Source organism: Staurois parvus, unplaced genomic scaffold (genome assembly GCF_062004578.1).
Source record: "Staurois parvus isolate SC_StPar_1 unplaced genomic scaffold, SC_StPar_1.0 ptg000097l, whole genome shotgun sequence".
In the NCBI taxonomy this organism is placed as follows: Eukaryota; Metazoa; Chordata; class Amphibia; order Anura; family Ranidae; genus Staurois; species Staurois parvus.
The window spans coordinates 7752351-7824439 of NW_028317893.1; positions in this window are offsets into that span (position 1 = coordinate 7752351).

Sequence of the window (72089 nt, forward strand, 5' to 3'; positions counted from 1 at the left end):
CTTGGGGTATATTTATTCAGCATTCTGAGATCTACCAGAAGCCTGAATGATTTAGGGTCATCACGTTTAGGTACTACCCATAATGGATTGTTTGTTACAGAATTTGTTTTTCTGATAATACCTTGTTGCAGAAGCTCCTGTATGACTATTGATAGTGGTTCAATAGATTCTGGTGGCAATTTGTATTGCTTCTGTGGGGGCGGATCCTTGCCTTGCACGTCTACTTCTATGTCTTTAAATAGACCGGCCTCATTTTTGCCTTGGCTCCAAAGATTTTTGTATGATTTGACCAATTGTTCTAATTGTTGATTGTCACCACTATCTGGCCATTTATGGTCTGCAGCAAGCACTTCTGTTAAACAGATGCTGCCGACCTCACAGTAATCTGCTGGGTCAATTACCACAGGCTTACGATTAATGGAACCTTTCCATACAATGCCATTACCAAGGTCAATTATCCAACCTCTTCGTTGAAGGATATCTGTCCCAATGATATTCTCTGCACCTTGACAATACCAAATATCAATCTCAGTATCCAAATAATCAGGGATTTCAAATGAAACATTTTTACACATTGAAGCTTTCGAGTTACCTGATCCGTTAAATCCAACAACTGTACATACTGTTGCATCTGTCAAAAGAGGTAATCTTACACCAGTAATAGACATTTCAGCACCTGTATCGATTAGAAACTTGAGCTTGTGTCCATTCAATTTTGCTTTAATGTAAGGGCGTCCACATTTATCTAGACATATTGGTGTTACATATTCTAGATGATGAGATTTTATTTCCTTTTTATTGTCTAGTCATGGAGTAGGCAATAATGGAGCTGAATTAACAGTGGTTGACTGCAAGTTCTTTTCAGTCAAACCGCTGCTGACCGATAACTCTCTGATTTGTTTTATCAGAGGAGCATAGGGAGAAGAAGATTCAGTTTCCTTCTGACTAGGAGGAGCCGATGGTTCAAGAGAAATAAGTCCATTTTCTTTACCCAAATTTCTTGAATCCTTTATCTGCATATCCTTTAAGAATTTTTTACACTTCCATTTTAAATGTCCAGGCTTTTGACAGTAGTAACAAGTTATTGGCTCTCTCTGTCTCACCTGCTTGTATCTGTCACTTTTACTAAGAGCAGTCATTCCTGTCTTAGCTGCAGTTTGACCGTTCCTATTTAAAGTGTCATTTTGAACTAGAGCTATCTTAGACTTAAGATAGTTCTGTTTCATTTGTCTTCTGATTTTATCAATGAATGAACAAGCATCTGTAATCGAATTTTTATCTTGTACAATGGCCAAAGAAGTTGGATCAAGATATTTAAATTTTTTTTACAAATGCTTTTATCATACCTGTATCGTTTTCATCATCTATTCTACGCCAAAGACCATTTTGTATGCCTTTGTGAATTTAATTTTAAATTCATAAGGGTCCTCTCTAACTGAAGTCTGTAATGAGTCTAGTACTTCTGAAGAAGGTACTTCCTCACCTGTGGTACATAACAACAATTGTCGTAATCTGTCTGATGCGTCACTATGTATCTCCTGTCCGTCATCGTCAATAACAGGTGATTGCACAAGTCGTCTAGCAAAATGAGCAGGTATCCATAGATAATAGATACTGTTACGCTGTTCGTCAGTCAAGTGATAACGATCTGTATAAGACTCGAAGATGTCCGCATTATAAAAGGCATCGACCTTTGAGTCATACGCTGGAATATCTTTTAAAATTTTAATTAATTGATCATGAATTTGTAATTTTAATTTAGCTGCATGGTCTAGTAGTTTTTTCTTTCTAACTTCGGCTTCGTCATTTGCGTCATCTTCCCCCATTTCAGGAATGCAGGAAGCTTGAGGCTTTGACTTTTTAGAATCAATCTTTTTACCACCTTTTGTTAATACAGCAACCTCTTTACTGTCATTCTGTAGTCTTAACAAAAGATTTGTTTTAGAATCAATTTGCTCCTCAAGATTTTCTATGTAGTTACAAAGAATGTCACAATTTGGACAATTAAGAGGATCTTGAGACAAATTTTCATGCATTTCTGTGTTCTGTACAGTGCTACATTCTGTCTGCTTTAGTGTAGAAACACTTTTAGCAGGTAAGTCAATATTCAAAATCATTTTGTTGAATATTCTTACCAACTTTAAGATATTAGATATCTTCTTATGCTGTTTGTTTACAGTAAATCTAGATTTATCTATCTGAACATTGGCCTGTAAACATTCCTTGTACATGTACTGCCATAATTTGCCATCATCAGGATATAAAGAAACATCCTTAAACTCTAACTTGCTTTCTATAGCTAGTTTATCAATAAATTCCATAACTTTTACTCACCGTAATCAGATGATTTTCTTTTTTGCAGCCGCCGGTGGCTCAGTCACTGGACCTCTCGTCCACGTCTGACGAAACACAAACGCCTTCACTTCTAGGTTCTTTTCACCGTGGTTTTCCCAAGACTTGATCAGTCTGTGCTTTCTCCCCCTTTATCAAGGAATGAAAAACCCGGAAAAAACTGTGGCGGAGGCTGGCTTAGCCAAATGTTAAATATTGTGACACTTATATTATTTAAATGTCTGTCTTTAGGCGTTTGAGGTAAAGTGTTCTAGTGCCAGGCTGATTTAAAACAGTGTGACTTTTTTTTAATTCACACTTGGCATCAAAAATGAATACAAAAGATAAAATAAAATACAGAGTAAAATATAACAAAAGTTGTAGATTATGGAAAAAAAAATAAGCTTTGGAGAAATGTCTAATCTCTTGCCTGGTCTATGACAAGTGTTTCAGTCTTGGCAAGGAAGACAACAGGTGTATCAAGGCTTTGCAGGCCTTAAAAATGTCAGTGCGTGTCAGCTGTATAATGTCTTGATGTATGAGTGTGAGTGAGTGTATGTGTGTATGTCAGTGTGTGTGTCTCTAAGGCACATCTTATATATATTTTACCAGACCAACCCACTAAACAGTTATTTCCTAATTCAGTGTGAGCTAAATGAGTAAACCCTTTTTTGTACTTCTTCTAAACTTATACTCTTAGTGTCCATATATGTAAACCTTCTAAACTTATATTCTTAGTGTGACGTTATCTTCAAACCTCTTAGACGACAGAAATACATGATACTGTCATATGATATACAATGGCTTCACATATCTTTAGAAAGAGGCAATGTTCACATAAATGCATATAACCAACAATAATTGATACTAAACGTATCACACACTATTCCTAACTAATAAATTGATTATATGAAATAATTATCCAACTAACTATATTATGGATTAGACATGATTTTCTTTATAAAAGACATATCCTTTCTTTGCTTTACTGCATACCAATATCTTTTTTTTTACATTCCGATTGCTATTCTTAAGACTAAGCTTATGACCTGCTGACCTCTTAGACATGAATATACCATGGTTCATCTTTAACACCTGTTTTCAAAGCCATCATACACACGCAAAGTTAAAATGTACTAGCTCAATGACATTGGTGTCATTTTGAAGGATATGAAAAGATACAGACGTCTGTTTATGGTGAATTAATTTCTTACAGGCCCCTTCAAAAACAATTTGGCAGCCATGGATCAAACACTGTCTTCACCCTGATTTTGATGAATTGGTACTCTTACCGACACCGACACAAGCATATCTGATCTTTGATTGCGCCACCCTCAGGGATCCTCTTTCCTGCTTACCTCCTGCTCTTTGCTGTATTTCTATATCCCGCATCTCTTGTTTCTTGACCTCTTGCCATGGCTGAGTCTGAGACCAGATAATTTTCTCCGTTGGGCAACTCTGTTACCTTGTTCTTCCCTTTCTCCTGCACTCTTTTTTTAGTTATTTGTTTTTCCTAGGCTGTATTTTCCAGTTAGCTCCAAGTAGACTGTGGCTTGGAACATCTGAAAGACTCCACCTTTACCTAGTGGCTCCTAATACCATGGTCTACCTTTGCTGATGCTACCTAGTTCATAGAGAACTTCCATATATCCAACCTACCTATTTTGTAATGACCCCATGGCCCAGTTGTATCTGGACTTTAGCTCTCTCTAGAGGTTCTTGCTTTACATTACCAGTTAAGTGTGTTATATATTATGCATGCATATGGCATCAAAATGGCCTGCTTTTCCTATTTGTCTGTTCTAACGTTTGTTTTTGGACAAAACTAATGAAAACTTTAACAAGGAAAGTGACACCCCAAGATGATGTAGCAAGAATATAGAGCTGTTCAAAGCTGGACAAGACACAGTCAACCCTCCATCAAGGAAGAGGAGGGCAGCATCCCAAGTTGTACCAGAAACTGAACAGTGTGCAGGGAGAGAGGATGGATGCCGCTTATACTCATCCCTAGGAGTCCTGTGAAAACAGTGTGATGTGGATGGCCATAGACATCCCTCCATCCATGCTACCTGAGATGTTTCGCCATCTGAGGCCATCTGTGACCAAACCCCCTATGGGCGGGGTGAAACGCATAAGAGGGCGTGGATGGAGTGATGGCTGAGGCAATCCATATCACAGTGTCTTCACAGGACTCCTCGGGATGGGTATGAGTGGCATCCATCCTCTCTCCCTGCTTCAATATGATAATGCAGCGATGTGAACTGAGTGCAGTGGTGTGAAATAAACTCATAGGATTCAAGGCAATTTGCCTATGTTTTGGGATCATGTAGGGCACGCCTGTCTCATACAGGCCAACCTATACCGTGTGAATAGGCCCTTAATCGTATATTTTTATACAGTCTGTAATTCATTTGCAGAGATAAAAATTAAAACTAGTGCAAACAGACCTTGCAATTGTAAGCAAATCTGGCAATGAAGAATTGTGATTTATATATAAATGTGTTAGTATTAAAAAAAGGAACATGCACAGAAAAACAAACTGAATGCACTTGGAACTTTAATCATAACATAGGTCAAGAGTATGTAATACATAAAGTGGTCTAGGGCACAGCCCTACATATCTTACCCATAAAGGAGATCTTGAGTGTACCTTTTTTTTTTACTAAGCTATTGAATATAGCTATTCAACAAGTCAAGGACATTGTAAAGTATTGCCTTAATGATTTTGATTGAAAAATAAATTCTCATGTGAATGTAAAGTATTCATGCAAAACTAATATAAATAAAATAACTAACTTTTACTGCATGACATTGAAAATATTTGTAACAATGTGATCAAGCAACATGTTATCAGACAAGCATGCATCTTACCAAATAAAAAAGTCGGATTTTAGCAAATTTCAAACACTGCCTGAGTGTTAAAATCTCCATGATATGATCCTTCACACATGGTTTTCCTAAAGTGTATCTAAACCCAAAACCAAAAATATAACATATTGCAACGTGTCAATCTTTAGGTGTTATAGCTTCATTAGTTTTATGTTCTTACATTTTTTTCTTTTTCACCTTGTGATCTGGACAATAAAGATGGTCATAGATGGGTTATTTTTTTCATTCATCCACTGGGCTGAATGAAAAAAAATGAACGGGTTTCTCCATCCACACAAACAAGGAGGATAGAGCAAGCTCCCTCCCTCCATTGAGACATTGTATTCAGATAGTGGTACTCTAATAGAATATAAACGAATACACCGATCATGGCTGCAGCTGCTGACTGTCATAGGTTCGCCAACATTCCCATTCAAAAAAAGTCAATATATTGATCTAATGCTCTAACAATCAACTCCTGTGGAACAGGGATGCCCACACATGGATGGAAATGTGACCAGCCCTAGCTGAAACAGACACATTTTCATCCATCTATGGCCAGCTTAACACACTTCCTGTCTTAGGATGGCTCTTCTGGAGGAGCAACAAAGACATGTACTGTAGACTAGTTGGACTAGTAGATTTAGATGAACTTTACATAAGTGACCAACAAATGAAAGCCTAATTCGAACTAACACTTTTTAAGCAGGTAGAGAAATTATTTTTTTTTCTTTTTGGGATAAAGGTTTAACCAAATGAATAAAACTGACCATTTCAAGCATCCCTGTCAGTGCTAAATGGCCTGTCTCAAACCTCTAACTCCCACTTTTGCTGCACAGCTTGGTCTGTTAAGTAACAGACTTACTGGCAGGAACAACAGGTAAAAAAAAACAAAGTTACAGGGGGGGACTGTTGTGTTATTGCTAGTCAAAGAAATGGTGGATGAGAGGAGCTGGATTTGATTGTTTGAACTGTCAGAGAGCAAGGTTTGAAATTGTTGACTGAAGTACCACGAAATGCCCTTCCTCCCCAAACAAAGGTCAGTGGCAACCACTCGGAAGTCAAAGAAAAAATAGACAAATTGATTGCCAGCTAGTCATCTTTAGAGTCTATCATTTATTGTTGATCTGGACAGTAAAGATGGTCATAGATGTTTTTTTTTTTATTCAGCCACTGGGTGAAAAAAATGAACAGGTTTCTCCATCTATACAAACAAGGTGGATAGAGGAAGCGCCCCCGCCCCAATGGCTGCAGCGGCTGACTGTCAAGAGTTTGCCAACATTCCAGTTCAGAAAAAATAAACATATTGACCTAATGATGTAACCATCAATTTCTGTGGAACAGGGATGCCCACACATGGATCGAAATTTGATCAGCCCCAGTTGAAACAGACATCCATCCATCTATAGCCAGCTTAACACACTTCTTGTCTTAGGAAGGCTCCTTTGAAGGAGCAACAAAGACATTCTTGGATAGCAGCACTGTCTGAAGAATGTAGACTAGTTGGAATAATAGATTTAGAAGAACTTTTCTAGGGGCCAAACGTTTCAAGGGCCACAGAATCCCCCTTCATGAGGGCTAAAACAAGACTCATAGTCAATATGGAAAAATGAATAAAGAACATAACCATAAAAGGGTAATTAAACAAGCAAGTTTGCTTCTGATTGCAGTGACTTATTCCTCCCTTGATTGCTCAGACCTTGCATTGCAGTTGTAATATGCAGATACTAACAAACTTCCAGCAACTAAATTCACATTCCTTTCTGTTACATAGTTATATGCAAAGGTCTGGGTAACCCCAATCATACTACATGTTTTGTAAATTTTCTAAGTAAAGAGATGATAATCCAGCCTCTACGGCTAACACAATTTTTTTTTCAAGTTTTAATACACAATTGTTGGTTATTACCTTAAAGTGTTACTAAACCCAGTACCCTGCATTCACTATATCTGGTCTCCAACAGTACCCAGAACTTTTTTTTATTAAATATAAACAGCTAAATACCTTTTCTTATCAGCAGTTACAGCAGTCTTGTTACTTCTATTGGTGTTCAGCAGAGCACTGGTTAAAGCTTGTAGGAGGCGTTTTCTCTAGGAGGATGTAGAACCCCTGACCTCTGTATGGGTAGTGCTGATTGACCCTGTGCTGGTCACATGCACTCTTCCAAGAAAAAATAAACCTCTCTAGCAATACACACCAAACTGAGCATGTTGGGCAGCACAGTGGCTAAATGGTTAGCACTTCCGCCTGACAGTACTCAGGTCATTGGTTCGAATCCCAACCATGGCACCTCTTGTCTGGAGTTTGCATGTTCTCCCTGAGCCTGTGTGGGTTTCCTCTGGGTACTCTGGTTTCCTCCCACACTCCAAAGACATGCTGGTAGGTGAATTGGATCCTGTCTAAATTGTCCCTAGTATGTATGAATGTAAGCTAGGGACCTTAGATTGTACACCCCTTGAGGCTTAGGGACTGATGTGAATGTATAATATTTATGTAAAGCGCTGCATAAAATTGATGCCGCTATATAAGTACCTGAAATAAATAAATAATGTACAATGTCTCTACAGGATATAAGAGGGAGACACTGGAAGAAAGGGAGGATTAGAGAAGAGAGGATAAAAGATCCTTTTTACACAATGCAGAGGATTAACCCCTTAAGTTCCACAGTGAATATAACCAGCATGCTTTACTGCATATACAGACTGATTTTACTATTGTGAGTTTAGTAACACTTTAACGTTACATTTAAGTTTACAAAAAATGTGGTATGTGTAGAAGATTAAATCGGTCAATACTTAGTAACATTACCCTTGATAGAACTCACAGTCTCCAAACATTTATATATTATTATTGTTGTGATATTCACACAATTTGTAGCTCTAGTTGCTTCACTGACTATAGGACTGTGACGGAGGAAAGGCAGGACAGGACACACAGAGTGGATGGCAAATGCACAAAGCTTTATTGAGACAAACAGACGGCAGTCCTTCAATAAGGGGGGTGGCAGAGAGGGTGAATTTGCCACTAAAAGGGGTAACGAGGGGGCCCCACCCACTTATAGTCCACCAGGAGAGCCAAGGGGGTGTCCCTGTAACAGGGGTAGTCTGACAAAGGAAGGGGGTGCGAGGGGTCACCACAGCAACAGTTCAATTAACACAGGGGGGAAGCAGGTACTCAAGGATCCAACAGGGTGCCTGGTCTCCCAGGGGTAGAAGCGGAACACAGGTACCTGTGGAGTCCAGATCAGGCGGGTGGTCTCTGGGAATGGCAGGCAGTCTTTGATAGTCTCTCCCCTTCTGTGGGGTCTCTGGCAATGGCAGGCAGGCTGTGATAGTCTCTCCCCTTCTGTGGGGTCTCTGGCAATGGCAGACAGGCTGTGACAGTCTCTCCCCTTCTGTGGGGTCTCTGGCAATGGTAGGCAGGCTGTGATAGTCTCTCCCCCCTTCTGTGGGGTCTCTGGCAATGGCAGGCAGGCTGTCTCTGGCCGTCTCTCCCCTCCTATGGGGTCTCTGTGAGGATGGGGGTGGGCTGGCAGAGTCTAGTCACAAAGGTCCCGCCGTAGCTGGGGATCCTTTGATGACTGCACAACGGAATGCGCCCAGAGCGCCCGGCACCAGCCTCTTAAGCTCGTGTGGGACGCTTCCAGGGCCAGCGCTGGTGTCAGCTAGACTCTGGAGCCCGGGCCATCCCTTTGAGAGGTTCACACTTCTCCGTGGAGAGGTGTGAATCTTGCCACCTCCTGGCTGCTAGACAGGAAGAGACAGGAAGGGATGGTGGAAGTCTCACCTCTCATCCTGCAGCCGCAGGATGAGAGGGGGAGGGGTGAACATTAGACCCCAGGGATGAATCAGGCTGGTGACAGGGACATCTTGGGGGCAGGGATGATGTCGGCCTAGATGAAAGGCAATTTGTGAGGTGTGCGGCGAGCTGGCAGGGCAGCTAGCCGGGAGGGAGTAGGGCCCACAGTAATTGAATTAGGCCATTGAGTTGGGCCATTTGGCTGAGTGACACAGGGGACAATTGGAACGATACAGAGCAGGATGCTGAGGGTATGTGATACAGGGCATTAATGGCATTAATAAGGGGATTAATAATTGGCAGGCCTCTATACCATGACAAGGACATTTGTTGAAACGTAGTAGAATTCATTGTTCTCTTTACCCTCATAATACCTCTTGCACTATTTGCTGCCACGCAACTCTACAACCTACTAAATTCACTTTCGTGATTAAAGGTTGGTGAAGTTTTCTTTTCCTAAAATGTTTCTTTTTCGTGTAGCAGGGGAAATTAATCCTATCTGTGACTGCTGTAATCTGCTGACTGGCATCTCCTTTGAAACCTGACACTTGCACTGGACACAGACAAGGCAGTGAGGGCTTTCAGCCCCCCCCTTCTCCTCTCAGACTGTAATATAGAGAGAGCCAATCAGAAGAGCCATTAAAGGAGCCAATGACAGGGACTTTCTCAAGCAGGAAGTGCAGCTGCAAAGCATTGTGAAATATGCAGTCTTGAACAGAAACAGCCTGATAGGCTTATAAAGAAATAGAACTTCAAAGGCCATCATGGTTAGTGAGAGCAGAGTGAAGGACTCCACCTTGCTTTTTCCAGGGGGAAGGCAGTCTGCATGTGGCAAGGTAACAGTCTGGACCTAGCAGAGAAGTGCTTAGGGTCAGTTCACAGCATGCTGAGTTATCTGCATCAGTCAGGGGAACATCTAAACTGAGAGATGTGGACCTACAATGCAGAAGCGCTCATCGTGAGGTGACCAGAGGAGCCTGTCATTTCCAAGACGATCGTTTGGGCCTTTGATCTGGTGAGAGGGATTTTGCCCACTGGCAGATGACAGGAACACTGCACACATACAGATATTACACTTCGCCCATACTCACCAGGCACTAGGTTGTATAGATGGCCCTGCTAAACAGACACAGTATTTGCTATGCTATACAAATACTGCCACGGGATTACAATTATACTTTCCCATAGGAGTTTAAGTGCACCAACGAAAGTGACTAGCTGAAGATCCCAAGATTCACCCTGTTACCAAGAGACTGAAGTTACTGGTGCCATACGGGCACGCGCATGCGTATTTAGGCCTCTATATTGCATGCTGTGTGAGGGAATAGCATTACCTTGGAAAGTAGCTATTAAGCATCAGGTACAGTGTTTGCCTACTGGGCTTGTGGTGTCAGGGGTTAGAAGGGAGAAGTCTGACACAACAGAGAGTCATTCTTTTGCTCTCCTCCTGTTCAGACATCATAGAGCCAAATTTATGTAAAGGGGTTTAGACCCACTTTGAGGTTGCCATTTAAGTGTTTGCCTCTGCTCTTGGGGTTATTCATGGTTGGAATCCCCTGAAAGCAGCCTAAGGGCTCGTTCACACTTGACTGTTTTACCAAATCTTGCCAAATGCCCCTATAGCGTTTGGCAAACGTTGGTCCGGCGTTTGCGAAGCATTTTTTAATGCTCGGCAAACGCTCCGCAAACACCGCATGCGCGGTTCAGCGGCGGTTGCTAGGCGTTTGCCGAGCGTTAAAAACGCCCTACAAACGTCTATAATGAAGTTTGAATGGTGTTACCGCTCCGCAAATGCCCCGCAACCGCACCGCAAATGCCGGGCGTTTGTGGAGCGGCACCATAGGCTAGAATAGGAGGCTTCAACACCTCCTGACTCGACCAGAGGGATCCATTTTGCCAAGACACTAATGCTCCCGTTAGAACAGCACCATGTGCTGCAATGTACTGCAATGTGCAGAATTGTCAGAGGTGTTTGGTAAGCGGTAAAAAACGCTTCCCAAACGCCTTTCTGCCGCTTGCACACAATGCTAGTGTGAACGTAGCCTGAGTGTAAAAGTGAGCTATATTGCTGGCGGTCACAGTATTTGCTGTTCTCTTGATTCACCTAACGAATACCTGTTGTTAATGTTTCTTACTTCCCATAGAAGTCTTACAGTAAAGCTGATCTCTGTGTTTTATTATAAAGTGTGTGCTTTTCATTAGTCCTTGCACTTACACTATTGCCAGGTGTGTCAGTTGGGGCTGAGACAGTTCTTGGGGTTGAAAGGCAGAGTGGCCGGAGTGAACAAACTTAAGCAGCCCCTTCAGGGGTATCGCTACATTCGCTTTAATAATACCTAATACTTATTGAAGTGTTGAGTTTCATCTTGGCTTGTTGCAATTACAGATAATGGTGCATACTAATATAAACATTATTTCATGGAATTCATATTTATGCAGTACCACAGCTCAGTGGACCTCTACAGTACTACTGCTATGGCAGCTAACCTACTTTCATGTTCTTTGTAATGATGTAGGATTTTGCTTTGCACACCTCTCAACCAGTTATGTTGGGAGATTTTTCTTGGTCTTCTTGACCTTGTATTGACCTCCATGTCTTAATGACATTCTGGAGAGTGGTGAATGGTAGCCAAAAGCTAAAAAAAGCAAAAGCTTTTATATGTGTTTATAGCCTTCAACTGTTTTATAAGAGTCATTTGTCTCTACTTTCAAATCATTGCTCAGCTGTTTAGAAATGCCAATGGCAATTGTGGGTAAACAACATCTCGAGAGGTTCCAAAGGTCAAAAAAATTACTGAGCTCAGGAATTGTCTTCACCTGAGATGAGATGAAAAGGTGTCCAAAATTCCACATGCCACGTGTTATATGTTTTCGTCTAGTCTTTTAAAGATTGAAATTGATCAAAATCAGTCTTTTTAAAACCTAATATATATATATACTGTATATATATATTTATATATGTTTATATATGTAACAATTTGGCTAAGCAGTAATACAGTATTTAAATTTACAGAATTATATTTGTGACCTACAGAGTATTAATTACTTTATGTTAGGAAAACCAACAGAACATATGTTTTGACCAGAAGTGTACAAATATTTGCATATGGTAGATTTGAACAAACTTTACAAGTATTGCAATTAAATGGGTATTTATACCAGGTTGTTTTCACACAATACAAAAATGCAAACCATTTGTAAGGCAGCACAGTGGCTAAATGGTTAGCACTTCCGCCTGGCACTACTAGGGTCCTAGGTTCAAATCCAAACCACCTGCCTGGAGTTTGCATGTTTTCCCTGTGCCTGTGTGGGTTTCCTCCAGGTACTCCACACTCCAAAGACATGCTGGTAGGTTAATTGGATCCTGTCTAAACTGGCCCTAGTATGTGTATGTATGTGAGTTAGGGACTTTAGATTGTCCGCCCATTGAGGGTTAGGGACTGATGTGAATTTAAAATAAATATATGTGAAGCACTGTGTAAATTGACGATGCTATATACGTACCTGTAAGAAGTAAAGATATGGGATTCTTTTTTAGAAAAATAAGTTAATGAGGTACCATGGATCTATTTGTTACTGTTATGTGCCTGTTCAAACTTACAAAAGTCACACTCACAGAACACTGGTTTAATTACTGTGGGTGATAATCAATATTCTGATCAGCGAGGGTTTGATACACATGGTATAAAGTGAATCTGCTCTGCTTGAGCTGCCTGTCATATTTTCATGCCATAAGAATATGTACAGAGTTTGTGTATAAGGTAAAGATGGACACTCTTTAGGTTCAGTATATTCACTGCTGAAGCGCGCTTTACTTTTAACAGCCATTGGCAGCCATTGGCAAGGCAATAGTAGTAGTAGTTGTGTTGTATGACAGTGCCTTGAATTAGTTATCAGATTATCATATTATGGAATCTGAACAGAATGGTCATTCTCAAAAGAAAGCTTGGCTGCAAATGTCCATACAGGCTAGTTCAAAACCTTAAAAGCAGGTTGTGCTTAAGGGTAAGGTGATGGATCCAGCTCATTAGATGCAGTGTGTTACAGCTGATGGGATCAGGCCAAAGAGCAGTACAAATATATTTATGAGAAGGTTTTAGCCTGAAAAACAGGAATTTGAGCTGTGGGTTGTAGCCACATTAAGGACAGTCAACATTCACTCCGAGTAAGTATCAGAAACAAAATAGGTCTGTTTAAAACATACCTGCATGCACCAATGTTGATGGTGCAGCCAAGGGCATAAATAGCTCAACTACACCAGGCCACCACTGAGCATTGCTACTGGATAGAGGCAAGGGAACCAAACAAAAATTGACCAGTAAGAGAGCAAGTAGTCAACAGCTGCCCTACAGTTGCCCAAATACTGCCAGCAGATGGAGGACCAAATTACAGACAATGTTGACCAACCTGCAAGAAGATGCTAGACAATATGTCAGTCAACATGATTTGAAAGCTTTCACATATAGTGTAGGTATAAGGAAAGCATGTACTGTATATACTGGGGTTTGTACGATACATAAAATAAACAGTTATTTTTTCCTAAATATATCTGCAAAGAAGGGTACTCAGGACTAAGTAAAATCACATTGATAGTACTCTTTATTTAAAACATGTCTCTGGGAGAAATGAAAATGATAGCTTTGGGAAAAGAAGGGAAACAAAAATTATAAGTAAACCCCATCTTTAGTGTACTTGTGTACCTCATAATATTAACACATGCTTAGTGTCATCTATTAATTAGAGAGATATGTCCCTTAAAAATGCTACATGTTTTTTGACTTATCATTACAAATTCTTTGATTGGAGTTCATTAAGGGACACAGTGCCAGAAAAAATTCTTTAGTTTTGTACAAAATCAATAGTAGGATCAATGATAACATGAAGGTGTGGGATCTGTGTCCCTAGTGAACTGAAAGGATTTCTGAGACACTAGCATGTTCCAAAGCAATCCAACTGAGGAGTGGCCTGCTCATTTACTCACAAACTACAGGACGAAACTGGGGGCTGCATTCAGCTCAAAGAGCAGCCTGAGGGATATTACACCTGAAATTAGCAGAGATCTGAATATGTCCCTGGTAAAACTTAGGCAATGTGTTAACAGAAGCACTTACTGATCAAGTAGAGTGCCCTTGACAAGAAAGGTAGATTTTAATCCTTAAGCCAAAGCAGTACACAATGAAGGAAATTACCTTTGAAATTAAGGGACTTTGAAGGCACCGTACTAAAACGCTGTTCACTAATAAAAACAAAATATTTATTAAATCAATAATAAATGTATTTATCCTTAAGCCAATAGCCTTGAATGATAAGCTGCCCAAGCCACCTAAAAATGGTGAAGCAAGTGACCCCTTTGAGAGCCCTCTGGAATGGCAAAGAGGAAATCAGTAAATCTAAAAGAAGATATGGTAGATAAATCAACTCTAACAGATGTGCTACATCCAAACGATGGAGGGAAATCTCTTTGGAATAGCACAGAGTGATGGAAGTACAATATCCTTATTAAAGTGAAAGGAAGACATAAAGAGGACCCTAGGCCTTAAGAAAACTTTGTAGCTGTGAAGTGCAAGAAAAAGTTCCTTACAGGACAAGGCTACCAACTCAGAAACTCATTTTGCTGGGGTGATGGCAACCAGAAATTCCACCTTTGAGTGAGGGCACTTAGAGGGATAGATACAAAAATAGACCTTGTGGGATGTAGATCTCCTAGCTTTATATAGCGTAGGAATAATGGATTCAGATAGTCCCCTATCCTTTAGGACCTGTGCTTCAAAACCATGTTTTTAAATCTGACTGAAGTGGGTGGTAAATCCATCTATGTGACAAGAGATCTGGATGGTCTGGAGGAGCCCACTGAGAATCTGTTAGGAGTCTGATGAGGTAGCACATCTATCTGGGACAATTTGGTGTGACGAGTATCACCCTAATGCCCTCTATCTTGATTATGCAGAACAGGGGAAGGGCTTCAGAGCAGGAAATGCATTGATCAGGTTGAACTAATCTCACAGAGCCACCAGATCACTGGATCTGGAGAAAAACTTGTTTATTATTCTTGATGAACCTGGAAGCAAGGAGGTCTACATCTGGCATTCTCGAACTGTGACACAGGCACTGGAACACCTCTGGTTGAGGAGACCATTCTCCTGAATCCAGATGCTGTTGACTTAGGAAATCTGCCTGCCAATCCTTTCCAATCCGGTTTACTTTCCTTTGAGCTGAAAGACTTCTGGTTCCTCCTTGACTATTGACGTATGCCACTGCTGTGACATTGTCTGATTAAATCTAAATCTGATGACCATGCAGTCAAGAGGGATGGACAACCTAATCACTCCAGGATGTTGTTGGAAGACTAATTTCCTCTGGCGACTAAGTCCCTTGCGCTGTCAAGGTGTCCAGGTGATCAGCACTCACCTGTCAGGTTGGCATCTGTCATGAGAGTCTTCCAGACTCTCATGGATTTCCCCAACTCCAAGGCTATATTTGTGAGCCACCAGGCCAGGGATAACCTGGTGTTTGGAGTCAGGTGCACGTGATTGTCTAACAAATGTGCCTTCTTTTTACACACAGCCAGAATATTCAGTTTAAATGGTCTAGAATGGAATTAGGTGAAGGAGACTGCCTCTAAGGAGGCCACCATCAGACCCAGAACTCTCAGGCAAAAACAGGCAGTAGAAAGGTTCTTGGACTACAGGGTTCAAACCTGAGAGCAGATGGTCAAGATTTTCTCTTGGGTAAGATGAACCCTGAAGATCTAGGTACTTCAAGCACTGGGTCCATTTCAGGGCTGACTTCTGAATGTTCAAGATCCAATCATACCTAAGTCTGTGCTGGCTGTTTCGTCAGTAGGAGGTCATCCAGGTATCCCAATATAGGTGTGCCCTAAAAGAATAGCAAGACTAGAATAGGAGCCAGTGCCTTGCTAAAAACCTGAGCAAAGCCCAAAGATAAGGGAAACAAACTGGTAGTGTTGCATGCTCACAGCAAAATGCAGGAATGCATTGGAAAGATGGAAACATATAGGTCCTTGATGTCCACTGAGCCCAGAAGGGAGGGAGGTAGTAACTGACCATGTAGATTCCATATGGAATTTTTTTTACAACAAGGAATGCATTACGTGCTTTCGGATTCTAAATGGATAAAATACCCCCATTTGCTTTTGGAACAGTAGACAAGTTGGAGTAGAAATCCTGAATTTTATTTATTATAGATATTTATTTTTTTTGCTCCAGAGCAGGAGCAATGACTTCCTGGAAGAAGAGTTGTGCCAGGGAAGCAAGCAGATATGCTAATTGTTGTGTGGATGTTGGCACATGAGACTACATAAAGTGCGGCATCAGTAGAGTTGGAAATTTTAGCTTGTTGCCCCTGGGCATCACATCCCTCACCCATACATCTGATATGTTTCACTCCGGGTGGTTGCAAGGCCTAACAGATGTCCCCATGGTTTGAGAAGGAGGAATGTAAGGGGAAATTTATACTGATCACCAACGTAAGGGGGACTTTACACTGACCAGTATTTTAAGGGGTTTGGGGGGGGAATCTATACTGACCACCAATGCAAGGGGGGATTAAAACTGGCAACAGATGAGTTGGCATGCAACTGGTTAGAGACTGGCCACATTTCGATCTATGTGTGGCTATTTCTGTTCAACAGAGATAAATCATTAGATTGACATCTGTGGAACAGAAATGTTGGAAATTTTTTTTATCTAAATCAGCAGCTACAGCTGCTGATCAGTGTATTCTGACAGCAGAGGAGCCCTGCTGTCAGAATACAATGTGTCAGCAAGTAGAATTCCTCCATTAACTTTAGCTGTGCACATAGAGGGATACATTTGTGTGTCTTGCTGGCTGATAAAAAAAAAAGAGTCATCTATGACCAACTTTACACTGACTACCAATGTAAGGGAGTGTTTTAAACTGAACATCAATGTAAGGAGGAATTTTACAGTTACCACCAATGTAAGGGGGTAGTGTTGGGCTTGTTGTTCAAGTCAAACATAAGTTCAACTCGAACATCAGCTGTTTGTGTGTTCAGCAAACACACAAATGGTAAGGGCGTTTGGCGGGCTCTTCGCCGTCATACTCCACAATGCACTGCACTCTGACAGTGCAATGTGATTGGCCAAAGCAATGCAACTGAACACAGGTCAGGTGCAGTGCTTTGGCCAATCACAGCGCATGATGACGTCCCCCCTCCCCCTTGTGATGTCATCACAGTATTAAAGAACTGTCATTCTGGGGTAGCTGTCAGAAGGCAGGAGCCAGCGTCAAGAGCGGAGCTGTTTTTTTTCTTATTATTTTTTCGGGCTGGCATTGTGATTGACGTTGGATCTACTTCGGGGGACATTTTTTTAATTTTTGTTTTTAATAAAGGACTTGTCAAAGACTGTTTACTGTCATTTTTACACTACATTTTTTTTTTTTGTGAATGAGTACCATGTACCCCATACTCATTCACTTTCACAGTCAACTTTGGTTAGGTTCGAATGTTCGACCACAAACTGAACAGTGGGGTGTTCGGTCCATCACTATAAGGAGGGATTCTACTTTGACTACCAATGGAACAAAAAGATTCACACCAATATCGATGAGACATTTATATTGACCAGCAAGGTAAGCCTAGTTACATTTGCAGTTGGCGGGGAATATAAATAGATGGTTGAGCCACGGTTTTACCACTCTCCTTAAGCTAAAAAGGCAGCTGGACAGGGTTGTACACATTCTGCAACCATGATGTCCATCTTTTCCATCCTAAATCCCCCCTGCTTACCTCTGCACCCCAAAGCCCCATCTCTGACTACATCTACATGCCTCCCTCTGCTCATCTTTGCATCCCAAACCCCAGCTTACCTGTGCACCCAAATGTTGAACCCCCTTCCCTCTGCTCACCTCTGCTGAAGTGCTGCAGCACCCTATAACTGCTGTACCTGGTGGCATGTTCTGTGCTGGAAATGCTGTCAGGACTCCAGATCCTGATTTTAACTGTATGGGAAGCATTCAGGAGGTGATGGTTGGTTGGAATTGGGGGTAGGGGAATTGGCATATGAATAAGTGATGGACTTACATATCAGTGTTGCAATATTCATGTGTAAATATTGTGGCATTCGTATGTAAATCACCAAATTCAATTGTACGCTTTGTAACAGAGCAGGGCTGAGCAAAGGCAGTGACAGTCTCATGCCAATTTCGGGATAAAGCCAGGTACACAGCCTTCAAGGGACAGGTGACTAAAAGCAGGATTGTCCAGCCAAGTGTTGTTATGATGCTGGCTGCCTGACGAAAAGCAGCCCTGAGCAGGAGATGTCATATTTAGCAGCGGTAGCATTAGTATTGCTAAAAATTTCACTTCCAGCTTTGTGCATCTGTTAAATACCAAGTGGCAAGGCCAAGAGATAACACTTTTTGGGGAATTTACTTTAATTTCATATTGCAGTTTTGTGTGGTATTTACCATATTTTATGCTATTTTATATTGTAAAGCGTTGAGCAAACTGTTGGCGCTATATAAATTCTGTATAATAATAATAATACTATTTTATGGATTTTGTGGTATTTACTGGATACTGATTTTTTATAAATTGAAGTTTTTTTTATTACATGTGAGATTTCATTGCAATGGGTCATGTGGCCAAAATATTGCATGTGATATGGCTTAGTGAACTGAGCCCTTGTCCCTTAACAACTTCAAGTCCAGAAACTTTCACCCCCTTCCTGTCCAGGCCAATTTTCAGCTTTCAGTACTATCACACTTTGAATGACAATTGCGCGGTCATGCAACACTGTACCCATATGCATTTTTTAGAATTATTTTGAGACAGATAATACTTTGTTTTGGTGGTATTTATGCACCACTGGGATTTTTATTTATTTTTTTGCTATATAAATGAAAAAGTCCAAAAATTTTGAAAAAAGTGTTTTTCTTATAAAATTTTGCAAATTAATAATCTTTCTTCATAAATCTTGGCCAACATTTATTCAGTTATCTTTTTAGTAAAAAGAAAAAAAAACTTAGTTTGTAGCCAAAAATTATAATTTTTCAACAATTTCTTTTTAATTAAAATTTTTTTTTATGTTATTATTTATGGATTTTTGTTTTTAACATACTGTCACCCTAGCAGTACAGAGTCACCATAATTACACTGTAAGACTTGTGGGGGGTGATGAAGATTTTTTTTTCTTTTTAAACTGATTGCTTTTACACCCATAAAGGCTGTAAAAGCAATAATTTCTCCTTCTCTCTGGCTGCATTCTTGCCGCCATTGAGAAATACTGTGTGAGCTGTGATTAGTCACAGCTTGTCACATGGTACAAGGCTGTTGTGAATAGCCTTGTACCATGTGATCTCTGTGATCAGTCACAGATTTCACATGTAGTAAGCAATTATGTCAGGAGTGACATCTTGCTTACTACTGTTTGTAGCAAACTTCCTCATCAGAGCTGGATGCGGAGTTCCCTTTTTTTTTTCTTTTATTAGAAGTATTCCTCAGTCTTTCATTCCCTACCCCCTCCCTTCCTGAGAGGCAAACGTTATATCCTGACAGATGGTGTGGGTCAACCGCAGGTTAAGGCATCCCTAGTTTGGTGCCGAGCAATCTGCGATAGTGTAACTTTCCTCACCTAAGTCGGACGCACTGACCCGAGAAACTTTTGTAGGCTCACCCATCATAAAACAGATAAGGCAGCTACTCCCTGGACTTGAAAGAAGTTGCAACCTCACAAAACCTAACAGTCAAAGATGAAATGAACATTCCTCAGGTCAGCTGTCACCTATGTTTCATATCATGGATTATGAAGCTGTTAGTTTTAATTGAGAGTCCGCTGACGTCCTGCCCAAAACAGGGTATTGGCAGACTCAGAGCCACCCCCCTTGCAGAGGGATTTTTAAAAGAGACAGGCTGGCAAGCCTGGAGCGGCACACATCTCCTGAGCTTAACATCGTAACAGAGGAGATCAAAGACCCTTCCTGCTCAGCAACTTGGATCTGCTTACAAACCAAGGCATATTGGCAAGTAATTTAACCCTTTAACTTCCTTCCTATTATCTCTTTGCTGTACCTTTATATGCATATATATATATGCATATATATATATATATATATATATATATATATATATATAGATACATTTTCTTTGTAAATATTTAATTGCACCTGTTTGACTCTTTTAGTAATAAATCCTTCTTTCTGGAAGTGTTAAACTGTTTCTAAGCGCTTACTTGCAATTCACGAATTCCTGCCTTTGAAGAGACGCTACTGTGTTTGTTTAATCCTCTGCCCAGTCGGCCTGCGGTGACCGTATTGGACAGGCGACTTTTCAATCATTATAGTGTATATTTGATAACGGGAGTTTCCCAGTCTCCAACAAAAGTGGTGGTGGCAGTAGAGGGTTAATTGCGTAATTAACCCGACCCAGTAACAAGCGCATTCAGGCTGCAGGCACTGATTGTAGCCCATTAGCTGGACAATCGCTGTGCAGGGTGCAGCTGGGTAGGGCCTTGTTACGTTCGTCACACCGCGGTTTTAGATCGGCCGGTTCTTCGGTCACGAGTTGGTGAGAAGGTCTGGGGTTTGACGCCGTGGGCGTGATGTATTACTGTTGGTCGCGGTCATGCGATTGACGCATGTTGTTGGCGGCGACCGTGCGATTGTGACACTGTTCATGTGATCACTGATTGGCCAATCAGTGATCACATAATTGGGACCTCAAACAGAGGTCCTGTACAGCGATCAGTGTTCCGCTGTGTTCTGAGGACACAGCTGGCACTGGATCGCGGTGCCACACGCTCCCATGGAGCGCGCACAAGCAGGGAAGCGGGCAGGACATTTAAAAATGGCCACCCGCCCCTGCACTGCTCCTGTCCGGCCGTTTATATACGTGGGCTGGATGGGAAGTGGTTAATAAACAATTTAAAAATGTTTAATTCATGCAATAAAAAATCCCAGTACTGAAATCATATTTTTTCAATAGACACAATGTTGTATGGAATCATTCCTCCATCATTTTATTTTGTTTTTACTCAGCCTGCTTGTTTACTTGTTCTCTAAGGCACATTCTCTAGAGTCAATAAGGTAAAAGAAGGAAAAACAGATCTTACACATTTATGGTATTCCTAATCACGTACTGAAATACATTTAAATGAACAAATTGTTTATTTAGGAAGATTCTGTCCCATTAGAGGAATATCTATGCTTTTCTCATGCTTTACTGACTTAAGTCAGGCCTAAGCAATAAAAGGAAGAAAAAAATGTTTGAAGTAAATCAAAACACCAAATGGGCGTTCATAAATAATTTCAAATGTTTAGCAAGGAAAAAAAATAAATGATTTTACTATTATTTTTATGACTGCTGTTCTGTTAAAGGATGGAAGGTCCAGGTGACCCAGGCCTAGTATGCCTACATAGTTATTTTTAGAATGACTTCTGTTGTTGGAGGATTCAGGAAGCTTACAAATCAGATATCAACCTTAAAGCCTAAGTGTAGCTAAAAATACAGTCATGACCAAAAATATTGACACCCCTGCATTTCTGTCAGATAATGCACCACTTTACCTAGAAAATTGTTGCAATTACAAATATTTAGTCATTCTCGTGTTTATTTTAGTGGAGAAAAAAAAAGACAACTCTGACATATTCCATGCAAAATCCCAAAAATAGACTGGACAAAATGATTGGCACCTTCTCAAAGTTGTAAGAAATAATTGCATTTAAAGTTTGTGATGCTCCTGTAATTTGTAATTAAACTCACCTGTATCAATCAACAGATCGTAATGTTCCTGTATCCATTGTGCACAACATTGTCAAGAAGTTTACAGCGCATGGCACTCTAGCTAATCTCCCTGGGCGTGGACGAAAGAGAAAAATTGATCAAATATTGCAACGGAGGATTGTTCGAATGGTGGATAATGAACCTCGATCAACTTCCAGATGAATTCAAGCTGACCTTCAACTATAGGTTTCAATTGTGTCAGCTTGCACTATACATTGCCATCAGAATGAAAAGGGAAGCTATGGTAGGAGACCCAGGAGGACACCACTGCTGATACAGAATCATAAAACAGCCAGAATGGAGTTTACCATAACTTACCTGAGTACCAGATAAATGTAAGCCGGCTGTCACATACCTGATAGCACAGCCTGATGTACTGTATAGATGGAGGCTTGTCTTACAGCCCCGACTCAAGGGCCACTGGTGATGTGACAGTGGCCGTGAGAGCACGGTGAGGTACGAGTGCCTGCAATGTGTCCAGTCGGCCGTATAGGTGAGTAGCAGGTGCTTTGCCCGAGACGGGTCAGATGGTGAAAACAGCAGGTGCCAACAGCAACAGCAGACCCCAGACTTGGCAGACAGCAGGAGGGCAGTTACTTGGCTGGCAGATGACTGGTCACAGGGGCAAAAGAGGCTGGCAGAACATGGCAGGTGAAGGACCAGCAGAGACCAGGTAAATAACATGCAGATCTGAGCAGACAGATAATGCGTGGTCAGATGAGCCAGGCTAGCAACAGACTGTCAGGTACAAGCATGGACAGCAGGCAGGAGAATGGTCAAGTTACAAGCAGAGTTAATGCTGGAACAGGCAGATGAGCAGGAGGCAAAGCAGAATCCACAGACAAACCAAATTCAGGCAGGTAGCATTCAATCGTGGTCAGGAGAAGATGCATCAATCACAGAAGTCAAACAGAGGAACAGATGCAGGAACACAGGGAGAGCTGTAGATCAGACAGCATTGACTAGTACAACTGCTGCACTTAAATAGTCCATTTGGCATCAGTGTTAGCAGCTGGTGCGCGTCTATGCACAGCCAAACTAGTATCTGCAGGCCTGCGCCTGTGCGTCTGTATTTGCCTTGAGCCTCCATCTGTACTCTGGCCAGTGCTTTCCTGATACCGGCAACAGTGTTCCTGATCAGCACCACACCAGTCCCAGTGTAAGCCAGCAAAAGTTTTCCTGATTACCACCACACCAGTCTCAGTGTAAGCCAACAGTTTTCCTGATTGCTGCCACTCCAGTCCCAGTGTCACCAGAACAGTACAGCCAGAAACAGTGTTCCTGATCACTGTCATATGAATCCTAGAGTCACCACACCAGACCAGTGCAGCCAGCAACAGTGTACTTGATTGCTGCCACACCACAGCAACCAGACCAATGTAAGCTGGCAACAGTTCTCCTGATCACCACTACACCAGACCCAGTGTGAGCCAGCAAAACTGTTCCTAATCACAGCCACACCAGACCAGTGTAAACTGGAAACAATGTTCCTGATCACTGTCACAGCAGTCCCAGTGTTGCCAGAGCAGTGTAAGCAAACTACAGGTTTCCTGATTGATGCCACACCAATCCCAGTGTTGCCAGACCAGTGTAAGTCAAAAACAGTGTTTCTGATCATTACCACCCCAGACCCAGTGTCACAAGAACAGTGCAGCCAGCAGCAACAGTGTTCCTGATCACTGTCATATACAGTACGTCCCAGTGTCCCCAGAACAATATAAGCCAGTAACAGTGTTCCTGATCACTAGCCACACTTGTACCAGTGTACCCAGAGCAGGTAAAGACAGCAACAGTGTTCTTGATTCCTGCCACATGAGTCCCAGTGTCACCACTCCAGTCAAGCCAGCCAGTGTGACTGATCGCCCCTACACCAGTATAATGTAATTTGGACTACCACAGCCATCAATAGCGTTCGTGTAATTGACCACACCAGACCAGTGCAGCCAGCAACAGTGCCCTAGACTGCCGCACACCACAGCAAATTGACCAATGTAAGCTGGCACCCGTGTTGCTGATCATAACCACATCAACCTCAGTGTAATACAGCAAAAGTGTTTCTGATCATTGCCACGCCTGTCCTAGTGTCATCAGACCAGTGTAAGCTGGCAACAGTGTTTCTGATCATCACCACACCAGTGCCAGTGTCACCAGAACAGTGCAGCCAGCAGCAACAGTGTTCCTGATCACTGTCAAATATAGTAACTCCCAGTGTCAGCAGAACAGTGTAAGCCAGTAACAGTGTTCTTGATCACTAGCCACACTAGTGCCAGTGTAACCAGATCAGTATAAGCCATCACCAGTGTTTATGATTCCCAACATGAGTCCCAGTCTCACCATTCCAGTGAAGCCAAGCAGTGCCCCTGGTCACTCCTACACCAGTACAGTATCATCAGACTATTGCAGACATCAACTGTGTTCCTGACTCTGGTATATTTACAGACCATGTTTCTGCCTGCTGCCCAGACCAACCCTTTTCCTGTTTATTAACCACATAGTTGTCTGCTACCTGAACTGACCAATTTGAATATCCTACTGACTACGTTCCTGTGAGTCACCAGTCCCAGCCATCCCCTGGTACCACAGGGACTTTTGTGTTCACATTTTGTCTTCTGTACTTTTTAGCCAGTGAACATAGCATTCTGGGGGTAGACCTGTACCAATATGCTAGACTTGCTTGGCTTATAAGAATGGGGGCTTCTATAGATGATACTAAATTAATTATATGCCCATAACCACCTGTACAGAGACAAGCATTACAGTACCCTGTTTTTGTGTTAATGTTGGCTGATTTTTCTGATACAGTAGATACAATTTCCATTACCTAATCAGTACAGACATTGAAAAAGTCTCACACATGTGGTATTTCCATGCTCAGAAGGAGTAGTAGAATGTGGGGTATGATTCTAAGTATGTCCATACTGTGTGTGAGAAATATTCTTAATTGACAACTTTTTAATTTTCTTACTGCATTTTCCAAAATCATATGGCAAAAAAAATTCAAAAGACTCTATATGCTTCTTAAAAAACACCTTGTGCTGTTTACTCTCCAAAATGTGATCATTTTGTGTGTTTTTACTGTCCTGATGCTCTAGGGTCTGATCGGAAATCAGAAAACTATTTTGGTATCTTACAGTAAGCCCTGTGAAAGCCTGAAGGTGTTCCTTGGATTTTGAGCCCCTCTCTGCAGCTAGGCTGAAAAAAAGTCTCACATATATGATATGGTACTTGAGATGAGTAACACAATCAGTTTTAGGGTATAAAATATGTATATGTGGTGTGTTAAAAATATCTTAATTAATTGACAACTTTGTGTAAAAAAATACATTTCTACATACATTTCTGCATTTTCCAAAAACATGTAGCAAAAAAAAAATGAAAATTTCAAAACACACACCATGCCTCTTAAAAAATACCTTGGAGTGTCTGCTTTCCATAATATTGTCATTTTGTGGGTGTTTCCACTGTCCTGGTACTTCAGAAACTCCAAACCTGTGATAGGTAGTCAGAAAATCAGATGCCTAATTTATGCCCTTTGATTGCCTGATGGAGCCAATTGGATTTTGGATGTTTGAAGAGGGTATTTGGGAAAAGGAGTTTGAGGTGACTGATCTGTCACCATCACCAAAATTCAGGACACAGAATGGCACAACCAGTTCCATCAACATTCCTATTCTGCATCCTTCCCAGTCATAATCAGAGTTGCTCAGTAGGCTGTGAAGGCAATATAATGTACCTGCTATGTTTGCTGGACCACATGTCTGAGATTTTGTGGATCCTACCACTGACCATATGGTCCAGTGACATGGAGACATTAGCTACCACATGATGATGGAAGGCAGTGTTGGCTTTTTAGGTGAAAGAATTGTGACCAGGAACCTGTCACTTTAGTACAGCACTAACCAAAAAGCCACAGAAGGGGGCAGACTGCACCACCTAGAAAGGGAGTTACTGCAAAACCAGCTGTTTTACCAAGTTGGCAATGAGAAGGTGGGCATGAAGGTGGCTGGGTGCATATATTGGTTATGTTCCAGAAGATTTGGCTGAAACACCTACCTGCTCAATGTTACAGTTGGAGATGGCAAGGTGGGGTTTGCAGAATCAGAGAAAGGTTATAACCTATGCTTGCCCCTACTCTGTTTTGCTACATGCTTACTGAAGTGTCTTTCATACCCTTTGAAAGACAATCACTTGATATGCCGCAGATAGGGAATCTTGTGTAGTGGGGGGATGAGGTGGAAGGCATGGAGCAGGAAAGAGGGGGAAAGGGTGTGACCCTTTTGCTGCTGACTGGTAGAATTCATGTGCTTTTCCCACTGAGCTCTATGGTGAGCAGTCATGTGTTTCTTTATGCATGCTGTATCTAAATGATAATTGGATTTACCCCATTTGAGACTACAAATGCCTATGGTACTGTCTGCAGCAGATATTAAAATGCCCACACAGCTGAGCTAATAACAAAGGTTTGCACCTGAGGAGCAGTGCTACCTGGTGGAATAGGGCAGCTGCTGTCTTCACTCCTTTGTGAGCTGCCCCTGAAATATATCCTGTCTTGCTGATGTTGTGCCACTCCCTCACTTTCCTCCTCCGCTATCTACAGGTGAAACTCGAAAAATTAGAATATCGTGCAAAAGTTAATTTATTTCAGTAATGCAACTTAAAAGGTGAAACTAATATATGAGATAGACTCATTACATGCAAAGCAAGATAGTGCAAGCCGTGATTTGTCATAAGTGTGATGATTACGGCTTACAGCTCATGAAAACCCCAAATCCCCAATCTCAGAAAATTAGATTACATGCAATCAATAAAACAAGGATTGTACATAGAACAATATCAGACCTCTGAAAAGTATAAGCATGCATATGTACTCAGTACTTGGTTGGGGCCCCTTTTGCAGCTATTACTGCCTCAATGCGGCGTGGCATGGAAGCTATCAGCCTGTGGCACTGCTGAGGTGTTATGGAAGACCAGGATGCTTCAATAGCGGCCTTCAGTTGTTCTGCATTGTTCGGTCTCATGTCTCTCATCTTTCTCTTGGCAATGCCCCATAGATTCTCTATGGGGTTCAAGTCAGGCGAGTTTGCTCAAGCACAGTAATCCCACGGTCATTGAACCAGGTTTTGGTGCTTTTGGCAGTGTAGGCAGGTGCCAAGTCCTGCTGGAAAATGAAGTCAGCATCCCCATAAAGCTTAACTGCGGAAGGAAGCATGAAGTGCTCCAAAATCTCCTGGTAGACGGCTGCGTTGACCCTGGACTTTATGAAGCACAGTGGACCAACACCAGCAGATGACATGGCTCCCCAAAGCAACACAGACTGTGGAAACTTCACACTGGACTTCATGAGGATTCTCATGAGAGATTCAGCCACTGTATAATTAGCAGAAGACTGACATGACAGAAGAGGTGTGGGGAAGGTTCCTGGCCTGCACATGGCCTGGCACACATCTGCTAATTGGTGGCTACAGCTCTGTGGGGTTCAAACAGATCTACAGTAAGACAGCAAAAATATACACCACTGTACATTTGCAGATTTCATGCAGGGAAAGTTAGGTATCTCTGGCAGCGGCTTGATACTGTGTTACACAATATTTTGTTCATAGACTATAAACATTTTAATTTTTTATTTCAAAACATTCTTTACACTTTACTTTTTTTTCTAACAATAAAATGTTTTCCTTATATAAATAATGTAAGAATTTGTATGTCCCTTTAAAAGAAGCAGAACATGTTAGTCATAATGTGCTATATATGCATATTTTTCTTGAATTAAACCAATTAAAAATGTTTTTTTTAATGCATTTTGAAGTTACTATTTTTTTATCCACAGCTGAAGTGATTATGGTTCAGGAGTTATGCACAGTAGTTTCTTCTGCTAATCTTATTTTATTTTTAGCTCAGTGTTTTATAGATACAGTTCCTCTGATTTTCCCATAACCACAAGTAATTTTTTATTTTGTTCTATACATCTCTACAAACAATATTTGCTGTACAGAACACCCACATCCCTTACACTATGGCAGGAAATGTAGCCTTGTGCATAGTATGAGTTTTAGGGCCAGTTCACACTACATGCGTTACAGCATGATTTTTTTTCTGCATCCAAATCACACAGAAAGTAGGTTATATGGTTGTCAATGTTATAGTTCACATCAGTGCTTGCAGGGCCAATGCGTTCCGGATACAGAAAAAAAGTATAAGCAGGCTGCATTTTTCCTGCACAGAACTGGAACATGGTAAAATGCACCAGCACTCACCAAAAAAATGCACTGGAATGCACATGTCCCTATTTAAATTGAAGAAAAAGAGAGAGGGAAAAAATGAACTGGAACATATCAAAAATGCATTGGAACATGCCAAAAATGCGCATGCAGAAATGCATCCGAAACGCATCTGGACTACGTTTATATAGTGTGAACCGGCCCTTAGCCCTCAGCCTGATGAGAGCCATAATCTCCTTCATCTATATAGTTAGGGAGGGCTTCAGGACCCCTGCTGTCAGGGCTCCCGGGTATGACCAGAGGTGTGTGACTGACGCAGGGAAACGCAGACTTCAGATAAGTTATAAACAATTTATTAACACTAACAATACAAACATAAACGCAGTGCAATACTAAAACATAACACAGTGCAAACGAACCAAACCAAACCACCCACAGATAACAGTACATACAGTGCAAGCATCAGGCAGGCCGGGTCAATATCAATCGGGCAGGTAGGTACAGGGGGAGCAAGCGGAGAATAGTCAGGTCACGAGCAGGGTACAGCAACTAACAGGCATAAAAGTGGCCACCCGCCCAAGTCTATAACTGGCTTATGAAGCAAGGACACATAAACAGGCATCACATAGTGAAAAAAAGGGGGAGAGAACAATGTTCTTGGACAACTTGCCAGCCAGCTTGCTAACAACCAAATTAACCTGTCTAACAGTATGCGTTTATAACAGGGGTTTAGTTAGCACACATTTGCAAATACATACGTAAGCCACAGAGCCACGCCACGGCACCCTGATCATCTGTGGTCCTAACTCTAAAATTTGTGAGTCCCCATAGTAGAGGCACATGCATTTAATGGATAGATCAAGGGCAGGTGGACCTGAGGGAGCCACCCCTCTTAAAGGCAAAGGAGTGCACTGGACCCCAGCATGTAGCACAATGGCAACCAGGGCCCTAGTGCACCCACGTACCAAAAACTCAAACATGCATAAAAGTGGCCACCCGCCCAAGTCTATAACTGGCTTATGAAGCAAGGACACATAAACAGGCATCACATAGTGAAAAAAAGGGGGAGAGAACAATGTTCTTGGACAACTTGCCAGCCAGCTTGCTAACAACCAAATTAACCTGTCTAACAGTATGCGTTTATAACAGGGGTTTAGTTAGCACACATTTGCAAATACATACGTAAGCCACAGAGCCACGACACGGCACCCTGATCATCTGTGGTCCTAACTCTAAAATTTGTGAGTCCCCATAGTAGAGGCACATGCATTTAATGGATTGATCAAGGGCAGGTGGACCTGAGGGAGCCACCCCTCTTAAAGGCAAAGGAGTGCACTGGACCCCAGCATGTAGCACAATGGCAACCAGGGCCCTAGTGCACCCACGTACCAAAAACTCAAACATGCATAAAAGTGGCCACCCGCCCAAGTCTATAACTGGCTTATGAAGCAAGGACACATAGACAGGCATCACATAGTGAAAAAAAGGGGGAGAGAACAATGTTCTTGGACAACTTGCCAGCCAGCTTGCTAACAACCAAATTAACCTGTCTAACAGTATGCGTTTATAACAGGGGTTTAGTTAGCACACATTTGCAAATACATACGTAAGCCACAGAGCCACGCCACGGCACCCTGATCATCTGTGGTCCTAACTCTAAAATTTGTGAGTCCCCATAGTAGAGGCACATGCATTTAATGGATAGATCAAGGGCAGGTGGACCTGAGGGAGCCACCCCTCTTAAAGGCAAAGGAGTGCACTGGACCCCAGCATGTAGCACAATGGCAACCAGGGCCCTAGTGCACCCACGTACCAAAAACTCAAACATGCATAAAAGTGGCCACCCGCCCAAGTCTATAACTGGCTTATGAAGCAAGGACACATAAACAGGCATCACATAGTGAAAAAAAGGGGGAGAGAACAATGTTCTTGGACAACTTGCCAGCCAGCTTGCTAACAACCAAATTAACCTGTCTAACAGTATGCGTTTATAACAGGGGTTTAGTTAGCACACATTTGCAAATACATACGTAAGCCACAGAGCCACGACACGGCACCCTGATCATCTGTGGTCCTAACTCTAAAATTTGTGAGTCCCCATAGTAGAGGCACATGCATTTAATGGATAGATCAAGGGCAGGTGGACCTGAGGGAGCCACCCCTCTTAAAGGCAAAGGAGTGCACTGGACCCCAGCATGTAGCACAATGGCAACCAGGGCCCTAGTGCACCCACGTACCAAAAACTCAAACATGCATAAAAGTGGCCACCCGCCCAAGTCTATAACTGGCTTATGAAGCAAGGACACATAGACAGGCATCACATAGTGAAAAAAAGGGGGAGAGAACAATGTTCTTGGACAACTTGCCAGCCAGCTTGCTAACAACCAAATTAACCTGTCTAACAGTATGCGTTTATAACAGGGGTTTAGTTAGCACACATTTGCAAATACATACGTAAGCCACAGAGCCACGACACGGCACCCTGATCATCTGTGGTCCTAACTCTAAAATTTGTGAGTCCCCATAGTAGAGGCACATGCATTTAATGGATAGATCAAGGGCAGGTGGACCTGAGGGAGCCACCCCTCTTAAAGGCAAAGGAGTGCACTGGACCCCAGCATGTAGCACAATGGCAACCAGGGCCCTAGTGCACCCACGTACCAAAAACTCAAACATGCATAAAAGTGGCCACCCGCCCAAGTCTATAACTGGCTTATGAAGCAAGGACACATAAACAGGCATCACATAGTGAAAAAAAGGGGGAGAGAACAATGTTCTTGGACAACTTGCCAGCCAGCTTGCTAACAACCAAATTAACCTGTCTAACAGTATGCGTTTATAACAGGGGTTTAGTTAGCACACATTTGCAAATACATACGTAAGCCACAGAGCCACGACACGGCACCCTGATCATCTGTGGTCCTAACTCTAAAATTTGTGAGTCCCCATAGTAGAGGCACTAACAGGCAGGTAGGTACAGGGGGTCAGGCAGAGAATGGTCGGGGTCACAAGCCAGGGATCAGAACAGGAGGCGTCAGCAGAGGTCAGAATCAAGCCGGGTCAGCAACAAGACAGGAACAGGATGCAGGATGCAGGGCCCAGGAAAAACACAACACCAAGGCAGAGTCTGCAGGTCTGAATGTCCCTTAAATACACCAGTATAATTAGTTCCAGGTGTTTGACTGGCTGCAAGGTTGAGTCTCTGATTGCTGGGAGCACCCGCTGGCCAGCCCTGGTACTGCAGCTCACAAGGCAGGTGAGTCCCACTATTGCTGGCCAGTCCATTCCTGACAGTACCCCCCCCCTCAAGGAGCGGCCTCAGGACGCTCCAAACAGTCCTAGCTGGGCAAAATGTTCCACCGCCCGGGTCTGGTAACTGGCGGGATATCAAAGACTGGCACACCGGGCAGGACTCCGGACAGCGGCACACCGGGCAGGACTCCGGGCAGGACTCCGGGCAGCGGCACACCGGGCAGAGGCACACCGGGCAGAGGCACATCGGGCTGGACTCCGGGCAGAGGCACATCGGGCTGGACTCCGGGCAGAGGCACATCGGGCTGGACTCCGGGCAGAGGCACATCGGGCTGGACTCCGGGCAGAGGCACATCGGGCTGGACTCCGGGCAGAGGCACATCGAGCTGGACTCTGGGCAGAGGCACATCGAGCTGGACTCCGGGCAGAGGCACATCGGGCTGGACTCCGGGCAGAGGCACATCGGGCTGGACTCCGGGCAGAGGCACATCGGGCTGGACTCCGGGCAGAGGCACATCGGGCTGGACTCCGGGCAGAGGCACATCGGGCTGGACTCCGGGCAGAGGCACATCGGATTACCAGGTGAAGCAGCAGGCACCGGGCCCCCAGGCGGGGCGACAGGCATCAGGCCCCCAAGCGGAGCGGCGGGCCCCCAGGAGGGGCGACAGGCATCGGGCCCCCAGGAGGGGCGACAGGCATCGGGTCCCCAAGCGCAGCGGCGGGCGCCGGACCCCCAGGTGGAGCGACAGGTCTCAGGCCCCCAGGCGGAGCGACAGGTCTCAGGCCCCCAGGCGGAGCGACAGGTCTCAGGCCCCCAAGCGGAGCGACAGGTCTCAGGCCCCCAGGCGGAGCGACAGGTCTCAGGCCCCCAGGCGGAGCGACAGGTCTCAGGCCCCCAGGCGGAGCGGCGGAGCGGCGGGCGCTGGACCGCCAGGCGGAGCGGCGGGCGCCGGACCCCCAGGCGGAGCGACAGGTCTCGGGCCCCCAGGCGGAGCGGCGGGCACCAAGTCACCAGGCACGACAGTGGGCACCGAGTCGACTGGCGGAACAGCGGGCATCGAGTCGTCTGGCAAGACTGCGGGCACCGAGTCGTCTGGCAAGACTGCGGGCACCGAGTCAACTGGCGGAACAGCGGGCATCGAGTCGTCTGGCAAGACTGCGGGCACCGAGTCGTCTGGCAAGACTGCGGGCACCGAGTCGTCTGGCAAGACTGCGGGCACCGAGTCGTCTGGCAAGACTGCGGGCACCGAGTCGTCTGGCAAGACTGCGGGCACCGAGTCGTCTGGCGGAACAGTGGGCATCGAGTCCACTGGCGGAACAGCGGGCACCGAGTCGTCTGGCAAGACTGCGGGCACCGAGTCGCCTGGCAAGACTGCGGGCACCGAGTTGCCTGGCAAGACTGCGGGCACCGAGTCGTCTGGCAAGACTGCGGGCACCGAGTCGTCTGGCGGAACAGCGGGCATCGAGTCGACTGGCAGAACAGCGGGCACCGAGTCGTCTGGCAAGACTGCGGGCACCGAGTCGTCTGGCAAGACTGCGGGCACCGAGTCGTCTGGCAAGACTGCGGGCACCGAGTCGTCTGGCGGAACAGCGGGCATCGAGTCAACTGGCGGAACAGCGGGCACCGAGTCGTCTGGCAAGACTGCGGGCACCGAGTCGTCTGGCAAGACTGCGGGCACCGAGTCGCCTGGCAAGACTGCGGGCACCGAGTCGTCTGGCAAGACTGCGGGCACCGAGTCGTCTGGCGGAACAGCGGGCATCGAGTCAACTGGCAGAACAGCGGGCACCGAGTCGTCTGGCAAGACTGCGGGCACCGAGTTGTCTGGCAAGACTGTGGGCACCGAGTCGTCTGGCAAGACTGCGGGCACCGAGTCAACTGGCAAGACTGCGGGCACCGAGTCAACTGGCGGAACAGCGGGCACCGAGTCGTCTGGCAAGACTGCGGGCACCGAGTCGTCTGGCAAGACTGCGGGCACCGAGTCAACTGGCGGAACAGCGGGCATCGAGTCAACTGGCGGAACAGCGGGCACCGAGTCGTCTGGCAAGACTGCGGGCACCGAGTCGTCTGGCAAGACTGCGGGCACCGAGTCGTCTGGCAAGACTGCGGGCACCGAGTCAACTGGCGGAACAGCGGGCACCGAGTCGTCTGGCAAGACTGCGGGCACCGAGTCGTCTGGCAAGACTGCAGGCACCGAGTCGTCTGGCATTGGATCGTCTGGCTCGACAGCGGGCATCGGGTCACCAGGTATGACAGCGGGCACTGGGTCACCAGGCATCAGGTCATTTGGCTCGCCAGCGGGCACCGCGTCATCTGGCAAGGCAGTGGGCACCGAGTCACCAGGTACGACAGCGGGCTCTGAGTCAATTGGCATGACAGCGGGCACCGGATCAGGTACCGGATTATCTGGATCAACAGCGGGCATCGAGTCAACTGGCCTAATAGGATCATCAGGCTGGATCAGTTCATTATGCTGGGTAGAAGGACCCGGCTGAGTAGAGGCATCCGGCTGAGTAGAGGCTTCAGGCTGAGTAGAGGCTTCAGGCTGAGTAGAGGCTTCAGGCTGAGTAGAGGCATCAGGCTGAGTAGAGGCATCAGGATGAAGAGAGGCATCAGGCTGAAGAGAGGCATCAGGCTGAAGAGAGGCATCAGGCTGAGTAGAGGCTTTAGGCTGAGTAGAGGCTTCAGGCTGAGTAGAGGCTTCAGGCTGAGTAGAGGCATCAGGCTGAACCACGGAAGGCAGGTTCTCAGACGGTAGGCTCACCGGTTTGGATACTGGCAGGATGGTACTGGTTGGAAAGAATTTTCGCTTTTTTCTGGTTTTAACTACTGGGGCACTGCAAGTAAACGCAGGTCTGCAAATGAATGGAGCAGCTGGAGACAGAGAAGAGCTGGAGGATGGAACAGGGGAAGGAACAGTCGCTACAGAGGGCTTCTTTACAGGGTTAAAGGCAGGATAGGTGCAGTGAGTGGGAACAGGGTACTGACATGCGGTAGATAGCCAAGTATACTGGGCTGTAACTGGAGGAGCTGTTGGGAATACAGGAGTAGAGTTTTGAGGAAATAGATTAGAAGCAGGACTGGGTCTTTGTAAGCTGACTGAGGCTGGGTGTAACAAATCTGTCCATGTCTGCAGTATGGGTTGAACAAAGCTGAGCTTACACAAAGCCTGTCTGACCAAAGACTGCACTGCGTTTATACAATCTCTTAGTACCTGTGGTGAACATGTGGAATAACGCTCCAGAAAGTAACCCACATCATCCTCTAATAACCATACCAGGGACTCTACCTGGTCTGCACTAAATGGTGGCAAAAATTCATCTCTGCATTCGGGGGTACCAGATGAAACCAACTCAGCACAAACCTCAATCAATGGCTGCACCTCAGAGAACTCTGTGCCCTGATCTACTAGAACATGAGCGAGCCGTATACATTCTAGCAGTTCATCCCGGGTATACTCCTTCAGAGTTTGATAAGCATACTCCCTGTCATCAAACACTAGCAGATATAAATACGCAACCTCATCCAGATCCATCCTTCCCATCAACAAACCAAGATGGCTTCCCTGTGCAGCCACTTCTGGTCAGGATTGGCCTTGGTGTAATGTCAGGGCTCCCGGGTATGACCAGAGGTGTGTGACTGACGCAGGGAAATGCAGACTTCAGATAAGTTATAAACAATTTATTAGCACTAACAATACAAACATAAACGCAGTGCAATACTAAAACATAACACAGTGCAAACGAACCAAACCACCCACAGATAACAGTACATACAGTGCAAGCGTCAGGCAGGCCGGGTCAATATCAATCGGGCAGGTAGGTACAGGGGGAGCAAGCGGAGAATAGTCAGGTCACGAGCAGGGTACAGCAACTAACAGGCAGGTAGGTACAGGGGGTCAGGCAGAGAATGGTCGGGGTCACAAGCCAGGGATCAGAACAGGAGGAGTCAGCAGAGGTCAGAATCAAGCCGGGTCAGCAACAAGACAGGAACAGGATGCAGGATGCAGGATGCAGGGCCCAGGAAAAACACAACACCAAGGCAGAGTCTGCAGGTCTGAATGTCCCTTAAATACACCAGTATAATTAGTTCCAGGTGTTTGACTGGCTGCAAGGTTGAGTCTCTGATTGCTGGCAGCACCCGCTGGCCAGCCCTGGTACTGCAGCTCACAAGGCAGGTGAGTCCCACTATTGCTGGCCAGTCCATTCCTGACACCTGCAGAGAGTACATTATGTTTTTTTTACCTACCTACTGTAGTTGAATACTTATGTTTCTTTATACTGGATTCCAGTAGAGGAATGATTTGTTTAATTTATTTCACGCTTTCTTACTTTTTTCTGGACTGTTCATCCCCTATTTAATGTTTTTGTTATAGAGATGTAGAGCTCTTCACCCCCCCCATTCCCCCCAGGAGCTTTTGGATATGATGGGTCCTCTGTTCTGCCACAACTTTTTAACTGCTTGCTCTCCAACAACACACCTGGTTATGAAAAATATTTTGAAAATGTCAAATCCAAATCAGCCATTTATTGTAGCCAAGGACTTTAACCGCTAGCCTACAGGGCACTTATACCCCCTTCCTGCCCAGGCCAATTTCCAGCTGTCAGCGCTGTCGCACTTTGAATGACAATTGCGCGGTCATACAACACTGTACCCATATGACATTTTTATAACTTTTTTGTGACAGATAGAGGTTTCTTTTGGTGGGATTTAATCACCTCTGGGTTTTTTATTTTTTCTTAAACAAAACAAAAACCACTGAAAATTTTGGAAAAAAAAAACGTTTTTCTTAGTTTTTGTTATAAAATATTTTGTTATAAAATATTTTGTAAATAAGTGATTTTTCTCCTTCAATGATATACGCTAATGAGGCTGCAGTGGTGGGCACTGATAGGCTGCACTGATGGACACTGATAGGTGGCACTGATGGGCACTGAAGAGGAGGCACTGGTAGGTGGCACTGATGGGCATTGACAGGCATCACTGATGGGCACTGAAAGGCAGCACTGATAGGCGGCACTGATAGGCGGCACTGACTGGCACTGTTAGGCGGCACTGACTGGCACTGGTAGGTGGCACCGACACGGCATTGATAGGCGGCACTGATGCGCACCGATAGGCGGCACTGACTGGCACTGATAGGCGGCACTGATTGGCACTGATAGGTGGCACAGATTGGCAGCACTGATAGGTGGCACTGATTGGCATTGATAGGTGGCACTGACTGGAACTGATGGGTGACACTGAAAGGCAGCTCAGATGGGCACTGATATGTGGCATTGATGTGCACTGGTAGGCACTAATATGTGGCATTGATGTGGCACTGATGGGCACTGGAACGAGGCACTGATGAGCACTGACACAAGGCACTGATGGACACTGACTCCCTGAGCCGCGCATGTGCGGTGAGAATGGGAGGACGTCATATGATGTCCTCCCAGCATAAGAGAACCACCTTGTGCCCGTCATTGGACTATATGGCCGGTGGGAGGTGGTTAAAGAGTGTACAGGTTGTGGCACCATACAGAAGATTTTGTTTTTTATATAAAAAATATAAGGTTTATTATACAAATATTAAAAACACATAAAAACACCTTGTTGAGTGATAACGGGTTAAAATAATCAATCCACATTATTACATAGTATAAGAACTCATGCCACAATTCATTTATAATACAGTATAATAAATTATAATACATCTTTCTCAGGAATGTATGTGGATGAAGTCTGAAACAAAGTGACACATAATTTTATAATAGAACAGATAACAACTTCAGAATCATGTTAGAACAAATAATAATAATCGTAGTACGGAGATCCTCATACCTATGTGGTAGAACCTATTCACTAAAACAATATATATAGTTTCACAAAGATAAAAAGTATAGATCATCATTTTCTCAATGGAGGAGCATAAGAGAACATTGTAAGGATAGAGGACATCTGGATTACGCACAATGGATGCAAGGGTTTGCAAACACAAGGCATAAACCACCAAGCAGGCAAATGAAACATGTTTCAAGATGCTAAACAGGGTGAACACTGGCCTGGCAATTACTGTACTGAAGTAATGATAAATGCACTTTAACCAATGCAAATAGGATCAAAAGTATCAGCATTAGCTAGCCCAAAAGAATAAAGGTCCTCATGTGTACATATTGCACACAGCCCTTTTAGTGAGTGAGAGTATGCATTCCTACCAATGGGGTACCCCTGGAGGTGACTATAAGTACCTGGCATCTAATTGTCAGTATTAGCTGGCTACCATTGGGGCCCTTCTGTAAGGTGGTGCACGTGAAGCTGTCCTTTTAAAAGTGTGTAATGAATGACTGATGGGCTGCTGTAGAAGGAACAGTTTGTATTGCATTAACTGTACCAGTGTAGAGATAAGCACAGACAATTCAGTTCACTTCTCCAGGCATGCAACAGGCTTTGTCCCACAGGCCTGGAGGTCTTCTGTCCAGAAAAAAATCAATCCTATTTTCCTGAGCAGGTTCTTACAAGTCTGTTTCTCACTGGTGTAAGCAACAGGTCTCTCCAGCTCTGGTTCCAACTCAGTGGAAGACCTCTCAGGGTCTGTCCTCTCTGACACAGTACACAGACCCCAGCAACAGGTCTGCACTGTCTCATTCCCTACGCTGGTCTGCCCTGATCTCTGGTAATCTTCTCACAAAAATGCTGTCCTTCTCCTCATATTTTCAGGGAATCCTGGGTATTAATGTTCACAGCTCATAGGCTCCAGCTTCTTGGAGGGAGAGGAAGTGCACACAGTCTGCAGAACTTGGCTACACTTATATAAATATCAAATGTGGCACAAGTTTTTTTAAGAGGGTTGTAGGAAGCACACAAGGCAGCATTGATTTTTAAAGGGACTGTAATGGCAGCAGTCTCTGGCGGTCTAACTCGTCTCCTGAAGGATGTCCCAAATCCATAACAACTTCTATAGTATTTGTGGTTATGCATGGCCTTTGATGATTTCCTTTTCCATGTCTTTAATTTCTGACCATTCATTGATGCACTGGATTACATGGAGTGTGGCGGATTACATAGATACTTTACATTTGATTGTTTGACTGAGGAGTGGAGGTGAACTCTAGAGAGGCATTGGTGCCTGTGGGTCACAGGACACCACAGGTTGTGACTTAGAGAGGCACTTGTTATTTCTTTTTGTAGATTAAATGAAGAAGCATGCATAGCAGGCTGAAAATACTGCTGCTAATTGAGCGCAGTAACTCAACATTGTCAATCTGCAACAAAATGTGCTGCTACTGGCAGGAAATCAAGGTAAGAAACTTTGCAACAGGTTCACAAAAAGTGTATTCGATAAAACTTTAAATGTGATGCCAATATACTTGCAATCAATTTAGGGTTTACATTCATTAGTTCTGTGCATATGTATATAATTAGCATATTGGTTGTATGTGAATGTATTTTGGCTGCCTGCACTAGACAACTGTAGCAGCTGTGGGCTTTTAACATAGCAATAGAAGTAACCAGAGAACAGTGCATATGGGAGACCTCTGAAAGAACACAGTGATGGATAAGAGTGTGCAGTTCAGTGACCCTGTCACAAGAATTGATGTTTCAGCAGCATTTTAGTGAATTGAAGTGTGTGAAATATACCAGGTTTTCTTGCTGAAAGTATTTGTGTGAAGAGACCCAGAGGTGACTGGCCTGAAGTAAGACGGAGAACCAATCTCTTCCTTGTCACATCACAGGGCTGTATAGGGTAAGCTTGACAAATTTTCAAAATGATGTCTAGGGACAGCGTACTGACCATGTCCACTTTTAACAACACCACCCCCAAAAATACACCATTTAACCCACACCCAGAAAAATATGCCCACAGTTTCAACACACCCTCAAACAATTGGCCAACGGCTTTTGGAACAAGAGGCAGACATTCAAGGTGTAAAGCCTCCATCATATCCTCAGAATAAATAATAATAAACCTACTTTTCACTTTACACGAGTGCACGATCCGTGGTCTTCATCATGTGGTAACTCACGGTACCAACAAAAGCAAAGATGTTCAGTACTTCCATAGTCCATATGAAAAGCGTTTTATTGTGGCATTCTAAAATCAGAAAGTCATAAATCTGTAGTAAAAAAAGTGAACTGGGCAAAATTCAGCTTGCATGCAGTTCAGTGAACTGAGGATACAATTCACTCATTTCATACTTAATGATGAATCCCAGTATATGGGAGCTTGAATGTAGTTTTTTTTCTCTTTCCTTTTTCAAGGCCGTTTTTTAGGTAGTGGGATACTGCCATAAGGGCACCTAAATGGGTTTTTTGTACCTTCCATAGTGCCTGTTCCTTGGAGTTTATTAAGAATACAGGGTCGTAACTAAATGAGAGAGAATTGGGACATCCAAAAGCAGTCCAACTGAGGTGATGGGCAACAAACAGACAAAAAATGCCCACAAGCCAACATAACAACAGGGAGCCATCTAGAAATGGCGAAATGAGAAGCAGGTTGTCCCTAAGGCTAGGCTTAGATGTCTGGCAATCTTTGCCACCATTCTGAGAAGTACTTTGTGGTGGATTGATTTTCAGAAGCATTTGATAGGCAGTGAGAAGGCAATATGTCCCCCTGGAAATGCCATACCCCCATGCTGCAACCATTGTACATGGTTGCAGGGTGGCTGTGACATGGCCCAATTCTCTTGATTGTTTCATGTTCAGTGATAGTACTGGCCACTGAATGCAACAGGGGGTATAAATTGTGCAGCGTCTGCAAAGCACAGCATTGGGCCTTGACTTGTGTGCCTCCCATCCAACTGCCTTTGCAGCTTAAGCAGGCTCATCCATCTGTTTTTACTGCCCCCAGCCACAAGCGTAAGTGAGCTCTAATGGGGAGCCTCAGGAATAACTTGGAGTCAGTCAGTCTGAAGGAAGATGTAGCTGTAAGATAAACATGAACAGTTCTAGGCACATGAACAAATTTAAGGCAAATCTCTCTGTGGTATATTAGGGTCAGGCAAAAAGTGGAAGTATAATGCCCTGGTTAAGGTAAAAGAAAGAAGCTATCTTAGTGAGAAAACAGGTAAGACAAGACCACTAGTTCAGAAACACATTTTGATGGCAAATAGGAAACTTTGTTGATAACATTCAGCAGGGTAATACCCTTAAGAGGTTCAAAAGTTGGTCTTTGAAGAGCTCGCAGAACCAGCCTGGGATCAAATGGTGTCACTGGAGGTTGTATAGATAGGACTATGAGAGTCAAGCTGTCTGGAACAAGATCCTGAAAGCAGAGATTTATTCCTTGATACTACTTTGGGCAAAATGTGACTGCAGAGAGGTCAGCATCCTTTCTATGGAAAATTTTCTGGGATGACATTTTCTTGTCTTGACCCAGGCAAAGTATGCTTTCATGCGTGGTAGTAGATCTTTTGAAAGGTGGACTTCCTAGATTTTAAGAGATCAGAAATTACAGACTCACACCCCTGTCTCTCAGAACCTGGGCCTCAACAGGCATCCAAGTCAAAAACCATGAACCAACAGGCATCCAAGTGCAAAACCAATCCCTGGGACAGAAGATCCTGATGATCTGGAAAAGGCAATGGTGTGTCTGCCAGGATTCTGATAAAGCTGGAGTACCACATTCTTTGGGGCCTCTTTGGTATGCTGTCAACCACTGGAATGCCCTCTACTTCAGTTTCAGAGAAGGAAAGGCATAAATCAGATTGTACTGATCCCATGGAGCCACCAGAGTATCTAGTTGCACTGTCAGAGAATCTTTACTCTTGGATACAAACCTGCTTAATTTGTTGTTGAATATGGAGACCAGAAGGTCCACATTACTTGTTGCCTATCTTTGGCAGAGGTGCTGAATAATGATGGGTAAACATGCATGGATTCAATTAGCAGGGGCATTGAAAAGGTTTGCAACAAGTTCACAAACAGCAAATATTAATGTGAACTGAATTGAAGTCAACATAACCAATTAAGCCCTACTTAAAGTGGTTGTAAAGTTAAAAAGATTTTTTACCATGATTTATATATATGCTATTTGGTTTGAAATATCCAATTAATATGTACATTAGATGTGACCCCTGTGAATTTTTAAATCGGTTTATGTACATGTTTAATGTGTCTTGGTTTTTAATCAATAAAAGATATTAGTGAAATCAATGATATCTGTCGGTACCAATTTTTCAATTTTTGATAAATGAATTATACCTGGGTTGAGGTGTTGAGCCAAATCCTATCTTTTATGTAAGTAATGTTTTGGCAGAAGAAAAAATATACACCAAATCACCCACATACCTAGTGTCTCAATGCCAGCTTTCTCAAATTGTTGGCATTACAGCTGCTCCCATTCCAATGGACTCTGCCTCTTCCATGAATTTGTGGGCTGTGCTGTACCACATTGTCAGGTTTATAGCCACCAACTTTTAACCCAGAAGGCCATCACCACCCTCTATCAGAATATAGAAAGTAATGTTTCCTTGTTGCTGGAGCATGCTGTAAGCAATGGGGCCCACATGACAACAGGCATGTGGTCCAGAAAACATAGGCAAGAACTATTTTTACATCTACTTTGTGGCACACTGGGTCAGTTTGCTGGCAGCTGGTAAATATGTTGGATAGGGCATACTGCTGTAGTTGCTGGTGCCACCCTGTGATGTATGACTTGGTGATGTGATAGATCAATCACCTCTACCCCTTCCTCCTCATTGGCCTCATCCATTTAATTGTTAGAGCTACCAGTCCTGTCCAAGTGACTAAGAGCTTACACAGTTACTCTATTACATTGTTTTGAAGCTGGTATACCTAAAGGACAGGAACCACAGTGGGATCAAAATTATAACAGCTCTTCAGGAGGTGGCTGACCCTACACCATCTTGTGCCAGGATAAGTAATGTGTGACAATAGCACCAACCTGCTTTCCGCTTTTCAGTAGGGAAATTCTACACACATCTTTTGCCTGGCACACATCCTTAACCTAGCGGTGCAGTGGTTCCCAGGTATGTACACTGGCTTCCTGGACATTCTGCAGCAGGCCAGAAAGTTGCAAACTGCTTCCAGCGAAACTCCTGATATGCAATATGTCCACCTACTAAGACTCAACATTGGTCATGATGCAGTTGCTGCACTTGTCTCAGCTGACTGTAAATAAGTATTTATGCAATTACAGGACTAGAACAGGTTCTGGGGCTTTTTTCAATATGTTAGTGGCTCCTTATTCAGGATGCGTTTAACATGTTCACCATTTGAGGAGGCACCCAGGATGGTGATGATGAGTTAGGATCAATGACAAAATCCTGTCATGAAAATGGCGCAATGCGTCGGACGAGAGACGGAGACGTGGTGACGTCACTGCTGGCGCGAGAGCCATTTTGATAAACCCATAGGAGTACACCCAGGAGATCCTATGAGGTTTTGTGAGCATGGTTTTTGCTCAATACATGTGAGTGAGCATTTATTTAATTTAAACATTCAAATAAATGAAACAGTATCACACTATGGAAGGATTATTCTTCTTTTCTTTATAACACCGATGGGGAGGCTGAGTTTTAATTAGACCATATGAAAACTACCCGGATATCAGGATCGGTGATACCTGTAAGTCCTGAAGGGGCATACCACCACTATTGTGATACCGAATCCGACTTGGAGGACTGAGCGGTTGGCTGCGCCTAATAGCATGAAGGCTTTTTGACCCTGTGGGGTCGCTTCAGGAAGGTGAGGGGGCAATTTTACCGGTGAAGGATCCCACCTTTTTTCACATGCAGTATTTATGCTTATTGCTGGAGTTTTCAATATATCCAGCTATATTGAAGATCACAGCTTTATATAAATAGTGGTAGCACGATTTTTTGTGGACTATTTTGCATGTGAATTTAAGTTATGGTTTTATTTTAGAGTGTCACTTTATTTAAATTTGTGCTTTCACCAATCTGTCGGCTATTTATATAGCAATTTAGTCCCAATTTTGGGGACTTGAGCACTGTATATATACTTATACAGTATATACACTTTTGTATGTGTGCTCTTGTCACGTGTTGGTTGCACATTTATGTGACAGGATTCTAATAGTCCGTGAGCATTGTCTTTAGTTAGGTTAACTTATCCTGACCGTCCTATTGTTTTGTTCATATAGGCACAATAGTGTCATTTGTCAAGTGTTTATCACGTGTGGTACAGTGATATTTGTTATTTCACCCTGTTTAGGGACACAAGTGTGTTTGTGTATTGTGTGTTTTTTTGTTTCACTTTTTTTCAAATTTTTTTGTTTATTTATTATTAGAGATGAGCGAATCGAACCAGGCGAAGTGGAATTCGTTTCGAATTTCAGGAAAAATTCGATTCGCGGCGAATCCGAATATTAGCATACTTCGGGTGCGCGAATCGGATTTTTCCCGATCAGCCGGCAAAAGTGTCCCTGCAGAGAGCTCCGCTATTTCTGACAGTTCTCTGACAGTTCCTTCACATGTACAGCGGTTGAAACATTGTATCTATTTGTTTCCATTTAGGATACAGATGTTTTTATTCGGAAACAGATACAATGTTTCAACCGCTGTAAATGTGAAGGAACTGTCAGAGAACTGTCAGAAATAGCGGAGCTCTCTGCAGATACACTTTTTGCTGTACTGGAATACTTCTTCTTTTCATTCTTCTTTTCATTCTTCTCATTCTTCTTTTCATTCTTCTTCTCATTCTTCTTTTCATTCTTCTTCTTCTTTTCATTCTTCTTTTCATTCTTCTCATTCTTCTTTTCTTCTTCATGAAAAGAAGAATGAGAAGAAGAATGAAAAAAAGAATGAAAAGAAGAATGAGAAGAATGAAAATAAGAATGAAAAGAAGAAGAAGAATGAAAAGAAGAATGAGAAGAAGAATGAAAAGAAGAATGAGAAGAAGAATGAGAAGAATGAAAAGAAGAATGAGAAGAATGAAAAGAAGAATGAAAAGAAAAAGAAGAAGAATGAAAAGAAGAATGAAAAGAAGAAGAAGAATGAAAAGAAGAATGAGAAGAATGAAAAGAAGAATGAAAAGAAGAAGAAGAATGAAAAGAAGAATGAGAAGAATGAAAAGAAGAATGAGAAGAATGAAAAGAAGAATGAAAAGAAGAAGAAGAATGAAAAGAAGAAGAAGAATGAAAAGAAGAATGAAAAGAAGAAGAAGAAGAAGAATCTTTTCATTCTTCTCATTCTTCTTTTCATTCTTCTTTTCATTCTTCTTCTTATTCTTTTCATTCTTCTTCTTCTTTTCATTCTTCTTTTCATTCTTCTTCTTCTTCTTTTCATTCTTCTCATTCTTCTTTTCATTCTTCTTCTTCTTTTCATTCTTCTTCTTCTTCTTTTCATTCTTCTTCTTTTCATTCTTCTTTTCATTCTTCTTCTTCTTCTTTTCATTCTTCTTCTTCTTCTTTTCATTCTTCTTTTCATTCTTCTTCTTCTTTTCATTCTTCTTTTCATTCTTCTCATTCTTCTTTTCATTCTTCTTCTCATTCTTCTTCTTTTCATTCTTCTTTTCATTCTTCTCATTCTTCTTTTCTTCTTCATGAAAAGAAGAATGAGAAGAAGAATGAAAAGAAGAATGAAAAGAAGAAGTAGAATAAAAAGAAGAATGAGAAGAAGAATGAAAATAAAAATGAGAAGAATGAAAAGAAGAATGAAAAGAAGAAGAAGAATGAAAAGAAGAATGAGAAGAAGAATGAAAAGAAGAATGAGAAGAAGAATGAGAAGAATGAAAAGAAGAATGAAAAGAATGAAAAGAAGAATGAAAAGAAGAAGAAGAAGAATGAAAAGAAGAAGAAGAATGAAAAGAAGAATGAAAAGAAGAAGAAGAATCTTTTCATTCTTCTCATTCTTCTTTTCATTCTTCTTTTCATTCTTCTTCTTCTTCTTTTCATTCTTCTTCTTCTTTTCATTCTTCTTTTCATTCTTCTTCTTCTTCTTTTCATTCTTCTTCTTCTTTTCATTCTTCTTTTCATTCTTCTTCTTCTTTTCATTCTTCTCATTCTTCTTTTCATTCTTCTTCTTCTTCTTTTCATTCTTCTTCTTTTCATTCTTCTTCTTCTTTTCATTCTTTTTTTCATTCTTCTTCTTTTTCTTTTCATTCTTCTTCTTCTTCTTCTTTTCATTCTTCTTCTTATTTTCATTCTTCTTTTCATTCTTCTTCTTTTCATTCTTCTTCTTCTTTTCATTCTTCTTTTCATTCTTCTTCTTCTTTTCATTCTTCTTCTTCTTTTCATTCTTCTTTTCCTTCTTCTTTTCATTCTTCTCATTCTTCTTTTCATTCTTCTTTTCATTCTTCTCATTCTTCTTTTCATTCTTCTTCTTCTTCTTTTCATTCTTCTTTTCTTCTTCATGAAAAGAAGAATGAGAAGAAGAATGAAAAGAAGAATGATAAGAATGAAAAGAAGAATGAAAAGAAGAAGAAGAATGAAAAGAAGAATGAGAAGAAGAATGAAAAGAAGAATGAGAAGAAGAATGAGAAGAATGAAAAGAAGAATGAGAAGAATGAAAAGAAGAATGAAAAGAAGAAGAAGAAGAAGAATGAAAAGAAGAAGAAGAAGAATGAAAAGAAGAATGAAAAGAAGAAGAATGAAAAGAAGAATGAGAAGAAGAATGAAAAGAAGAATGAAAAGAAGAATGAAAAGAAGAATGAGAAGAATGAAAAGAAGAATGAAAAGAAGAAGAAGAATGAAAAGAAGAATGAGAAGAAGAATGAAAAGAAGAATGAGAAGAAGAATGAGAAGAATGAAAAGAAGAATGAGAAGAAGAAGAAGAAGAATGAAAAGAAGAAGAAGAATGAAAAGAAGAATGAAAAGAAGAAGAAGAAGAATCTTTTCATTCTTCTCATTCTTCTTTTCATTCTTCTCATTCTTCTTTTCATTCTTCTTCTTCTTCTTTTCATTCTTCTTCTTCTTTTCATTCTTCTTTTCATTCTTCTTCTTCTTCTTTTCATTCTTCTTCTTCTGAGGATGAGGATGAAGAAGAAGAGGAAGTAGGATGAAAATAAGAAGAATTCCAAGCCGGGAAAAAGTGTATCTGTCAGAAATAGAGGAGCTCTGCAGATACACTTTTTTGCTGGCTTGGAATTCTTCTTATTTTCATCCTACTTCTTCTTCTTCTTCTTCATCCTCATCCTCATCCTCAGAAGAAGGAGAAGAGGATGAGGATGAGGATGAAGAAGAAGAAGAAGAAGAAGTAGGATGAAAATAAGAAGAATTCCAAGCCGGGGAAAAGTGTATCTGTCAGAAATAGAGGAGCTCTGCAGATACACTTTTTGCCGGCTTGGAATTCTTCTTATTTTCATCCTACTTCTTCTTCTTCTTCATCCTCATCCTCTTCTTCTTCTTCTGAGGATGAGGATGAGGATGAAGAAGAAGAAGAAGAAGAAGTAGGATGAAAATAAGAAGAATTCCAAGCCGGCAAAAAGTGTATCTGCAGAGCTCCGCTAAGTGTATCTGCAGAGCTCCGCTATTTCTGACAGTTCTCTGACATTCACATTTTACAGCGGTTGAAACATTGTATCTATTTGTTTCCATTTACCGAATCGAATTTTTGAATAATTCGCTCATCTCTATTTATTATATATGATATATCATTGTATATGATTGCACGGTATTGATAAGTATTGATTTTCATCATCTTACACAGTAGAATTTATAAGGGGATCATTATTACCCTATTTTGATATAGCAATATATATAAGTATAGTGTGGGAGCGCAGCACCATTTTGTTTGTTTTATATGGTTATTAGCCTTATCAAAGAAGAACAAATATAAACTTTTTGTTTACTGGTTTGTACTTAACCTTACTTAACCTAGTCACAGTCAAACATTTTGCTACATAGTCTACAGGGCCTTCTGGTAGCGTAGTAAAATATAATTAGTAATATATATATATAATTGCTCTGATTGATTCTTTTTACTATATTTTCACATGCCGCAATACATTTACAGTATTATTATGTAAAGTATTATTAATCACAGTAAGGTGCTCAAAAAATATTTTTCGCTTTGGTGAACAATTAGCTACCAAACCTAGGTACAGGCATACCTCGTTTATGAACGCCTCAGTTAACGTAAATGGCAATTTACGGATGAAAATCCATTGAAAATAATGCCTCGGTTTACAAATTTTTTTCGCAATACGAAGGGATTAATTGGTTTTCAATGCATTTAAGATTTGTTTTTTTTATGATGTCCCTGTACAGTACTATGCCTTTAAAGTGCACTTTATAAAGAGTTTTGGACAGACAAGACTTTTTTCTGACCTCCAGAACTGATTAATTGGTTTTCAATGCATTTACAAATTAATTTTTAATCATGTCCCTGTACAGTATTTATGCCTTTAAAGTGCACTTTATAAAGAGTTTTGAACAGATAAAAGACATTTTTTTTTACTTTTTTCTGACCTCCGGAACGGATTCATTGGTTTTCCAATGCATTCCTATGGGTGTTTCGGTTTACGAATTTCTCACAATACGAAAAGTTCCGCAGAACGCATTAAATTCATAAACCGAGATACACCTGTACTTGCTTTATGTAAACACTGTCTTTTATCTCAGATGGCACGTCAGAAAACTATGGAGTATGTCTATGTTTCATTGCAGGCAAACTGGAAACACACAGATAGATACTGTATGCAGTCAGACTTACAGAACATTTGTCCTAAAAACCTCCATTTTCATAGACTTACTTCACCTTCTTGTTACAGCAGTTGTGCAAGAAGTCCAAATATGAGTATACAATCTAACAGTATTCGGTAACAGACCTGGTCTGACACTTCCCAGTCTATTCCTGTGCAATAGAAGTCAGTATGAGGACACATGTATTAAATGTTATCGTGCTATGCCAGCATAGAGCACTAGAGTGAGGGCAGCAAGCACCATTTTCATAGAGTGAAAAATATCATATATAAACACTAACATTTAAGGTACAGAAATATAAATAGGTAAAAAGTGTGGGACTCCAAATGAACTTTAAAAGGAAACACAATTGTTACTAAAATATTACACATATAAATATACTACCTCTAGTGATCATTTATTTGCCAGTGAATATCCTCTGCTTGATGAAAATCTGTATTGAGGCTAGTGATGGTCACCCCTTTTTTCGGTTCACGGTCAAACGTTTGAACCTAATGAACATTCGACCACGAACTTTGAACTCAATGCAAGTCTATGGGACTGGAACTTGTAAATACAAAAGTGCCCATTTTGAAGGCTTATATGCAAGATATGGGCCATAAAAGGAGTATGGGGACTAGGGCACTGTCTTGTTGTTTAAAGTAAAAACAGAAAATAAAAATTCCTTTAAATATCATGCCCGGGGGGTACCCTTAAACTTGCAAAGTTGCACTTCTCTACAATGTATAGAACCTGCTGCAGCAGAACTGACATTTTAAATAAAAAAATTATATATATCGTATATATACAGTATATATATATATATATATATATATATATATATATATATACTGTATATAAAACAGCGTAGGATCCCCCCAATCCTTACCAGACCCTTTAGGTCTGGTAGGAAGGTTAGGAGGGAACCCACAGCAATAAATTCAGAAAAAAAGTGCATGGGGTACCCCCTAAAAGCCATACCAGGCCCTTTAACCCTGGTAGGACTTTTAAGGGGAATCCCATCCCCCAAAAACGAGGGGAAAATTGTGGGGTCCCCCCTAAATTCCTAACAGACCCTTGATCCAAGCACAGGCCTGGAAAGGCAGGAGAGCGGGGGGGGGGATGATCGAGTGCCCTCCTCCCCCCCATGGCTTACCAAGCCATATGCCATCTGCATGGGGCTGGTGTCCCCATGCCGATGGGGACAAGGGCCTCTTCCACACAACCCTGGCCCGGTGGTTGTGGGGGTCTGTGGGCTCATTAGCATCAGGGTACCCCTTTAAATATGCAGAAGGAGGAACACCTGTGATGCAGAAGGGGGAACAGCAATTATGCCCTAAATATTTTTACTGCTGCGGAAAAAAAAAATACAGTAAAATTGAATTAAAATTCAGAAAGCAAACAAAAAAAGCAAAAAAAAAAAGGAAAATCACTGCTGACGCAGGAAAAACACCTGCAACACAGAAGGGAGGACACTAATGCTGCAACAACAGAACCTGATGCTGCAAAAATAAAAAAAATAAAAAATTTGAATAAAGAAAAAAAAATGGGAACACTTTACTGACACCACTACACTGTTCTTCAATACACTACAATACACTACACTACACTCCTAACACACCACTGATTCCACTAAACTCCTGCAACACACTACACAAGGATGCTGTGTAAGCAGCTTTATATAGTGTGGGGTGTAGACTTAGCCATGAGCAATGATTGGCCAAAGACACAATGACTTTGGCAAATCATAGCTCTCACAGTGCATTGTGTTGTGATTGGCTAAAGCATTGCACCTAACTTGTGATCAGGTGCATTGCTTTGACCAATCGTGGCTCTCACAATCCATTGCAAGAGCACAGTGCATTGTGAGGCGTTCAGCAGGTGAACAGCCCACCAAATGCCCTAAGCATTTGTGTGTTCGGTGAACACATGAACGGCCGATGCCCGACCCCAACACTAGCTGAGGCAAGTATGCAGTCTGCCATTGCTGACTTCTTCTGAAAATGCCATTTCATTGACTTAAGTACTTTCTGAATTATTGTCACAAATGCAGTTCACTGGTTCTGATATTGTTCTGTTCTACTGTGCTGCATGCATGGTTAAGGTCAGCCACTAATTAGTGTTTTCAAAGGGAGGTCGACAATGGCAACCTTCATATTTCTTCTCATAAAGATTCATTTTCTATAGCCTCAGATAGTCTTGTAAAGAGTGTTGTTTCTGAACAAGTCAACCGAAACCTAAAGACTTGCAGAGAGACAGAGAGTGGAAAAGTGAGGTACAGTCATTGTACTGTACTGTAACATAGCAAGGTAAACTTGTGGAAAAGGGATTTCAATTCTTTCATTTATTCTTCATCATTATCATTATCAACTTCCGTATGTGAGCAATGCTGACATGGCCAGTACCAGATCCTTATGCATATACTCATTCTCTGTTGACTTCAGAGAGACACACTTTTAATCAGCCATTTGTGGCTTTTTAATCAGGTGCAAAAAGCTGAAGTGGAGTACTTCATCCAAGTAAATCACACAGTCTGGACATATGCCCTGTCTAGAACTATACCATTCATCATCCATGGCCATTTGTCACATCATCTACACATTCCCTCCAGCTCACAGAAACATGTCTCGCTATTATTTGATTTTGTTTTTGCTGTTTGATTTCATTATGTAAAAAAAAAATGAATGTACAGTTATATGTAGTAAGAAAACAAATAATTAGATACATATTTTCAAAATATTCTGTATGTATATAAGTCTAATACTTCTATTAAAGTGACATGATGATGGAGGTGTATGCTGTTTAAATGTGAAAACATAAAAAAGCATAAATAATAAAATATGGCAAGTTCCCAAATGCCTACTAAGGTATGAATTAACAATGCAGTTCCAAAAAACTCTAATGTGCTTTTGAAGGAAATAAGGTAGTGTACATACGAGTGTTTATATTCATTATATGCAGGTTTTTTTATTATTATTGATGTTTATCATTACACTATACAGTTGCAAGCAGCAGTGTATGGATTTGTGTATGCATGCTTGTTATGGACATAGCATGCATGTATACACATACGGTGTAATCCACCAAAGAACATGTGCTATGGCTTCTTGACTTCCAGAAGTGCTTTACAGTGACCTTTAAAGTAGAAGACCTTTAAGATAAAAGCACACACAGCACAATAATTCAGAAAATGTAACGCCCCATTCAGACATATCTAATCTGTTGTGAAGTGTTAACACACAGGTTAATTTATGCTATATTATGGTAACACATTTATTGTAAAATGACTGCCAATTCAGCTCAAATGATCAGATTACGTACAGTACATGAATCTTTTCCTCGAGGCACCTCGTTTTTGTGCTTTGTGAGTTGGTACCTACTCTACAGTATTATGGGCTGCCGTTCACAAATGAGCCTGCATTGACATGCTTTGTGATCATACACATTAAACATACAAAACTGCAGAATAGTTGTCATACAAGAGATGGTCAGAGACTGTGGACATAATACAAGGCATGGTCAGAGACTGGGGACATAATACTGATGATGGCACAAGATTGTGGACATAATACAAGAGATGGCCAGAGACTGTGGACATAATACAAGAGATGGTCAGAGACTGTGGACATAATACAAGACATTGTCAGAGACTGTGGACATAATACAGGAGATGGCCATAGATTGCGAACATGATACAACAGATGGTCAGAGAAAGTGGACATGCTGCAGGAGACTGTTGAAACTTTGAACATGCTATAGGAGTTATTGGAGACTGGGAACATGCTTCAAGAGACATTCATAAACTGCAGATATATTATATCAGGTTAATAGAAACCACTACTATAATAGGGCAATAGAGTAACACAGACTAATGTCTGCAAGAGCACTGAGAGCTGCAGTTTGGGAACAAAGGCTTGTAAGCAGTAGTAAAGTCTTTTTTATTATTATTATTATTATTATTATAAAGGATTTATAAACAGTGCATCCAGAAAGTAATCACAATGCTTAACTTTTGCCACATTTTGTTATGTTACAGCCTTATTCCAAATGGATTAAATTAATTTTTTTCCTCAGCATTCTACAAACAATACCCCATAATGACAATGTGAAAGAAGTTCGTTTTGAAATCTTTGCAATTTATTAAAAATACCACTGTCACCGCAGGCAGAGATATACCAAAGTTTAAAACACACACACAGTAGCGCTCTTCAGAGGCAGGGGTTCTTAGTTTGCATTAAAGAGCTTTAGAAACAGTTCAACACTTTCAGAAAGTAAGATTTATTACTAAAAGGTCAAAAGGGTGCAATAAAATTATTTACAGAAAAAGATGTATCCAGTATACATATAAATATACAAAAAGCAATAGCACAGCAAAGAGATAACAGAAAGAAGTTTAGAGGGATAAAGTACTTGCCGTCAGCCTTGGTTTAAGCAGATCAGGTTTCAGAGCCAAAAGGATGCCTTATCTCCCAAAGTTAGTTCCGATGTTAAAAGGGAGAATCTTCAACTTTTTTCAACTCAGCTTAGCTTAGCTTTTTCTAGGAACTCAGCAGGGTGTCTCCCTGAGTCAGAGAACCAATCGCCTTATGTGGGCGGGTGTTGCAGGCGGAGACCCAAACTATGACCAAATACCCTCGCAATTGATGTCATGGTTCATAACTTTTCCTGGATACATATAACATTCTATCCACGAGTAGATTAATATGCAGAATCTTCTGCTGAACGTCTACATATGAAATATGACATACCTGTTGTGACGGGTAAGGAGATATTATTCTCTGCTTTCCTGTATATGTCAGATAGGGGGTGTAATATAGCAGACGACTTGTATTAAAGTGACCAGTTTGAATATCTGCCTGGTATTTAGGTAAGTCTCTCAAATTCCAAGATATGTAATCATAGGGGAAAATAGGTCTTGAATGTGATTTATATGTGATGCTTTATGGCTTATCTGGAATGTCTTTGAACTCAGTGAAGGACTTGGTTTATGGCTTTACGATATCTTTCCAAGCAAGAGTCTCGCAGACATATGGGCACCAGCTAATTGGGGTTTATAGCCATGGTGCCCTCCCAATGAGTTTTCTGCCTGTGATCTCTGTCATCATCCAGGCCACATGTCACTCAACAGAGAGGGAGGGGGGGATAGCGGAGGAATCTGATTTGGGAGAGAGAGATACAAGATGGAGGGGTTTGGAGCAAAATGGATGACCGCGTCCATCTCTGTGTGCACGATTGCTATACCTAGCTTAATGCTTGCTCCAGCAATCTCCCTTCAGTGCCACAATCGGTTCCCCCTGCTGCATGCTCTGTAAGATGCGACTGTCTCTGGTTGCACTCCAGCTACCTCAGCATATCATACGTTAATTTCTTTGTATTGTATGCGATAACGCTGAGGCTTTGCCTGCAAACTGGTGCCTCTACATCTCTCCCATTGACACAACAAGCATTTAACCCTTGCATTGTGTGTGTGTGTATGCGTGTGTGTGCGTGTGTGTGTTCTTGGAGTTGGTCTTTAATGTTCACAGTTTATCTTTTTTATCTTCTTATTTCCTAGTACTGCCATACAGAGGGCAGCGTTTTGAAATAATATTTTCAACATTATATTTTAACACTCCATGGAAACTGCAGCTGTTATATTACACTAGGCTGTTCGTGAGATATGATATTGTTCAGTTTCTGAAATCTCAAACACTTTTGTGTTTATACATTTTCATGAATTTATTACACGAACTGGATAGCTGAAAAATGTTTACCTAATTCTGGTACATAGCAATGTAGGTGTGTAATGTCTTTGGTACTGCAGTATTTTAATTTAATTTTGTGTAAAAGTCTACAATTCTGAAAAATGTTATTACTTTTAATTAAAAGAAAAACATGTTATACTTTCATGCGTTTCCAATACCTTCTATTCTAAAGTCCCCCACTGGTGTCTGCTCTTCCCCTTCTCCACGAGTTCTCTCAATAAGCCATGCACTTAAGGGACAACTGTGAAGGCATTCTCCTGAAGGCATTCATGCCTAATGAAGGGGTCCTGCGAGCCTCCGAAACGTTGCCTTGCTGTAACTATGTGATCATTCATTACAACTTTTTGGTGATTTTGGTGATCCTCGGTGTGCTGGTGACATTCTCTTTTGCTGATTCTGTTTGGTTCCAGTCGATGGTTGCAGGAATGTGCGCGTGTGGATTGTACACTCCCATAGACACACAGTGCAGCTTGGCCATGCCTCCTGCTCCCTTCTCACAGGATTTGACTGACAGGAGCAGAAGCCAATGGCTCCAGCTGCTCTCAGTGTGTGTGAAGAGGAAGAGCAGAGAGTGGGGCTGCAGATGGGACAGAGCTCAATAGACGGAGGAGCAACTTACGTGTTAAAGGCTGGGGGGGGGGTGGGACTGTCAGACTTTTGAACCACTTCAAATGAATTTCATAGGTAAATATAAAGATATGGTCCTAAACTCATGTAACATTAATTCCAATTGACAGATTGCGCACTAGAAAATGTATACAGTATTTATTCATTCTAGGCTGCATAGCAATGCTTAGAGCCAGGCAGTTGACATATCAGAAGGTCAAATATGTGAAAAACTATATTTTGAATTTAGTTTTGTTCAAATTGTCCATAAGTATGGTAAAACTGTTCTTTTAGTTTTGGGAAGTAGTTGCTGTATGTGTCCCAGCTGGAGAATTTCCCTTATTTCCTATGCTGATGACAGTATTATTACTAACACAGGAATTGTTCCCAAAAGAGCCTCAGACACTAGTAAAACCCAGCAGAGGTTCTAGCCCAACTTATCCAGAGCAAAACAAAAAAGTTGGCTTAACACTTTAAATCCTTTTCTGATTGACGGAGCATGGCAGGAAAGTAAGTACACACAAATGGTGGTCCTTTTATGTTCAAAAGGGTCATATGGCAAGATCTAAGCAAGCTGTGTGAGTGGGAAAAGGAATGGTATTCTTAGTATCATACTGTTAAACATATTGCTCACCCTATAAATCTAGTTATATTCTCTTAAAGTGAACCTTGCCAATTTGTTACCTTTGCTCCAATCATACTAAACTGATGCAGAATTAAAATAACCTGTATGGAAAAAAGTTATACCTTTTCCAGGCTTCCATACTGTGGCATGGGGCGAGGGGGGTGGCTTTACTACTTCCACTACTTTCAAAAAGATCCCAGGTAATACTAGGTCAACCCAATCTCATGAGAGAATGTTCAAACACAGGCACAACATCATTTTTGTGGTGACTTTTGGTTTGGAATACCAAGAATGACATTGGGAAAATACCTCTCACGCAGCTTGCTCACTACATCTGGATTTGGGGATCGGGCCAAAGCACCTTCTGAATACAAAAGGGCCCTGATGATCTCTTCCTGAAATTTTAGGAATCCTGAAATTTTTGTGCTATGTACAATTAAAATATAAAAAAATCTAGACAAGGGACAATTAAAATGAGGCTTTACAGCTAGGAACTACTTTATTTGGACAATGCGAGGTCATTTAGTTTTTTTTTTTAAGAGAGAATTTAGTTTGAAGAGATATGTTAGATGATTGCTAGGAAAATAAATATTGTTACCATCATTAACAATAGAAAACCATTATCTAGTTGTGTATGTACTGTATATAAAAGAGAGCAATGATTATGGTTCAAGATATAATTTTTCTATTATCGCTTGGTAGATGAAAGGCAGAATCTAGAGGGTTGCTATCAGGAATATAGGTTCACATTACATATAATCAGTTTTTATACATGCAATTAACATAGTAAAATTGATAATATTTGAAAGTAGTTTCAAGGGACTTCTTGGAAAATATTAAAACAATTGATAAGTTATAGTGATATTAAAGGCTTTTTGTTAAAAATAACAAACATGTCATACTTACCCTCTCTGTGCAGTGGTTTTGCACAGAGCAGCCTCAATTCTCCCCCGCTGGCACTCCTGGCTCCTCCCTCCCTCCTCCCTCTGGGGACACCCAAGCAGACTCGATCCCGAGTCGCTGCTCTGTGTGTCCATTCACAAACAGAACTGTGGCTTGACCCGCTACCTCTATCTCATCATTGGCACACTGGTTGTGATTGATAGTGGTGGAAGCCAATGGCTAGCAATACTGTCTCAGCCAATAAGGAGGGAGAGTCCCCAGAGAGCTGAGGCTCTTGTGCACATCACTGGATCCCAAGGGAGCTCACGTAATTATTAAGGGGGGCTAAGGGAGCTGCTGCACACTGAAGATTTTTTTACCTTGAAATGTTACTAAACCCAGTACCCTGCATTCACTTTATCTGCTCTCCCAGAGTACACAGAACATGGAAATGCAATTATTTTAGTAAATATAAACTGCTAAATACCTTTTCTTATCAGCTGTTAGAGAAGTCTTGTGATTTCTATCAGTATTCAGCCAAGCACTGGTTAAAGCTTGTCTGGACAGTGCTGATTGGCCCTGTGCTGATCTCATGCACTCTCCCAAGCAAAAAAAAAAAAACCTCTCTAACAATACACACCAAACTGAGCACATGCAGAGCTACTCTACATGATACAGTATGTCTTATCAGGAGAGCACTGGAAGCGGGGGAGGATCGGAGAAGTCAGGATCAAACAGCGTTTTTACAAAATGCAGAGGATTAACCCCTTCGGTTCAACAGTGAGTATAAAAAGCATGCTTTACTGCATATACAGACTGATTTTACTGTCGTGGGTTTAGTAACACTTTAATGCATAGAATACCTTGAGCCTTTAGAACCACTTTAACTAGAAGGAAAAACTGATTCCGTCTATTCCCCCTGCATCTACTCTATAAATCTGTCAATAATGAATACGGGGGAAGTTTACAATAATACTTAACTATGCTTGTGGCTAAAGCTTGTGGCTTTTTCTTCATATTTACTGACCTTTGTCCTGCCTTGATGTTGCTTGGGTTCCAGTTCCCATGCCGTCATTTTAAAAATGATGAAAATGATACCACACATGCTCACGTCTTGAGCTTCATCCTACAAATTTCTGGTACATCATTGCATCCTGTTAGAAAAAAAAGCCCCTTCCCTGAGATCTTGTGAGATCTCATGGAGAAGATTTTTTCCCCAGCAAATGAATGCAATTTCATACGGTGAAAAATGAGGTGCATGATATCATGCACAGTATGACAATTTTGTGAGAATACACAGTTTAGATTTAGGATTTCCCTGAAGACAATGGTGATATTGCCTTCCCAAGGGGAATTTGTGTAGCTGGGGCTATGTCACCCCTGGAAATGAGGAAGCGGGAAAAAAAGTAAGTAAAGCAGAAAAAAAAGTGTTAGGCGGTTTCACATTTATCTCTTTCAAAACTGGTTAAGAAAAGGCTAATCTGAAATTCAAATATTAGACCTGACATTTTTGATTGAGCATTCTAAACATGGGCAGATAATGATGATCTGAGATTAGTTACATCCTATCCTTAGCATATAATTATGTTTACCAGAAAATGAGAGAAAGGTTTGGCTTTCCCCTTGGATTGTTCAAGATTTGTACAAGTAAATCATGTTTTTCACTCTCAGCCCTATCATTGCCAAGGACGTAACCCTAACAGTGAACAACATCTCTCACAGCATGTCATCAATTTCCTTCTAATTACAATCTCATGGTCACTTTTAGAGATGAGCGAAGTATTCAAAAATTCGATTCGACTGATTCGGCGAATTCGTGGAAAAATTTCGATTCGAGTCGAATATATTCGCTGTGAATTTAACTTAAAAAAGGGTGTTTCTAGGCTTCAGAGAGACTTAATATTAGTGCTGAACACTGTACCTTTAATTTAAATGCCCTTGGAGTCTGCTGGGGAAGAGAAATAATACTGTCAGTCAGTATGACATGCAGATGAGTGCCGTCGATCTTAGAATCACCGCACACTTCACTCATTTGGGCAGTCACGGGGCCAAAACCAGAGTGTGGAGCCACAGTGTGGCGGTGGAGGCAGCAGCAATGGGAGGCCATACAGCACCCTATGACAAAAATGGAAACCACCAGCAGTGTGAGGAGACCTGAAAGTGGCACATGGCAGAGTGTGGCGATAGAGACAGCAGCAATGGGAGGCCGTACAGGGACCCATGACACACTCTGGACCTGGCAGCAGCATGAGGAGGCGGTACAGGGGCCCATGGCAGATTACGGGCCTGGCAGCAGCATGAGGAGTCGGTACGGGGGCCAATGGCAGATTACGGGCCTGGCAGCAGCAATGGGAGGCCGTACAGGGACCCATGACACACTCTGGACATGGCAGCAGCATGGGGAGGCGGTACAGGGGCCCATGACAGATTACGGGCCTGGCAGCAGCATGAGGAGTCGGTACGGGGGCCCATGACACACTCTGGACCTAGCAGCAGCATGAGGAGGCGGTACAGGGGCGCATGACAGATTACGAGCCTGGCAGCAGCAACTTGGACAGGAGGACGTTCAGCTTCTGCACCGCCTGGTGCGTGCTCGCAAACTGTTGTCTCTTGGAAACGGATTCCAAGAAAGACTGCTGACGGAATCCGTGAAGAGGAGTAGCAGGAGAAGGAGCATCTGAACGAGCGGAATATGCCAACAAGCGACAACAGGGGCCCATGACAGATTACGGGCCTGGCAGCAGCATGAGGAGTCGGTACGGGGGCCCATGGCAGATTAGGGGCCTGGCAGCAGCTATGGGAGGCCCGTAATCTGCCAGCACCCTATGACAAAAAATGGAACCCACCAGCAGTGTGAGGAGACCTGAAAGTGGCACATGGCAGAGTGTGGCGATGGAGACAGCAGCAATGGGAGGCCGTACAGGGACCCATGAGAGACTCTGGACCTGGCAGCAGCATGAGGAGGCGGTATAGGGGCCCATGGCAGATTAGGGGCCTGGCAGCAGCTATGGGAGGCCCGTAATCTGCCAGCACCCTATGACAAAAAATGGAATACACCAGCAGTGTGAGGAGACCTGAAAGTGGCACATGGCAGAGTGTGGCGATGGAGACAGCAGCAATGGGAGGCCGTACAGGGACCCATGAGAGACTCTGGACTTGGCAGCAGCATGAGGAGGCGGTATAGGGGCCCATGGCAGATTAGGGGCCTGGCAGCAGCTATGGGAGGCCCGTAATCTGCCAGCACCCTATGACAAAAAATGTAACACACCAGCAGTGTGAGGAGACCTGAAAGTGGCACATGTTTGGGGCATGATTCATGGCGTATTTAGTCAGTTGTGTCAGGAACTGGTGGTTTGAAATCCAGACTAATCCACGCCTGATTCATTTTCACAAACGTCAGTCTCTCCACACTTTGGGTGGACAGTCGTGTCCTCCGCGGAGTTGCAATACCTCCTGCCGCACTAAACACGCGCTCCGATGCCACGCTACTGGCCGGGCATGACAGCCTTTCAAGGGCAAATTCAGCTAGTTGGGGCCAAAGGTCAAGTTTCGTTGCCCAGTAGTCAAGGGGATTGTCTACCTCGGTTGGCAGGGTGCTGTCCAAGTAGGCCCAAGCCTGTTGTTTGAGCTCCTGCTCCAGGTCCACCTGATGCTGCTGCTGCGGCTGGTTAGTAGTTTCCTCACTGCGCTGGTGAAGAAAGCTACTCATCATCGACTGCAGACTGAGGCAGCCGCTGCTGGTGGAGCTGCCACTGCTCCTACCACCCCACCCCTCCCCTGCTGCCATGGCAGCGGAACGCGAGCGCACAGGGCCCACAGTGTCTGAGGATGGACGTTGGCGCACAAAGGCAGAGACCAACTGACTACATAGGTGGTTTTTATAGTACGTTATTTTGGCCTCCCTCTCAGCAGGTGTGAAAAAGGCCACCATTTTGGAACGGTAGCGAGGGTCCAACAAGGTGGACAGCCAAAAGTCATCCCTCTGTCTGATGGTTATTATTCGGCTGTCGCTACGCAAGCAACCGAGCATGCTATGGGCCATTTGTGCCAAGGAATGCGAGGGACTCCCTGCCTCCATCTCCACAGCATACTGCCACGGTGCGTCTGGGTCCTCTGTCTCCTCCTCCTCCTCCTCTACCAGATGCTCCTGCTCCTCCACTCCTGTCCGCTGAGTGGAAAAACCACCCATTTCACTCAATAATTCCTGAGCACCAATGTCCTCCTCTACCTCCTCCTCTTCTTCCTGTCCTGCCCCCACAGGGGTCATGTGGAATTGAGATCTGTGCGCCACGTCTACCGCACCCTGACCAGCCATTGTTAACAGCATTTGTTCCAGGACGTGCAACAGAGGAATGACGTCGTTCATCCCATAGTCCTGCCGACTCACGAATAGCGTGGCCTCCTCAAAGGGCCTGAGCAAGCGCAGGTGTCACGCATGAGCTGCCAATGGCTGACATCTAAGTTACACAGGGAGTACCTTTATCCGCTTTTAACATCAGGAAATCTGTGATGGCCTTTCGCTGTTCGTAAAGGCGGTCTAACATGTGTAGGGTTGAATTCCACCTTGTTGCAACGTCACAGCATGAGGAGTCGGTACGGGGGCCCATGGCAGATTACGTGCCTGGCAGCAGCAATGGGAGGCCCGTAATCTGCCAGCACCCTATGTCAAAAAATTCAACACACCAGCAGTGTGAGGAGACCTGAAAGTGGCACATGGCAGAGTGTGGCTATGGAGACAGCAGCAATGGGAGGCCGTACAGGGACCCATGACACACTCTGGACTTGGCAGCAGCATGAGGAGGCGGTATAGGGGCACATGGCAGATTAGGGGCCTGGCAGCAGCTATGGGAGGCCCGTAATCTGCCAGCACCCTATGTCAAAAAATTCTACACACCAGCAGTGTGTGAGGAGACCTGAAAGTGGCACATGGCAGAGTGTGGCGATGGAGACAGCAGCAATGGGAGGCCGTACAGGGACCCATGAGAGACTCTGGACCTGGCAGCAGCATGAGGAGGCGGTATATAGGGGCCTATGGCAGATTAGCGGCCTGGCAGCAGCTATAGGAGGCCCGTAATCTGCCAGCACCCTATGTCAAAAAATTCTACACACCAGCAGTGTGAGGAGACCTGAAAGTGGCACATGGCAGAGTGTGGCGATGGAGACAGCAGCAATGGGAGGCCGTACAGGGACCCATGAGAGACTCTGGACCTGGCAGCAGCATGAGGAGGCGGTATATAGGGGCCTATGGCAGATTAGGGGCCTGGCAGCAGCTATAGGAGGCCCATAATCTGCCAGCACCCTATGTCAAAAAATTCAACACACCAGCAGTGTGAGGAGACCTGAAAGTGGCACATGGCATGAGACACTGTGGACCTGGCAGCAGCATGAGGAGGCGGTATATAGGGGCCCATGGCAGATTAGGGGCCTGGCAGCAGCTATGGGAGGCCCGTAATCTGCCAGCACCCTATGTCAAAAAATTCTACACACCAGCAGTGTGTGAGGAGACCTGAAAGTGGCACATGGCAGAGTGTGGCGATGGAGACAGCAGCAATGGGAGGCCGTACAGGGACCCATGAGAGACTCTGGACTTGGCAGCAGCATGAGGAGGCGGTATAGGGGCCCATGGCAGATTAGGGGCCTGGCAGCAGCAATGGGAGGCCCGTAATCTGCCAGCACCCTATGTCAAAAAATTCTACACACCAGCAGTGTGTGAGGAGACCTGAAAGTGGCACATGGCAGAGTGTGGCGATGGAGACAGCAGCAATGGGAGGCCGTACAGGGACCCATGAGAGACTCTGGACTTGGCAGCAGCATGAGGAGGCGGTATAGGGGCCCATGGCAGATTAGGGGCCTGGCAGCAGCAATGGGAGGCCCGTAATCTGCCAGCACCCTATGTCAAAAAATTCTACACACCAGCAGTGTGTGAGGAGACCTGAAAGTGGCACATGGCAGAGTGTGGCGATGGAGACAGCAGCAATGGGAGGCCGTACAGGGACCCATGAGAGACTCTGGACCTGGCAGCAGCATGAGGAGGCGGTATATAGGGGCCTATGGCAGATTAGGGGCCTGGCAGCAGCTATAGGAGGCCCGTAATCTGCCAGCACCCTATGTCAAAAAATTCTACACACCAGCAGTGTGTGAGGAGACCTGAAAGTGGCACATGGCAGAGTGTGGCGATGGAGACAGCAGCAATGGGAGGCTGTACAGGGACCCATGAGAGACTCTGGACTTGGCAGCAGCATGAGGAGGCGGTATATAGGGGCCCATGGCAGATTAGGGGCCTGGCAGCAGCTATGGGAGGCCCGTAATCTGCCAGCACCCTATGTCAAAAAATTCTACACACCAGCAGTGTGTGAGGAGACCTGAAAGTGGCACATGGCAGAGTGTGGCGATGGAGACAGCAGCAATGGGAGGCCGTGCAGGGACCCATGAGAGACTCTGGACTTGGCAGCAGCATGAGGAGGCGGTATATAGGGGCCCATGGCAGATTAGGGGCCTGGCAGCAGCTATGGGAGGCCCGTAATCTGCCAGCACCCTATGTCAAAAAATTCTACACACCAGCAGTGTGTGAGGAGACCTGAAAGTGGCACATGGCAGAGTGTGGCGATGGAGACAGCAGCAATGGGAGGCCGTACAGGGACCCATGAGAGACTCTGGACTTGGCAGCAGAATGAGGAGGCGGTATAGGGGCCCATGGCAGATTAGGGGCCTGGCAGCAGCAATGGGAGGCCCGTAATCTGCCAGCACCCTATGTCAAAAAATTCTACACACCAGCAGTGTGTGAGGAGACCTGAAAGTGGCACATGGCAGAGTGTGGCGATGGAGACAGCAGCAATGGGAGGCCGTACAGGGACCCATGAGAGACTCTGGACTTGGCAGCAGCATGAGGAGGTGGTATAGGGGCCCATGGCAGATTAGGGGCCTGGCAGCAGCAATGGGAGGCCCGTAATCTGCCAGCACCCTATGTCAAAAAATTCTACACACCAGCAGTGTGTGAGGAGACCTGAAAGTGGCACATGGCAGAGTGTGGCGATGGAGACAGCAGCAATGGGAGGCCATACAGGGACCCATGAGAGACTCTGGACTTGGCAGCAGCATGAGGAGGCGGTATATAGGGGCCCATGGCAGATTAGGGGCCTGGCAGCAGCTATGGGAGGCCCGTAATCTGCCAGCACCCTATGTCAAAAAATTCTACACACCAGCAGTGTGTGAGGAGACCTGAAAGTGGCACATGGCAGAGTGTGGCGATGGAGACAGCAGCAATGGGAGGCCGTACTGGGACCCATGAGAGACTCTGGACCTGGCAGTAGCATGAGGAGGCGGTATATAGGGGCCTATGGCAGATTAGGGGCCTGGCAGCAGCTATAGGAGTCCCGTAATCTGCCAGCACCCTATGTCAAAAAATTCTACACACCAGCAGTGTGTGAGGAGACCTGAAAGTGGCACATGGCAGAGTGTGGCGATGGAGACAGCAGCAATGGGAGGCCGTGCAGGGACCCATGAGAGACTCTGGACTTGGCAGCAGCATGAGGAGGCGGTATATAGGGGCCCATGGCAGATTAGGGGCCTGGCAGCAGCTATGGGAGGCCCGTAATCTGCCAGCACCCTATGTCAAAAAATTCTACACACCAGCAGTGTGTGAGGAGACCTGAAAGTGGCACATGGCAGAGTGTGGCGATGGAGACAGCAGCAATGGGAGGCCGTACAGGGACCCATGAGAGACTCTGGACTTGGCAGCAGAATGAGGAGGCGGTATAGGGGCCCATGGCAGATTAGGGGCCTGGCAGCAGCAATGGGAGGCCCGTAATCTGCCAGCACCCTATGTCAAAAAATTCTACACACCAGCAGTGTGTGAGGAGACCTGAAAGTGGCACATGGCAGAGTGTGGCGATGGAGACAGCAGCAATGGGAGGCCGTACAGGGACCCATGAGAGACTCTGGACTTGGCAGCAGCATGAGGAGGTGGTATAGGGGCCCATGGCAGATTAGGGGCCTGGCAGCAGCAATGGGAGGCCCGTAATCTGCCAGCACCCTATGTCAAAAAATTCTACACACCAGCAGTGTGTGAGGAGACCTGAAAGTGGCACATGGCAGAGTGTGGCGATGGAGACAGCAGCAATGGGAGGCCATACAGGGACCCATGAGAGACTCTGGACTTGGCAGCAGCATGAGGAGGCGGTATATAGGGGCCCATGGCAGATTAGGGGCCTGGCAGCAGCTATGGGAGGCCCGTAATCTGCCAGCACCCTATGTCAAAAAATTCTACACACCAGCAGTGTGTGAGGAGACCTGAAAGTGGCACATGGCAGAGTGTGGCGATGGAGACAGCAGCAATGGGAGGCCGTACAGGGACCCATGAGAGACTCTGGACCTGGCAGTAGCATGAGGAGGCGGTATATAGGGGCCTATGGCAGATTAGGGGCCTGGCAGCAGCTATAGGAGTCCCGTAATCTGCCAGCACCCTATGTCAAAAAATTCTACACACCAGCAGTGTGTGAGGAGACCTGAAAGTGGCACATGGCAGAGTGTGGCGATGGAGACAGCAGCAATGGGAGGCCGTACAGGGACCCATGAGAGACTCTGGACTTGGCAGCAGCATGAGGAGGCGGTATATAGGGGCCCATGGCAGATTAGGGGCCTGGCAGCAGCTATGGGAGGCCCGTAATCTGCCAGCACCCTATGTCAAAAAATTCTACACACCAGCAGTGTGTGAGGAGACCTGAAAGTGGCACATGGCAGAGTGTGGCGATGGAGACAGCAGCAATGGGAGGCCGTACAGGGACCCATGAGAGACTCTGGACTTGGCAGCAGCATGAGGAGGCGGTATAGGGGCCCATGGCAGATTAGGGGCCTGGCAGCAGCAATGGGAGGCCCGTAATCTGCCAGCACCCTATGTCAAAAAATTCTACACACCAGCAGTGTGTGAGGAGACCTGAAAGTGGCACATGGCAGAGTGTGGCGATGGAGACAGCAGCAATGGGAGGCCGTACAGGGACCCATGAGAGACTCTGGACCTGGCAGCAGCATGAGGAGGCGGTATATAGGGGCCTATGGCAGATTAGGGGCCTGGCAGCAGCTATAGGAGGCCCGTAATCTGCCAGCACCCTATGTCAAAAAATTCTACACACCAACAGTGTGTGAGGAGACCTGAAAGTGGCACATGGCAGAGTGTGGCGATGGAGACAGCAGCAATGGGAGGCCGTACAGGGACCCATGAGAGACTCTGGACTTGGCAGCAGCATGAGGAGGCGTTATATAGGGGCCCATGGCAGATTAGGGGCCTGGCAGCAGCTATGGGAGGCCCGTAATCTGCCAGCACCCTATGTCAAAAAATTCTACACACCAGCAGTGTGTGAGGAGACCTGAAAGTGGCACATGGCAGAGTGTGGCGATGGAGACAGCAGCAATGGGAGGCCGTACAGGGACCCATGAGAGACTCTGGACTTGGCAGCAGCATGAGGAGGCGGTATATAGGGGCCCATGGCAGATTAGGGGCCTGGCAGCAGCTATGGGAGGCCCGTAATCTGCCAGCACCCTATGTCAAAAAATTCTACACACCAGCAGTGTGTGAGGAGACCTGAAAGTGGCACATGGCAGAGTGTGGCGATGGAGACAGCAGCAATGGGAGGCCGTACAGGGACCCATGAGAGACTCTGGACTTGGCAGCAGCATGAGGAGGCGGTATAGGGGCCCATGGCAGATTAGGGGCCTGGCAGCAGCAATGGGAGGCCCGTAATCTGCCAGCACCCTATGTCAAAAAATTCTACACACCAGCAGTGTGTGAGGAGACCTGAAAGTGGCACATGGCAGAGTGTGGCGATGGAGACAGCAGCAATGGGAGGCCGTACAGGGACCCATGAGAGACTCTGGACCTGGCAGCAGCATGAGGAGGCGGTATATAGGGGCCTATGGCAGATTAGGGGCCTGGCAGCAGCTATAGGAGGCCCGTAATCTGCCAGCACCCTATGTCAAAAAATTCTACACACCAACAGTGTGTGAGGAGACCTGAAAGTGGCACATGGCAGAGTGTGGCGATGGAGACAGCAGCAATGGGAGGCCGTACAGGGACCCATGAGAGACTCTGGACTTGGCAGCAGCATGAGGAGGCGTTATATAGGGGCCCATGGCAGATTAGGGGCCTGGCAGCAGCTATGGGAGGCCCGTAATCTGCCAGCACCCTATGTCAAAAAATTCTACACACCAGCAGTGTGTGAGGAGACCTGAAAGTGGCACATGGCAGAGTGTGGCGATGGAGACAGCAGCAATGGGAGGCCGTACAGGGACCCATGAGAGACTCTGGACTTGGCAGCAGCATGAGGAGGCGGTATATAGGGGCCCATGGCAGATTAGGGGCCTGGCAGCAGCTATGGGAGGCCCGTAATCTGCCAGCACCCTATGTCAAAAAATTCTACACACCAGCAGTGTGTGAGGAGACCTGAAAGTGGCACATGGCAGAGTGTGGCGATGGAGACAGCAGCAATGGGAGGCCGTACAGGGACCCATGAGAGACTCTGGACCTGGCAGTAGCATGAGGAGGCGGTATATAGGGGCCTATGGCAGATTAGGGGCCTGGCAGCAGCTATAGGAGGCCCGTAATCTGCCAGCACCCTATGTCAAAAAATTCTACACACCAACAGTGTGTGAGGAGACCTGAAAGTGGCACATGGCAGAGTGTGGCGATGGAGACAGCAGCAATGGGAGGCCGTACAGGGACCCATGAGAGACTCTGGACTTGGCAGCAGCATGAGGAGGCGTTATATAGGGGCCCATGGCAGATTAGGGGCCTGGCAGCAGCTATGGGAGGCCCGTAATCTGCCAGCACCCTATGTCAAAAAATTCTACACACCAGCAGTGTGTGAGGAGACCTGAAAGTGGCACATGGCAGAGTGTGGCGATGGAGACAGCAGCAATGGGAGGCCGTACAGGGACCCATGAGAGACTCTGGACTTGGCAGCAGCATGAGGAGGCGGTATATAGGGGCCCATGGCAGATTAGGGGCCTGGCAGCAGCTATGGGAGGCCCGTAATCTGCCAGCACCCTATGTCAAAAAATTCTACACACCAGCAGTGTGTGAGGAGACCTGAAAGTGGCACATGGCAGAGTGTGGCGATGGAGACAGCAGCAATGGGAGGCCGTACAGGGACCCATGAGAGACTCTGGACTTGGCAGCAGCATGAGGAGGCGGTATAGGGGCCCATGGCAGATTAGGGGCCTGGCAGCAGCAATGGGAGGCCCGTAATCTGCCAGCACCCTATGTCAAAAAATTCTACACACCAGCAGTGTGTGAGGAGACCTGAAAGTGGCACATGGCAGAGTGTGGCGATGGAGACAGCAGCAATGGGAGGCCGTACAGGGACCCATGAGAGACTCTGGACCTGGCAGCAGCATGAGGAGGCGGTATATAGGGGCCTATGGCAGATTAGGGGCCTGGCAGCAGCTATAGGAGGCCCGTAATCTGCCAGCACCCTATGTCAAAAAATTCTACACACCAGCAGTGTGTGAGGAGACCTGAAAGTGGCACATGGCAGAGTGTGGCGATGGAGACAGCAGCAATGGGAGGCCGTACAGGGACCCATGAGAGACTCTGGACTTGGCAGCAGCATGAGGAGGCGTTATATAGGGGCCCATGGCAGATTAGGGGCCTGGCAGCAGCTATGGGAGGCCCGTAATCTGCCAGCACCCTATGTCAAAAAATTCTACACACCAGCAGTGTGTGAGGAGACCTGAAAGTGGCACATGGCAGAGTGTGGCGATGGAGACAGCAGCAATGGGAGGCCGTACAGGGACCCATGAGAGACTCTGGACTTGGCAGCAGCATGAGGAGGCGGTATATAGGGGCCCATGGCAGATTAGGGGCCTGGCAGCAGCTATGGGAGGCCCGTAATCTGCCAGCACCCTATGTCAAAAAATTCTACACACCAGCAGTGTGTGAGGAGACCTGAAAGTGGCACATGGCAGAGTGTGGCGATGGAGACAGCAGCAATGGGAGGCCGTACAGGGACCCATGAGAGACTCTGGACCTGGCAGCAGCATGAGGAGGCGGTATATAGGGGCCTATGGCAGATTAGGGGCCTGGCAGCAGCTATAGGAGGCCCGTAATCTGCCAGCACCCTATGTCAAAAAATTCTACACACCAGCAGTGTGAGGAGACCTGAAAGTGGCACATGGCAGAGTGTGGCGATGGAGACAGCAGCAATGGGAGGCCGTACAGGGACCCATGAGAGACTCTGGACCTGGCAGCAGCATGAGGAGGCGGTATATAGGGGCCTATGGCAGATTAGGGGCCTGGCAGCAGCTATAGGAGGCCCGTAATCTGCCAGCACCCTATGTCAAAAAATTCTACACACCAGCAGTGTGTGAGGAGACCTGAAAGTGGCACATGGCAGAGTGTGGCGATGGAGACAGCAGCAATGGGAGGCCGTACAGGGACCCATGAGAGACTCTGGACTTGGCAGCAGCATGAGGAGGCGGTATATAGGGGCCCATGGCAGATTAGGGGCCTGGCAGCAGCTATAGGAGGCCCATAATCTGCCAGCACCCTATGTCAAAAAATTCTACACACCAGCAGTGTGTGAGGAGACCTGAAAGTGGCACATGGCAGAGTGTGGCGATGGAGACAGCAGCAATGGGAGGCCGTACAGGGACCCATGAGAGACTCTGGACCTGGCAGCAGCATGAGGAGGCGGTATATAGGGGCCTATGGCAGATTAGGGGCCTGGCAGCAGCTATAGGAGGCCCGTAATCTGCCAGCACCCTATGTCAAAAAATTCAACACACCAGCAGTGTGTGAGGAGACCTCAAAGTGGCACATGTTTGAGGCATGATTCATGGCGGATTTAGTCAGTTGTGTCCGGAACTGGTGGTTTGAAATCCAGACTAATCCACGCCTGATTCATTTTCACAAACGTGAGTCTCTCCACACTTTGGGTGGACAGTCGTGTCCTCCGCGGAGTTACAATACCTCCTGCCGCACTAAACACGCGCTCCGATGCCACGCTACTGGCCGGGCATGACAGCCTTTCAAGGGCAAATTCAGCTAGTTGGGGCCAAAGGTCAAGTTTCGTTGACCAGTAGTCAAGGGGATTGTCTACCTCGGTTGGCAGGGTGCTGTCCAAGTAGGCCCAAGCCTGTTGTTTGAGGTCCTGCTCCAGGTCCACCTGATGCTGCTGCTGCTGCTGCTGCGGCTGGTTAGTAGTTTCCTCACTGCGCTGGTGAAGAAAGCTACTCATCATCGACTGCAGACTGAGGCAGCCGCTGCTGGTGGAGCTGCCACTGCTCTTACCACCCCACCCCTCCCCTGCTGCCATGGCAGCGGAACGCGAGCGCACAGGGCCCACAGTGTCTGAGGATGGACGTTGGCGCACAAAGGCAGAGACCAACTGACTACATAGGTGGTTTTTATAGTACGTTATTTTGGCCTCCCTCTCAGCAGGTGTGAAAAAGGCCACCATTTTGGAACGGTAGCGAGCGTCCAACAAGGTGGACAGCCAAAAGTCATCCCTCTGTCTGATGGTTATTATTCGGCTGTCGCTACGCAAGCAACCGAGCATGCTATGGGCCATTTGTGCCAAGGAATGCGAGGGACTCCCTGCCTCCATCTCCACAGCATACTGCCACGGTGCGTCTGGGTCCTCTGTCTCCTCCTCCTCCTCCTCTACCAGATGCTCCTGCTCCTCCACTCCTGTCCGCTGAGTGGAAAAACCACCCATTTCACTCAATAATTCCTGAGCACAAATGTCCTCCTCTACCTCCTCCTCTTCTTCCTGTCCTGCCCCCACAGGGGTCATGTGGCGTTGAGATCTGTGCCCCACGTCTACCGCACCCTGACCAGCCATTGTTAACAGCATTTGTTCAAGGACGTGCAACAGAGGAATGACGTCGTTCATCCCATAGTCCTGCCGACTCACGAATAGCGTGGCCTCCTCAAAGGGCCTGAGCAAGCGGCAGGTGTCACGCATGAGCTGCCAATGGCTGACATCGAAGTTACACAGGGGAGTACCTTTATCCACTTGTAACATCAGGAAATCGGTGATGGCCTTTCGCTGCTCGTAAAGGCGGTCTAACATGTGTAGGGTTGAATTCCACCTTGTTGCAACGTCGCAGATCAGGCGATGATGTGGAATTCCGTTCTGCCGCTGCAGCTCAAGGAGGGTGTGCTTTGCGGTGTAGGAATGGCTGAAATGCATGCAAAGTTTACGTGACATTTTAAGGATGTCTTGCAGTGGGATGGTGGATTTTAGGAACCGCTTGACAACCAGATTGCACACGTGAGCCATGCATGGCGCATGGCACAACCTTCCTTGACGCAGAGCAGACACCATGTTCTTTCCGTTGTCGGTCAACATGGTTCCGATTTTCAGTTTGCGCGGAGACAGCCATCTGTCGATTTCTCTGTTCATTACACTCAGAAGTTCCTCCCCTGTGTGACTACGTTCGCCAAGGCATACCAGGTGCAGAACAGCGTGACACCGTTGCGCCCTGCACATGTGATATGCCGGTCGGGTAATGGGACTTGGCACGGGGGTGGCGGCTGAGGACACGGCGGAAGAAGAGGTGGTAGAGGCGGACATCTTTGCCGGACCAAGGACGTGCAAACGTGGAGGCAAAAGCGGCGTGACCTGTCCAAGTTGCTGGTGCGGCTGTGACGGCACCACGTTCACCCAGTGGGCCGTAAATGACATGTACTGTCCCTGACCGTAGTTACAGCTCCACACGTCGGCGCTGCCGTGCACTTTGGCAGAGACCGACATGCTCAAAGACTGGCCCACCATGTCTTCTACATGTGAATGCAGGGCTGGCACTGCCTTTTTGGCGAAGAAATGACGGCTTGGCACTCTCCACCGCGGCGCGGCACAAGCCATCATTTCTCTGAAAGGTGCTGAGTCCACCACTTGGAAAGGGAGGGACTGCAGCACCAGCAACTTGGACAGGAGGACGTTCAGCTTTTGCACCGTCGGGTGCGTGCTCGCAAACTGTTGTCTCTTGGAAACGGATTCCAAGAAAGACTGCTGACGGAATCCGTGAAGAGGAGTAGCAGGAGAAGGAGCATCTGAACGAGCGGAAGATGCCAACGAGCGACAACTCCCCTCAGCAGAGGTGTTGGAGCCTTGACTGGCTGATGGAGGGCGATTGACGTCGGGTGACGGAGCAAGTAACGGAGCGGGTGATGGAGCGGGGGCTGGGGCGGGCAGAACCACCGTATCTTTATCACGGTTTTCCCAGGCCACCAAATGGCGACGCTGCATATGCTGCCGCAACGCTGTAGTCCCAACATGGGCCCCCTGGCCACGCTTGACTTTCTGGCCACATAGTCGACATACGGCTACGTTTACTTCCTCGGGCGGCTTGACGAAAAATTGCCACACCGCCGAGTAGGAAACTTTGCCCCCGCTACTCCTTACTGGCTGACTGCTACTTCCTCCGTGCACACCGGCATCACTACTGGCCGTGGTGGTAGGCTGCAGTGGAGCTGGTGCTCTACTCCGTGGCTGTTTGGCTCCACTGACACTGCTTCCACTGACACTGCTGCGACCCTGCTGCTGTCTCCTGGGCAACCCACCGACTGTTTCGCTCACTGCCAAGCTGCCACCCTCTTCTCCTGATGATGCGGAAGAAATTGCCTGATGACGACGAGGCTGCCAAGTGCGATCAACCTCCTCATCATCAAGTAGGGTCTCCGCCTCACTACTAGCCCCCTCGGCTGCGTCTGGGTCAGGAGACAGACCTGTCTCTAGACCGGCTACCGGGCCACTCTCCTCGCCACTACTTCTTCGCCTGGCTGCTGAAAAGGCGGATGTCTCCCCCCGTTCCTGACCGCCCTCTGTTAGCTCTTCCTCACTGTACAGTGGGGCTGAGCCCACAGCATGCGATACTTCGCTTGGTGAGGGAACACCAAAGGACAGGGGCAGGTAGAGGACACGTGATTTCAGTGGGCTTGGTCCCGGGCCATGCCAACTAACGGTTGTGTCTGGCGTACCCACCGACCGTTGGCTGTAGGTGTCAGAGGTGACCTGGGAAGAGGAAGACGACCGAGCCAACCAATCGATGACGGCAGGGTTGTCGGTGGAGACACGACCGCTGGATGACACCGGGAGCACTGGCCTCTGGCTGCGAATAGTGCTGCCTCGACCCCTTCCTCTGCTGCCACGTCTGCTCGCTCCTAAAACATTGCCTCCTCTGCCACTCCTCTGCATGTTGTCTGACATACTCTTTAATTAAACGATTATGTGTCCCTGAGTAACAATTCTGTGTCCCTGAGTAACAATTCTGTGTCTGTGCGAGTAACAATTCTGTGGCCCTAAGTAACAGTTCTGTGGCCCTCAGTAACAATTCTGTGTCCCTGATTAACGTTTCTGTGGCCCCAAGTAACAGTTCTGTGGCCCTCAGTAACAATTCTGTGTCTGTGCGAGTAACAA